General features: G+C 43.2%; 6 protein-coding genes across 11 annotated transcripts in view; 2 read left to right on the forward strand and 4 right to left on the reverse strand.

Annotated features, from left to right (window-relative positions):
* Positions 1-1,655: 1,655 nt before the first annotated feature.
* Positions 1,656-12,918, reverse strand: jph3a (junctophilin 3a). Of its 2 annotated transcripts, XM_030121897.1 has the most exons (6): positions 12,702-12,918; positions 10,227-12,621; positions 5,633-6,410; positions 4,994-5,118; positions 3,679-4,856; positions 1,656-2,602 (listed from the first exon to the last, which is right to left on the reverse strand). In XM_030121897.1, exons 2-6 carry the CDS (start codon positions 10,606-10,608, stop codon positions 2,522-2,524), a joined length of 2,544 nt encoding a protein of 847 aa, XP_029977757.1. In that variant the 5' UTR covers positions 10,609-12,621; positions 12,702-12,918; the 3' UTR covers positions 1,656-2,521. The 2 variants fall into 2 exon arrangements, with proteins under 2 accessions (XP_029977757.1, XP_029977750.1); XM_030121890.1 differs by having other exon boundaries at positions 10,227-12,918.
* Positions 12,919-19,227: 6,309 nt separating this feature from the next.
* Positions 19,228-26,741, reverse strand: LOC115410541 (26S proteasome non-ATPase regulatory subunit 13-like). The gene is made up of 13 exons (XM_030122222.1): positions 26,535-26,741; positions 25,395-25,473; positions 25,209-25,243; positions 25,069-25,124; positions 24,942-24,985; positions 24,782-24,868; positions 23,185-23,356; positions 22,649-22,728; positions 22,414-22,539; positions 22,025-22,087; positions 20,715-20,795; positions 20,167-20,283; positions 19,228-19,444 (listed from the first exon to the last, which is right to left on the reverse strand). Exons 1-13 carry the CDS (start codon positions 26,633-26,635, stop codon positions 19,349-19,351), a joined length of 1,137 nt encoding a protein of 378 aa, XP_029978082.1. The 5' UTR covers positions 26,636-26,741; the 3' UTR covers positions 19,228-19,348.
* A 787-nt stretch (positions 26,742-27,528) lies between these two features.
* On the forward strand, positions 27,529-32,430 carry LOC115410576 (NAD-dependent protein deacetylase sirtuin-3-like). Of its 3 annotated transcripts, XM_030122283.1 has the most exons (8): positions 27,529-27,651; positions 28,508-28,568; positions 29,596-29,769; positions 29,844-30,076; positions 30,163-30,263; positions 30,475-30,636; positions 31,224-31,427; positions 31,522-32,430. In XM_030122283.1, exons 1-8 carry the CDS (start codon positions 27,576-27,578, stop codon positions 31,540-31,542), a joined length of 1,032 nt encoding a protein of 343 aa, XP_029978143.1. In that variant the 5' UTR covers positions 27,529-27,575; the 3' UTR covers positions 31,543-32,430. The 3 variants fall into 3 exon arrangements, with proteins under 3 accessions (XP_029978143.1, XP_029978135.1, XP_029978151.1); XM_030122275.1 differs by lacking the exon at positions 27,529-27,651 and having other exon boundaries at positions 27,724-28,568; XM_030122291.1 differs by lacking the exons at positions 27,529-27,651; positions 28,508-28,568 and adding an exon at positions 28,574-28,591.
* LOC115410519 (D(4) dopamine receptor-like) lies at positions 27,641-43,128 on the reverse strand. Of its 2 annotated transcripts, none has more exons than XM_030122197.1 (4): positions 42,579-43,128; positions 41,416-41,528; positions 40,542-41,140; positions 27,641-27,729 (listed from the first exon to the last, which is right to left on the reverse strand). In XM_030122197.1, exons 1-4 carry the CDS (start codon positions 42,831-42,833, stop codon positions 27,653-27,655), a joined length of 1,044 nt encoding a protein of 347 aa, XP_029978057.1. In that variant the 5' UTR covers positions 42,834-43,128; the 3' UTR covers positions 27,641-27,652. The 2 variants fall into 2 exon arrangements, with proteins under 2 accessions (XP_029978057.1, XP_029978048.1); XM_030122188.1 differs by lacking the exon at positions 27,641-27,729 and adding an exon at positions 34,740-36,046.
* A 6,037-nt stretch (positions 43,129-49,165) lies between these two features.
* Positions 49,166-69,827, forward strand: part of LOC115410342 (cadherin-related family member 5-like) — a 25,751-nt gene continuing 5,089 nt past the window's right edge. Inside the window, exons 1-15 of one of the 2 annotated variants that reach the window (XM_030121955.1) lie at positions 49,166-49,600; positions 53,001-53,185; positions 53,453-53,509; positions 53,590-53,679; positions 53,750-53,836; positions 54,278-54,382; positions 54,457-54,642; positions 55,016-55,106; positions 55,733-55,830; positions 55,916-56,122; positions 57,413-57,526; positions 57,613-57,679; positions 59,052-59,212; positions 59,900-60,569; positions 60,619-61,377. In XM_030121955.1, the coding sequence (XP_029977815.1) occupies positions 49,435-49,600; positions 53,001-53,185; positions 53,453-53,509; positions 53,590-53,679; positions 53,750-53,836; positions 54,278-54,382; positions 54,457-54,642; positions 55,016-55,106; positions 55,733-55,830; positions 55,916-56,122; positions 57,413-57,526; positions 57,613-57,679; positions 59,052-59,212; positions 59,900-60,490 (2,205 nt within the window). In that variant the 5' untranslated portion in view covers positions 49,166-49,434 and the 3' untranslated portion in view covers positions 60,491-60,569; positions 60,619-61,377. Of the gene's footprint in view, positions 49,601-53,000; positions 53,186-53,452; positions 53,510-53,589; positions 53,680-53,749; positions 53,837-54,277; positions 54,383-54,456; positions 54,643-55,015; positions 55,107-55,732; positions 55,831-55,915; positions 56,123-57,412; positions 57,527-57,612; positions 57,680-59,051; positions 59,213-59,899; positions 60,570-60,618; positions 61,378-69,827 lie in introns of those variants that run through there. The other variant, XM_030121963.1, reaches the window with a different exon arrangement.
* The window catches only part of LOC115413485 (cathepsin D-like), a 17,335-nt gene continuing 11,481 nt past the window's right edge, over positions 63,974-69,827 (reverse strand). The window contains 9 exon segments of the mRNA XM_030126362.1: positions 63,974-64,426; positions 64,654-64,752; positions 65,751-65,895; positions 66,442-66,564; positions 66,678-66,877; positions 66,969-67,087; positions 68,118-68,241; positions 69,382-69,418; positions 69,420-69,535. Of these exon segments, the coding sequence (XP_029982222.1) occupies positions 64,265-64,426; positions 64,654-64,752; positions 65,751-65,895; positions 66,442-66,564; positions 66,678-66,877; positions 66,969-67,087; positions 68,118-68,241; positions 69,382-69,418; positions 69,420-69,535 (1,125 nt within the window). The 3' untranslated portion in view covers positions 63,974-64,264.

Raw genomic sequence — 69,827 nt, forward strand, 5'->3', positions numbered from 1 at the left:
AAACCCGAAGATGCTGATTTTAGAATCAGAGAAAAGCAAAAAAAAAAAAAAAAGGAGACATTTCATTATTTATTCACAAAAATGAGTCTATTGATCACTGATAAAAAATTTTATCCATTAATTTAATAGTAGATGAATCTTTGCAGCTTTAATTGAATTAAATATGTTTCAATTATTTATTGATCTATTTTGATACATTTTAACTGAAAAAGTCAAATAATATTATAAAAGTTCAATCGTTTTGTTTTTCCTACGTCATGTTTGAATTGATTCGGTTTTAGCTTGACTTTTCTCAAATCAGACAAAACATTTTCATCTTGTTTTTTTGTTTTTTGTTGTTGTTTTTTTTAATTTACATGTTGACATTTATAATTTTGTCAGATGTTTGTCTTTACAGAATAGTTTAAATTGACTTATTTTGTTCCACTGATGATTTGGAGCGATATGATGACTGGTCAGTGACACACAGTCAGTGAATGTACCGCGGTCAATAAATGTATCATGGTCAGTGAATGTAGCACAGGTTTGATTGGTAAATTGTACATTTTTGTAAATAAAAATGTGTTTGTTGTTTTGTTTTCTGTTGTTTATAGTTTTGTTTAGTTTCATTTTGTTTTGTTGTGTTTAGTTTCATGTTATTTTGTTCATTGTTTTGTTTAGTTTTGTGTCATTTTGTCATTTCTTCTTGTTTTGTTGTCTTGTTTTGTTTGTTTCCCCTCTGTTTGTTGTTATTTTGGTTGTTTATTGAATTGTTTGTTGTTTGTTTACAGTTTTGCCTGTTTTCCAGCGGTCCCCTCTTTGTTGTATGTGTTGTTTTGGTTGTTTACTGTATTGTTTGTTGTTTTGTTTACTGTTTTGTTTACAGTTTGGCTGTTTCCCAGCGGTCCCCTCTTTTTTTGTGTTACATTGGTTGTTTACTGTATTGTTTGTTGTTTTGTTTACAGTTTTGCCTATTTCCCAGCGGTCCCCTCTGTGTTTGTTGTGTTGTTTTGGTTGTTTATTGTATTGTTTAATTTTTACCTCCGCCAAGGAGGTTATGTTTTTGCCAGGGTTTGTTTGTTTGTCTGTTTGTTTGTTTGTCTGTCCGTTAGTGTGCAACATAACTCAAAAAGTTATGGACAGATTTGGATGAAATTTTCAGGGTTTGTTGGAAAAGGGATAAGGAAGAAATGATTAAATTTTGGTGGTGATCGGGGGTGGGGGGGCCCACGGGGGGTGGTGGTGGTGGAGGGGGGGGGGGGGCACTGATCGTTAGTGTGCAACATAACCCAAAAAGTTATGGACAGATTTGGATGAAATTTTCAGGGTTTGTTGGAAGTGGGATAAGGAAGAAATGATTAAATTTTGGTGGTGATCGGGGGTCAACGGGGCCACTGATCAGCCTTGGCGGAGGTCTGCGCTCTCCGAGTGCTTCTAGTTTGTTTATTGTTTTGCCTGTTTCCTGGTGGTCCCTTCTGTGTTTGTTGTGTTGCTTTGGTTGTTTACTGTTTTGTTTACAGTTTTGTCTGTTTCCCAGCGGTCCCCTCTGTGTCTGTTGTGTTGTTTTGGTTGTTTATTTTGTTATTTGTTGTTTTGTTTACTGTTTTGCCTGTTTCTCTCTGTGTTTGTTGTGTTGTTTTGGTTGTTTATTGTATTGTTTACTGTTTTGTTTATTGTTTTGTTCACTGTTTTGCCTGTTTCCTAGCAGTCCCCTCTGTGTTTCTTCGGTGAATCGCCATCCCTGCGCAGACGTCTGGTTCTGTGGGTTCTGGTTCCGAGCAGCGTCTCCGTACGTAGGATAATAATGACACATACACATTGAGTATATTAGAGTCCGTGGTTATAACAGAACAGTCTCCTGTACAAAGGGCTGGATCTCGTCACCGTGTGAACGTGTGCATGTGCAGCAGTAAAACCCAAAGGCGCCCGACTCCCAGGTCCAGGTCAGTCTGGATCCGATTGGATTCTGGGCTTTTTTGTTTTGGACGTGAAGTGACAGTGAAGTGAAGTGGGCGTGTTTCCAAATGGGATGAAATGAGGACAGAACAGTGATGTTAAAGGGATAGAAAATGCACTTTTTAAAATGCCACGCGCCGCCTCATGCAATGGCCGCCGCGCTCGCCGTGACAAACGAAACAGGAAATGACGGAGCCCTTTAAAATGGATCTACTCTTGCAGCATAGTTCTGTAGCGCATAGTGCGAGTGTTACCGCCGGGGTCACGGAGGGGTCGCGGAGGGGTCGCGGGGTCATGCTCTCATCAGGCCTGAACCTTGGGCGCTCAGCGGCGGCGGACGCCCATGCATGTGTGTCCGGTGCCCCCCCCCACCCCTCGCTTAAAGCTGCACTCGGACATGTTTTCTACGGTTGCAAGCTCAAAAAGAAGCGTCTGAAACTGAAACGGGCTTCAACACAGGAGAGAAGAGAGCGTCCGTCCGTCTGTCCGTCGCTCAGCCTCCGGTCCAATCAGAGAGTCCGTCTCAGCAGGTCAGAATAGAATATATCAGATTATCAATAAGTCTATAGATCATACCTGTATATGCTTAAATAAAGAAGTGAATGAACAGAATGGCTACTCCAATATTGAGTAAAATGACCATAACCACCAGAAAAGAGCTGGAGCCCTGAAACACAAGAGAAGCAGAAGAAGAAGAAAAAGAAATTAGTCAAACATCATCAGAAAAACACTTGACAAACTAATAAAAGCAGAACTGAGCTGCAGAACAGAACCAGAACACAGATCAATGACCCACAACATTCAGATCAATCACACATTATAAAACACTAGTTTGTAGTTTGGCAATGGGCATGACCATATTTGGACAAGAGAGGTGGAGCAGCAGGAGCACAAGGCGTAATAGGGTGATGCTAATGCTAAATGCTAACTTATCGACTCAAATTCAAGTGAAATGGTAACAGTGTTTATCCATAAGTTTTATTTAATAAACATAAGCTTTGAAGGTTCTATTCAGATGTGACAGATGGAGGTGGGGTCTCAGAGGGACCTCAAAGGGTTGGAGGCAGAGTCTCAGATAGACCTCACAGGGTCCAAATAAAACCAGTGTCACCAGAATGACAACAGGACAGAAGTACTGGTACTGGTTCAGTGGAAGTCTATGGAGACATGGCGCCTCTAGTGGCTGTTAGTGGTATTACACTGGTTTTATTTTGGAGTCCTGAACCCTGGTATCAGGTCCATGGAGGTCCACCATGATCACATCATGAAAAACACCTGGTGAGGGTGGACCTGGGCTGACCCAGTCCATAATCTGTACCAGATTTGGACCTTCTATGCGCGGAACCACCTCGACTTCACATCTACATCTGCAAACCAACAACCCACACCTCTACTCAGGACCAGAACCACTGTCCCTGGTGGACTTGAACCCACCTTGGACCATCCTGCTGGTCTGATTCACAGGGTTTGACTTCAACCTTCAACAACCACCTCCAATCCAATGCCAAACCATGGCCTCCCTCAGACGTCCCACAAACCCCACCCCCTCAGCTTTAACCTTCTTCCACAGAGATGCTTGACTGAGCCAGAACTCTGAAGCAGAACTCTGAACCAGATCCACCAAAGGTCTCACAGAATGTGGACATAGATCTGGAGACTGAGTGTACTGGAACTGGTACTGGTACCCACACCTGCACCTTCCCGTCCACCTCCACCCAAACCACCCAAAATTCTGACACTCACTGAGTTTGTTTTGAGGGTGAGCTGCTCTCCGTCCTGCTCCAGTGTGATTGGCTGAGACTTTAAGGGCGGGGACAGGGTCAGATCTCTGTGCAGTGGCCACTCCTCCAGCTCCGCCCCCACATTCAGGTTGTCCAGCATCTGAACCGAGTCCACCGAGCCCTCTCTGACAGGCCGCAGGCCGCCACCACGGGACCGCAGCAGCCGCCCCCCTGCCGCCGTGGCACCCGGAGACTCCAGAACCCGGCTCGGCTGCGAGTCCGGACTCTGGAGCCTCATGTCCACCGTGTAGTCGCTGGTCCGCTCCTCGTCCCGCTCCGGGAGGCGGGAGTGGGCAGGGCTCCACCGGAGGGTGCCGTCGGTGGTCCAGTCCAGTTGATGGTCGCTGTGTAATGGGGGGTGGAGCTTGGGGTGGGCATGGTTAGAGAGCGCAGAAGGGGCGTGGTCCTTAATGGTGTGATTGGACATGATATACTCTTGGGGCTTGTGATTGGACAAAGCATGCTCAGAAGTCTTGTGATTGGACATGTTGTGGTCCTTGTGATTGGATAAAATGTGCACCTGCGGCTTGTAATTGGACGAGGTGTTGTGATTGGCCGACGAATGATCCCATGTTTTGTGATTGGACGACGAGTACTCCCTCGACTTGTGATTGGACGAGACATGCTTGGAGGGCTTTTGGTTGGACAGTGAGTGCTCCCATGTTCGATAGGCAGGGCCGTGTTCCCGTGACTTGTGATTGGCCAACGGTTTGTCCCGTGCTCTGTGATTGGTCAGCTCGTGGCCGTTGATCTGACCCTCCGTCTCCTCCAGCAGCGATGGCGTCGTGGAGCGGCTGCTGCATCCGCCCCCTCGATCCGGATACATGTCGTCGGTCCACGTGTTGGTCCCGCCCCGTGGCAGGTCTAGGCCACGCCCCTCCACCAGCACCTGGATCTCAGCCCCTCCCTGTTCGTCCAGGGCGCTCTGCCTCATGAAGCAGGCATTTCGGGGCCGGTGGGTGTTTTTGGGTGGGCTGCGGGGCGGGGAGGCGGGGACGCTGAGCACCGGGCTGAGGTCGGGCGAGATGACCGGGGGCGTAGTGTCAGGCGTGCACAGCTCTGGACTGTCCGTCCCCGTGGAGATCACCTCGTGGTCTTTGTCCTTCCCATCCTGGTGTTTGGGCCGTTGACATTCTAGACCTGAGGAACAACAGGGTCAGTAAAGGGTTAGGTCCACATTCAGGACACACATGGACACCTGATGTCCACTTAGGTCTATGTCCACTCAGGCCTACGTCCACTCAGGTCTGTGTCCACTCAGGTTTACGTCCACTCACCGTTTCCATAGATGTGAAAAGATGGAGACAGTTCTTTGGCTGCGATCCGAGCCAGACGACACTCCTCCATGGCTTTATGAGCTACACCTTCAGCTGATTCCGCCTTCCCACGAGCGTGACTCATCCTGGACAGAGAGAGACGGAGACAGGTGGAGACAAACAGAGACACGTGGAGACAGACAGAGACAGGTGGATTGTGTCATATTTCATTCATATGTTCATGTGTCACAGAAACAGTTTTTTTGTTTCCTGTTGAATCTGAAACTCAGACTGAAATGTCATAAACGTTGATCCAGGGTTCGACTCTTCCAGGTGTTTTTATGAATCTGGACCTGATACCTGAGGTCTGATACCTGAGGTCTGGGTTCTAAGGTCTGGGTTCTGAGGTCTGGGTTCTCTACAGTCTGTTTAGTTTCATTGGTTTATTCGATTATAATTTAACAAAACAAAACCAATGTTTAACTAAAAAGAAACAGAAAAACCTTAAATATAATGAGTTTGTTCCGTTTGTTCTTTAGTCAGAACTGGACCAGACATGTGTCTGCGTTCATCCGAAGGTTCTGAGTGGAACCTTGGTGGACCTGCAGCTCCGCTGTTGGGTCGTCTGTGTATGTAGAGAACCTCCTGCTGTGGACTCACCTGGACATGGCGATCTCCGCCTTCTGCTTGGCGATGTCCGCCGCCTTCTCCGCCGCCTCCACGGCACGGTCCACCTTCTCACGGATCTTGCTGGCTCTCAGAGGGATCAGGTTCTTTCGTTTGCCACTGACCAGGACGTTCTGTTTGTACTTTCCTTCTTCTTTGGTTCCGTCGGGGAAGGTGGTGCATCCGTAACCGTGCCTCTTATTCCCCGCCCACTCGCCGGCGTAGTGCAGGCCATCGGAGCGCCGGCCCACACCCCACCCCGCCCTCTGGTCGCTCCTCCACTCGCCGGCATACATCTCGGTGACAGTGGCGTCGACGGGGGCGCCCTGCTCGCTCTCACTGGCGTTGGAGTGGATGTCGGAGGCGGCGGAGCTGACGGTGCTCATCCCGGCTTCGCTGCAGAACGAGCTCTGTTTGCTCAGCTGACTGGCCAATGAACTTTTAGACTCCGAGCGCCGCAGCTTCAGCCCGCTCAGGATGGACTGACGGAAGCGTCCCTTGCGTTTCCTCTGCCGCTCAGCCTCACTGGGCGCTGTCAGGGCGAAGCCGCCGCGGCCCACGGGACTTCCCGCCAAACCTGCCGCCACGCCGTCTGTGGGTGTGGGGGCGGAGCCATCCTCTGCCATCGGAGGGCCGTGGCTGTGCTCGGACCGGAGGGAGTTTATGGACGTACGCAGAGGGAACAGGATGACGGCCGCCATGCCATAGGGAACGCTCTGCCGCACGCCGTAACCGTGACGCATCCCACTGAGCCACTGGCCCTGATACGTTCCTGAAACAGATACATGAGAGCTGAAGGACTCAACTGTGAGACACAGACACACTTAGTTCAGTCATAGTTTGTTTTATGACACGTCCACAAATATACAAACATTTAACCCTTAAAAACCCAAACATCTACTGATATAAACTGTTTAACACCTGCTGATCCACTAATAAAATACAGTTCTTCATCTTTTCATGGTCATCAGATATGACCCATTTGGACTTTCAGAGGCCCCGTAGTTACTGCGGAAACACCGTCATCTTCTCCAACATTGATTCTCCAGTAAAACCCATGGAGTTGGATCAGTGACAGTGGATGGACACACTTGGTTTATGTTCAGTTAATGACAGATTGGACTGAAAAAGACACCGTTTATTCAGTTTGATCTGTTACTGATACAATAACCATCAACTTTAATCTGATCTTTAATGAACATCTACATGATCAGTGAAATAAATATAAAAAATACAGGATTTATACTGAAGCAAATACAGGATAATAATACAATAGGTGATGTCACAGACTCTGGTTCTTTAAGGGTTAAACACTTTCCTCTGTTTGACTAATACACATTTTCAGATTTCCTTGTTTAGTCTAAACTTTGGACTTTGTGTTTTTATTCAGAACCTCATTAACAGAACCATGAGGTCAGGATTTGAACCTGAACTCAGTCTGAACCCAGGACTCATGGGAGGGGTTTTTCAGTTTTCATCTTGGTTTTGTCTCATTTTGTCTTTAATAAATAATATAAAACTACAACAAATCTCATTCAGGACTAAAATCTGTCTTTAAAATGAAGAAATACTGAAAAAATGACTGATTGTAGAAGCTTGTGTTGATTAATTGAAGTCAACGTGTTGTTTCACCGTTTTAAAGGTGTCTGTCACGACTTTGTGACTAAATCTGATTAAAATGATCATTGTTCCATTAAAGTGTTTATTTCATATCATAAAGAAACAAATAAATCAGTAAATGAGTTAGGGTTGTGTTCAGGGAACAGGCTGGGGTTGCGTTCAAGGAAGGGGCTAGTGTTGCATTCAGGATCCTGCTGAGTTTCTGTAAATCCTAAATCTCAACTGTCAAAGGTACTGAGTCAGTTTGTCTATGTGACATTATGGGGATGTAGAGTAAATCTGTTCCTACACTCACGTGTGGAGACAAACGGCGGTTCTCATGATATAAAATGCTAGACATGACATTGAAGAGTGTTACAAAGGTCAGAGGTCATCAGGTTGAGGTCACAGTGAGTGTGTAGGAGATGACTGTAACTCAATGTAAAGTCCCCTGATTGTCAGGTAAGTCACTCTGTGTGTGTGTTATTCTTATCAGCCTCATTAATGAAAACAGGCGCATTCACAGGCATTGTGAAAATGTGTCAGCTCGTGCGTGCTATATTCATCTGTCAGTGTCTCACGCAAGAGGAGCGGGGCTGTCACGTGACACAGACTGACCCGGAGCCGGACTTGGACCCAGACCCTGACAGGGACCTGGACCCGGTCTGATCCTGTTGCATCCGTCAGCCTATATTAGATCAGCCAATCAGAGCGCAGGAGCGGAGCCCCCCAAGCTGCTCCCTGGTGACACGCTGACCCGCTGTCTGCCGTCACCATGGTGACCCGGGACTGTCTTCCATTATCATGGTGACCAGAGAGGCAGGAAGTGGAGGCAGAAACCAAAAGAACCGATACATTGAGCTAAAGCAGGACCGTCCCTGAAGCTCCACCTCCTCTGTCCTCAGAGTTTGACTGTCCCTGAAGCTCCACCTCCTCTGTCCTCAGAGTTTGACTGTCCCTGAAGCTCCGCCTCCTCTGTCCTCAGAGATTGACTGTCCCTGAAGCTCCGCCTCCTCTGTCCTCAGAGTTTGACTGTCCCTGAAGCTCCGCCTCCTCTGTCCTCAGAGTTTGACTGTCCAGTCATTGGACCTGATTCAACCGATAAGTTTGAACTGATTCATTATCAGTAAAGTTCTAATCTGATTGATGACTTCACCATCCTTTTGTCAGGTATGAATCCTTCTGTTTTCACTCTTCCTGTTGTTTCCTTCATCTGCCTTTGCGTCAATAAAACCTATGGTTCATCTCAGACATGTTTGATTATCTGATTAGAAGAAATGGATCTAAATGTGGAGTCACAGATCAATACACATGTGGTTCATCATCACTGAAGTGTTACCTTAACGTGCGTTCATTTATGCTTTTTCAGATTCTGTTTTTATCATCATTTTTCCTTGTTCTTCAAACCTGTAAAACCACCCTGTTCTATGTGTGGTTCTGTTCAGACTGGTCCAGTTCAGTCTGGTACTGAGTATTTAAAGTTTCTATTCCACAATAAAGTGTCTACTCCACAAGATGAAACAATAATTTTTCTTTTCTTCTTTTCGTTTCTTCATTCATATTCCTTTTTCTGCGTCTATAAATCAAAGTTTTCCTCATAAAACCTGAAAAATTATAATTTAAGGAGTTGATTTGTCAAAAAACCTAAACAGAACTCCACTGACAGAAGATTGAAAATAAAACCAACGTGACAGACTCAAGAGGCAGAGAACCTGGACCTGAACGGAACTTGGACCTGAACAGAACCTGGATGTTCTGGAAACATACCTCCTACCTCTAAATACTACATTACCCATGAGCCTCAGTCTCCACAGAAAAAAGGCTTCAGACTCAACTGAAGCAACACTTTACACCTCGTAGAAACAGGAGAGTTTGAAACTCCCTGATTGGATGTTTATCAGTGAAGTGCATCTTGGGAGACGTAGTAAAACTCAGTTCTTAGTCTGTAGTTGAGTCAGAGTTTGCGTTAACGTCGAAGCAAACAGTGAAAGGATGAAAATCTAAACTAAGTCAACGCATCAGAATAAAGACCGAATAATAAATAAACAACACTAACACTGAAATAGATGAATGTAGGAGACAGACGTCCTCCAGGAAGATCTAAGCTTTCATTTCAGGAGTTGGAACGTTCCTTGTGGATCAGTGACTTGAGTCCAAACTAAAGAATCTGCACATGTTCAGAGATGCTGGGGTCGGATTTATTCACATCTAAACCTCCTTCAGATCCATGAAGAGTCAAAAAATGTCCAACAGTGTCTCCTGAAGGTGAGGAGACGTTTATAAAACCGTAGACTCGGGATATAGACCATGTTCTGGACCATGTTCTGCACCATATTCTGGACCATATCTTGGACCATGTTTTGAACCAAGTCCTGGACCATGTTCTGAACCGGGTCCTAGACCATGTTCGGAACTGGGTCCTGGACCATGTACTGGACCAGGGTTTGGTAGTGGACATAGACTAACAGACAGTTGATCTTCTGAACGTCCTGGTTCGTTTAGAACCACCTGCTGGTCTAAATAATAACCCGGTTCATCAGGTTCATTAGTTTTACTCTTTTTTTTTTTACCCTTTTTTATTTGAAGAAACATCATCCATCAGATCCCTGTGGTTTAAATGGCTTTGATCAACCCATCGTTCACCGGGTTTTTGAAGGTTCTGATGATGTTTCAGTCCAGGACACATGCACTGGAAACATCTGTCTGAGCGTCTTAACCCTAAAATAGGTCAGTGCTGACCTGGTGGATGTTCGGAGGAACCCACAGAGTTACAGAAATAAACCACGCTGGGTTATTTTTAACTCATCATTTTGTGGAGAGCAGACAGTTTCTCAAAATAAAAACTAAAACTAAAGCTGAAAAAACCTTGACTAAACCAGTTCATCTGGACAAGACCCACCTCACGTCTCATACGCTGCCCTGATCTGATCATGTGACTATCATGTGATGGACGGTCAGTGTCACATGTCCTGACCCCACCTGTACATACCTCCGTCGGAGTAGGTTTCGGTTCCGTATCCGTCCTGCAGCCCGTTGCTCCACGTCCCCTCGTAGCGGGCACCGCTGGCCGTGCTCTCCAGCTGCCCGTAGCGACCTTTGAACCCCTGCGTCCACTCCCCCCTGTACTCCCAGCGGCCTTTGCTCTCCACGCCAATGCCGTGGCGCTTTCCCTGCGCCCACGTGCCCTGGTAGCTGTTCCCGCTGGGCCACGTGTAGACGCCCAGGACCTCGAAGCCGTGGCTCCAGGCACCGGCGTATTCGCCCTGGCCCTGCGGCCCTGTGCACACCCCCCGCCCATGGGCCTTCCCCTGCTCCCACCCCCCGCAGTACGACCCCCCGTCATCAAAGTCAAACCTGCCTCCAGTGGACATGCATGAAACAGGTCCAGGCAAATCCGTAGAACGTCAAGAAGAAGGAGCAGAACGCGATGGTTCAAGTACAGGTTCTGGTCCACGCTGGAGGTTTAGGATCCAAACCCTAAAACCAAGATTCTTCAAGTTTGTAAACTCCGGATGTGATGCGGTTTGGATGGACCTGGTCTAAAGTCCCCAACCAGACATCAGCTGGACGACCATTAATTCAATACGAAGACTGAAGAACAGCTGATTCTGTTTTTGTTGTTGAGTCAAACCTGGACATGAAACCGGTCCAAGAAAATCCGTAGAAGAAGAAGAGGAACCGGTTCAGGTTCAGGCCATGTTCATATGAATTCCTCTTATTTTTAAAAAACAGCCTTTATTCCACATGTCCACGCCGACCCTTAATGGTCCCTAAAATGCAGGTGCTTTCTGACGGTCTTCAGGCCTTCCCATCCGTCCTGGAAGAAAACAAATCCTGAACCAAAACAAATCCTGAACCTGGTTCTTTCAACATGGATCAGCTGTTTGTGTCAAACCTCCAGAGGACATAAATGAACCAGGTCTAGATGAATCAGTAGAAGAACAAACCGGTCCAGGTTCAGTCCAAGAACCTGATGTCTCCAACCAGGACCAGAGACTGGACCCTGCTCTGGATGGGCTCAGTTCAGTTCTTCTCACACTTTAAATAATCCCAGGTTGTAAACTCCATAAACGAACTCAATGCCTGATTGGAGAAAAGTCCTTCCCTAATTGGTCCCTCTCAGATCACATGATCCTTTTTGGAAGAGCAGCAGACATTAGCCTTGAAGGCGGATCATTAAATGTGAAGACAGACTTACAGGTGCTTCTGTTGTTGGTATCAAGTCAAACCTGATGATGAACCAGGTCACGGTGGTTCAGACTCAGGTTCCAGTCCACACTAATACATTACGTCCACTTTGGTCTTTCAGGATCTTTAGACTTTTTTACTGAGGTCAGATGTGTTGGGGTTTCTGGGGTGAAAGAAAAATGGTCGGATCAAAGCTGCTGAGATAAGCTACTGCACCTGGGAGTTCGGTTTAGGTTCAACGACCGTGATGGAACCTTTTCCAAACAGCGTTGATCATTTTGGTCCGATTACTGCATTCAGGCTCCACCGATCCAAACGGACAAAACACCGCCGGCTCTTAAAACCTGGGACTGTGAATCGTACATCTTCTCTGCTACACAACCCTTGACGACAATCTGTTAATTCAACTCGGAGGTTAAAGGTCGACCGAGGCAGATGTAACTTGGAAAAAAAACTGAACATCGAAGTCAAAGGAAGAAATAAGGACGTAATGAACCAGTAAATGTGGATGTAAACGTCTGAAACTTTATCTTTTCAGTTGTTTTTCTTCTTCAGAGCCCAGTTCTGATGATACCGATAGTTAGCGAACCATTAATTATTGTGTTTTCATCGTTGTGTCGGTGGATTCCACTCATCCTGTCCTTTTTGTGTCTTTAGCAAATGTTGAGGAGCTACATTCTGCATCTCCTCGTGCTACATTCACTGTCCGTGGAACATTGTGGCGTCGCCCGTCGGACGGAGGCTATTTGTGAAACTTTGCTCGTCTGGACATTTCTAAAACGTATCAGTGTGGATGAAGCTTCGGTCACACAGGGAGGAGGCCTCGGCTGGAGGTTCCGGGCCTCGACTCTTCTTCCTCCTCCTCCTCCTCCTCCTCCTCCTGCTGCTGCTGCTGCCGTTGGATTCACCGGCTCCACCTGAACACCATCACCTGACAACAGAGAAGCAGTCGAAGCCTCGGCGGTGGCTTTGGTGGTGTCGGCTTCTCCCCATGGGGCATGCAGTGCTCCTCCTTCCTCCTCCTCCGCCTGCCGCCACCGATCCTCCTCGCAGCCGGGGCTCTGCTCGGCTCGTCAGCCCGTCGCCTCCTCCTTCTGCCTCCACCAGACGATGAGGAGGAGCAGCAAAGCGAGGCCTAGGCTTTTCCGTCGGTCCCAGAGGCCCACGGGGCAGAGCTCAGAGCATCGCCAACGCCGCTGCCGCAAAAAACACACAGAGACACATTAAAGAGGAGGATTTACATCAGCAAACAGCCCCAGCAGACACACCAACACACCTCAGGAGGCAGGAGGACGGGGATGCTCGGCGGACACCCCCCAGCGCAACGACTCCACCTGACGCCCAAGCAGCAGGACGCGCAACGATGCCCCTCCGTCGGGGATTTTCACTGCTTTCGCATCCTCTGAAAATCCACCAAGTCATCTGTCCCCCCTCTTGTTTTTCGGCCTGTTCCTCTCCCCTCGCCGTCTCTGGAAAACCTGCTCATTACAGGACTGTTCCACCCCAGCCTGCACCCCTCCCCCACTCACTGGGCTCTTAAAGAGATAGGGACGCGAGGATGGAGACAGGGAGGAGGGGGATGGAGGAGGGGGGAGGGAGGATGGAGGAGGGGGGAGGGAGGATGGAGGAGGGAGAGGGTGGATGGAGGAGGGAGGGGGAGGATGGAGGATGGAGGGAGGAGAGAGGATGGAGGAGGGGGAGGATGGAGGATGCTGCCAGGAGCTGCATGGACCCGACTCATTGGCTCATTCGTTCACTGCTGCTCTTCCCTTTGGGGATTCATCCTGCTTTTCCTAATTATCCAGCCTCATTTCAACCCCCCCCCCCCCTTTCTTCTTCTTCCTCCTCTCTCCTCCTCCTCCTCCACCACTGAATTCTGGGTAGTCAGCGGTCTGTTTCCTGATAACTGTTGGTTTGTTGCTCATTGATTCCGTCGGTTCTGTCTTTACAGGATCATTGTCATTTTCGTTTCGTTCAGAGAGGCTGAAGCTGAGGTCCAGACCAGATGAACTCCATTTACTCCAAATAAATAAATAAATAAATAAAGAAAGAAAGAAAGAAAGAAAGAAAGAAAGAAAGAAAGAAAGAAAGAAAGAAAGAAAGAAAGAAAGAAAAAGACCTGGTTCAGACTTGAATCAAAGAAACCAGGTCAAATCAAACCCAAGTCAAACACACGGAGTAAAACCCACAGAAGTTTTTTAGTTGATCTGATCAGTTTATGTTTCTGAAAAATTCATTTTGTGAAGAAATGACTGAGTTTGATGAAAAACAGAACAAAAATGAAACAAAAAATAATCATTGAAGGGAAAAATGAACAAAAATGAACAAAATATTCAGAAATGAAGAAACAATCATAAAAACAAATGAAAGACAAACAAAAAATTAATAGTAATTTAAAAAAAAAACTGAAAAAAGAACAAACACTGAAAGGAGAAGCAACAAATAATAATAATAAGAATGAACATAAAATGAACATTGGGAAGAAAATTGTAAATACTGAGGCTCACTGATTGGGGAACCCCCAGATGTCTTCAGTACTTCATCCCCATGGTCGGCCCAGGTCCAGTTCAGGGTCATAGTTCAGATCAGAACAGAACCAACTGAGAAACAGTCCAACTTTCAGAAAAAGACTCATTTTTACACAAGTCAACTGTCCAAGCTTGGTTTAATGACGGCGTTCCACAGGGTTCTTCCCTTGGGCCAGTTCTTTTTCCATTACAGTATATATGCTGTTAGTACATTATTCTATAAGCATGATCTGAACTGAAGATAAAAGTCAGTTGGTAAAAGTGACTGAAAGATCTAAACACCCCATTATTCCTGGACTCTCCTTCGACTAAACTAAGACCAAAGCAGAGTTCTTGTCTTTGGTTTAAACTGTCCCATATACATAGCCCGTCTGGATTATATTAGTCTGTCATCAGTTCAACCTGAGAAACCTTTTTTCATAAGGAATTATTATATAAAACACATATTGAACAAGTGTCTACATAAACCTTCATCCATCTATGTAACATTAACAAAATTAGGAATATAATGTCCCCCACCAATAGACAAATATTGGTCTATTTATCACTGCTAGGTTTAGTACTGTGACTCTATGATCAGGATGTCCAAAACATTCCATAAAAGACCTCGAGTTCATCCAAAATACAGCCTAATCTAACCCTATCCAATCAGGTGTATAAGACCACTCCCCCTACAGGTTTATTAGACCACTCCCCCTACAGGTGTATAAGTCCACTCCCCCTACAGGTGTATTAGACCACTCCCCCTACATGTGTATAAGACCACTCCCCCTACAGGTGTATAAGACCACTCCCCTAGAGGTTTATGAGTCCACTCCCCCTACAGGTGTATAAGACCACTTCCCCTACAGGTTTATGAGACCACTCCCCCTACAGGTGTATAAGTCCACTCCCCCTACAGGTGTATAAGACCACTCCCCCAACAGGTGTATAAGTTCAGTGTCCCCCACCAATTATCAGAACCGAAGAAGTCTCTTATATGAGACACAAAACATTTTCAAAAGAGCCAAACCAGTCCAGCTGAACCTAGAAGAACCTAGAAGAACCAAGAAGAATGACGACCTGGACAAATGAGAACCTACACAAACAGACTCATCACAGATGTTTGACCTTTCCAGCTAACTAAACTACACTTAACTAAACTACAGCTGACTAAATTACAGCTAACGAAACTACAGCTAATTAAACTAGTTAACTCAACTACAGCTAATTAAACTACAGTTAACTAAACTACAGCAAATTAAACTACAGCTAGCTAAACTACAGCTAACTAAACAACAGCTAACCAAACAACAGCTAATTAAACTACAGCTAGCTAAACTACAGCTAATTAAACTACAGTCAGTGAAATGACAGCTAACTAAACTACAGCTAATTAAACTACAGCTACCTAAACTACAGCTACCTATACTACAGCTAATCAAACTACAGCTAATTAAACTACAACTAACTAAACTACAGTTAAACTACAGCTAATTAAACTACAGCTAGCTAAACTACAATTAAGCTAACTAAACTACAGCTAATTAAACTACAGCTAGCTAAACTACAGTTAACTAAACTACAGCTAACTAAACTTCAGCTAATTAAACTACAGCTAACTAAACTTCAGCTAATTAAACTACAGTTAACTAAACTACATCTAATTAAACTACAGCTAATTAAACTACTGATAATTAAACTACAGGAGTCCGTTAAAGAGATTGTGGTGGATATTAGGGGGGCGTGCCTCTCACCCAGCAGGACAGTGGGTAGGGTTTACATTCCTGGTTTTTCTGATGCACTTGTTCCTGTGATCGCGTTGGTTTGGCGTTTCTGAAATAAAGGTCAGATCCACCTTCAGCTCCTGTCTTCTCTTCATCCTGCCACAATATTAAAGATTGGATGATCAACTTAAACACAAATTAAACTGAAGTCGTTCTGTTTAAACTCAGACTTAACTGAAGTTGTATTTAAACTCAGACTAAACTGAAGTCGTCCTGTTTAAACTCAGACTAAACTTAAGTCATTGTGTTTGGACCTAAAATTATTATGGGATGCAGTGTCCAGTGAAGTGGTCACCATAGATGCTGTTACCATGGAGACCTAAACCACTGTGATGAATCTAGTCCTTATTTGAGATCAGGTTTATCATTTAAATCTCACATTAAACAGGTTTATAAAACGGCCTTTTTCCATCTGTGTCACTGGAGTAAAATCAGACAGATTTGAAAAAAATGATGCAGAGAAATGAGTCCATGCTTTTATTATGTTCAGATTTATGGAAGAGGATTAGGGCCACTGAAAAAAAAAGTCCGATATTTTTATTATTATTATTATTATTATTATTATTATTATTATTATTATTATTATTATGAGAAAAAAGTCCGAATTCTGAGGAAAAAATCTGAATTCTGACTTTTTTCTTAGAACTTTTAAATGAGTTTTTATCTACCTCTACTTGGTGCTAGCTAATGCTAACGCATTCAGAGCTGTTTAAGCTAACTGTATCAGTGTGAGTAGGAATATGACCGAGGAAAGGAAATGGATACACACACGAACATCTACAATAACTTTTCCTGTTTACTGAACACTTCCACACTATTTTATTCCACACTATTATTCCACTGGAAAATAAACTTACCTTCCCTCGATGAAGAACACAGGGCCTTCAATCCACAATGATGACGATCCTAGCAAGAACCGTTAGCCACTTAGTACTTATATCTGCCTCTACAGCAAGTAAAACAACAAGTAAAACTCCATCTGTTCATCTAAGAGTGAAAATGGTTTCTGCCAGAACCCCCAGATGTATAAAAAAGTCACATAAATCCATCATTATGTCAGCCTGTTGTACTCCTGCATGTCAGAAAGCAAAAGTGACACTCTGCCTGATTGTAAGAAAAAAAAATTAGGAATTCTAATAAAAAAAGTCAGAATTCTGACTTTTTTCTCAGAATAATAATTTTAAAAATGTGACCTTTTAATTTTTTTCCAGTGGAACTAATCCTCTTCCGTTCAGACTAGATTGTTTTGTTCTGTTTGGTTTATTTCACATTTAAAACATGTTTAATATGTTAGTAATTTATATATTTGCTGCGTTATTTGATTCATTTTCCTGATAAATTGGACATAAAGTCTTCATTCATTTTTCAAACCATCACTTTCTTCATATTTAATGTGAGGTCATGAAATGACGTAAATAACCACGCTGTTTTTAACCCTTTCATGCATACTGGTCACTACAGTGGACAGTTATTCTACAGCTGCTCTCTTGTATATTCATGGATTTTGTTGTTTTATTTTCGTATCAGCCAACACAGTGGACGCTCATGCATCATCCCATACACAGCAATTCATACCATTACTGTAACTTTGCAGTTCTAGATAAACCTGATCTGCACTAACATGTTTGAGTGTAAATCAAGTGCTTGTTATTGTTATTAGACTGTAATTAACAGTTTTTGTTTTTTTAAACAAAATGGTTTCTTTTTTGCATATTATCTCCATGAAGTGAGTAATGACCTGTATTAGTGTATGTTAAAAGGCGAGAAAACATCAGATTAGCTGCATTAAAAATGTTTTTATGTTATAGTTTTCACACAGTATATCAGTAAATACGTTTCTTTGCTTCAAAAATTAAATGTATGGTGTCCACCTGAATGAATATTTTTGCAACTCCATGAAAAATAGGTTCATAAAAAATGTCAGTCGCATTGTTTTATTTAATGCCTAGAGGAATAAAAACACTCAGGAAAAAAAACGTAATTAATTCTCTCTTAATTCATGCATGAAAGGGTTAATTGGTGTGTTATCTGCACAGAGTAGTAGCATTCTGTGTATGGAATTTTTTGTGCCAATATATTCAAACAAAATGTTTAAATTTTCAAACAAAATATATGAATTTGAAAGAATAAAAGTCACCCAGGCAAAAAAAAAAGGAATTGCAAAATCAAAACCTATAAGTTATAAACAAATGGTCTGTTATTGTGTAAAGTAGTAATAATAATATTATTATTATTGTATCAGTTTTAGAGCGCTTTTCTAAGTACTCACGGTATTTGTATTTTGCTCTTTTCACATCATGTCCTTTTGTTTCCACTTCTCTCTGCTCGTTTCTTGCTGCTGGTGATGCAGTTACACTTTTTCGTTTGCGCTCCGTGATTCTTTGTTTAGTTTTGACACAAACCTCTCGGGTGGGCGGATTCTTTAAGAGATACATCCTCATTGGCTAATACATTTTTGAGTGACACGATCAAAAATTGTGCCTTAATCTCATTATTCAAATCCAGACTCAAATTCTTTCTGCTAAAGAAATAATTCTACATTTCATACGATGTTCATTTTAAACATTTTTCATGATTGTGAAAATTAAACCCTATGAGTCTTGATTGTTTTCACAGAAATAAAATATATTTATTTATTCTGCATACTTGTGATTTTTAAAACCTATATGTGAAGCTGTAAACAGTAAAGTGATGATTATTAACACTCTGCTTTCCTTACGGCTGGCTCGTTGAGGCTGAAACATAAAGAGGCACAAGGACAACAGGGTTTGAAGTTTGAAATCAAATATCTGATTTTTATGGACATGGACGGGACAAATGAACCGTCTATTATGAACACATGGACACAGAGGCTCAGGGACAACAGACAACAACAGGAGAGCCTTTCAGCCAATAAGAGGCAAGAAAGGCAGTACCTTCCCCTTCTTCCAAATTTATGACCTGAAAGTTGTTCGTATGGAGTTCAGGCGTCACATGACTATCCATCCAGCGAACAAGTGAACACCAGGTCTGTGTGTAAACAAAATGACATGATGTGAAGAGAGACAAACACCAAACACTTTACACAATAACAGACCTTTTTTTTTTTTGCAAGTTTGAGGTTTGACGATTACTTTTTTTTTTTTGCTTGGATGACTTTTATTCTCTTTCCAATTCATATATTTTGTTTGAGAATTAAAAAGTTTTGTTTGAATACATTGGCACAAAAAAAATTTCATATCTGCGTCTGTGTTTGTACCACAGAGGGTCAGGGTTATGAACCACAGATCTTCAAAATGGTGTTGAAGAGCATGCGAAAGGATGAAAATGCATATGTACAACACACCAAATGCCGTAAGAACTGCAGTGACATACGACACCATTTCATGAGCTCAGTTTCTTCATTTAAGAATCTGTTTGAGAATCCAGTGAAATATGGTTTGAAGTTGAACCTGTGAATTCATCTGGACTCGAACCTTCAACCACCTCTCGGCACGTTCATCATGAACTCAAACACAAACATGACCAATCCATGAGACGTTTTTATTGGCGTTTTGTGTCGAAGGTCCGAGTCATTTACAGAGTAATAAACAACAGCAGAGTAAACAAACAAACAAAGAAACCAGCAGGTCCAGGTGATGCGTTCAGGTTCAGGTGAGGATGTCGTGTGCCTGCTGTTCCACCAACATGGCCATGTTTTTAACATCCCCACACCAGAAGTCCAGACGCTCCTTCATCCCTTTAATCTGGAAACAACACCATAGCAGTGTTAAACACAAACTAACGGTTTCATTTCTACTCTTATAGGAAGCACCTTCAGTTCACATGTACATCTGTGTTTCAGCTCCAGTTACTTCAGCATGAATTCAAACCGATCAGTTTCATAGACACAGGTTTGAACATTTTTCTTCTTAATGACACAAAATCACGTTTTAACTTCATGTGTTCGTGGTTGAAACTTCAGGTGCTATTGGGAATTTGAACTTACGAGTATGTTGTGTTCAAATGCTTTTATTGTCGTAGTGAAATAAATAAAGGCTAATAAATAAATAAATAAAGGCAGTTTCTGGAGACCTGATTCTGTTTCAGACGAGTTCATTCACCTGATACAGCATTTGTTTTTGTAAACTGTTCATATTATAAATGTGTAAAATCCTCAGAACATTAATAAAACCCTCGTTTATCATGGGCCATGAAGCCCTCGTTGCTCTCCACCATGTTGAAAAGGTCAAAGGTCATTTTCACCTTGGTTCTCCAGTGGAAAATATGATGCGATGAGGCATTCATGTGCAATCCACGAGTTCGTAACTAGTATTTCCCATCATTCCCAAAGCACCTAAAGGCAGCATAAATTAAAACTAACTGAAAACTCGTCACTTCCTCCAAATTCAACTCAGACTGGTTCAGGTCCAACTGTGACTCTGACTAAACTGAAACAGAAACCAACCCTTGACCCTGTGGAACCGACCTGCTGCAGGTCCAGGACTCTGGGCTGGACCCAGGTCATCTGGACCTTCTGGTCCACCTCGTCGATGTTCCCTTTGATCAAACCGACTGACAGAGCCTTCATGACCAGGAGCTCCACCTGCACACAAACATGGACCTATCAGGCACCACCCACACTTAGACCCGACCCTCAAACAGACCACACCCCCCACACTCTGACCCTCAAACAGACCACACCCCCCACACTCTGACCCTCAGACAGACCATGCCCCTCACACTCAGACCCTCAAACAGACCACACCCCCACACGCTAACCCTCAAACAGACCACACCCCCACATTCTGACCCTCAAACAGACCACGCCCCTCCACACTCAGACCTTCAAACAGACCACGCCCCTCTACACTCAGACCTTCAAAAAGACCACGCCCCTCCACACTCAGACCCTCAAACAGACCACACCCCCACACTCGGACCATCAAACAGACCCCCCCACCCCCACCCCACACACACACACACACCCTCAGACGCTCAAAGAGACCATGCCCCCCTGGACGCTGACCCTCTGACCTCATTGACGGGGATTTTGGCACTTTGGGCGATCTCTGTGAAGGTCAGCTGTCTGTGATTGGCCGGTCGAGTGAAGGTCATCTGGAAGACAAGCAGATGAGTCTAAGCCTTAACTTCTCTGTAGTTCAACTCCATGTATCACCTTCATTTATGACTATTCTCTGTGTTTGTTCAGTGTAAATCCTGTATTTTCTTCTCATGAATGTTCATTAAAGCTCATTAAAGCTGGTGGTTTTTGCAGATGTTCTTCTGGTAACATGGATGGACACACTGTGTATATTGGTGTAAGCGTCGCATAGTGTTACCATGGCAACACAGACACAACTGCAGCGTAACCCATAAAGACCCAGTGTTGCTATTGTGGTACTTTTTTTTTTAAAATGACATTTTCTCTATTTCACCTTTAAGTCATTTACCTGCATTTATTCTAATATTATCTTCTTTTTTGACATCTTTTCAGTGTAAATTCTATATTTTTTTTATCTAAATCAATGATTATGTAGATGTTCATTAAAACTCAGTAAATTCAAAGGTTATAAAATTAAAAATGGAGAAAACTGAAGAAAAAGGGACTTTTACAACAAAATCTACCAATAATTGAACATAAAACAAACATCTACAATCTTATTTTGTTCATGGCAATTATTTTGTAAGTTTTTCAACACTGTAGTTTTTTTTATTAAATTTTGTTGCTATTTTTTCATGTTACATATATTTTGTTGAATTATTTTTCATTTTTGTTCACTTTATTGATTACCGGCTGTTTTTGTTGTTTATTTAATTCCATTTTACTTGACTTTAGTACATTTTTTTTTAGCATTTTTTTTATCGTATTTATCATTTTGTAAACATTACATTCATTTTTGTTCATTTTATTCATCACTGGCTGTTCTTGTTAATTTTGTTGCTTATTCTATTTTTTACTTCATTTTAGTAATTATTTTTGCAATTTTCTTCACATTATTATTTTGTACATTTTCATTTGTTTGTGTTCATTTTATGCATTATTTAATCCATATAAACCCAGTGTGTCCATCCACTGTCATTGATCCAACTCCATGGGTTTTACTGGTGAATCAATGTTATAGAAGATGCCGGTGTTTCCACGGTCACTACGGAGCCTCTGAACGTCCAAATATGGTCATATCTGATGACCATGAAAAAATGAAGAACTGTATTTTACCAGTTATTGTCATGGATTGATCGAATTAGTGGATCAACAGGTGTTAAACAGTTTAGATCACTAGATGGTTGTGGGTCTTTGGGTGTTTAAGGGTTAAATGTCCTCATGACAGATGTACGTGGTTCACCTCCATGACACAGAGCAGCTGGATCTTCTGCATCAGTTTGGCCTCATGTGCTGCCAGATCAGGCTGAAACCAAACACAACAAACATCAGCTGATGTTCATGGATCAGCAGACGGTTCAGATCATATTTACCATCTGAGGACAAACACATGTTCATTAAAGAAAAAAAAACCTCCAAGATACAAATGTTCATATCAGTGGATGATTAACACCATAAAAGTCACATTATTACATCTCCACACTTTAAAGGCTGAAGAAGAAACCAGATGGTTGTTTATGGTTGAATAATATTCATAAACGTTGCCAAACTTGACAGAGAACTCAGTCTGGACCAGTTCAGCGGTGGGTGGATAAACCCAGACCCAGCTGGTGGATTTGGGTTCACATTCACCTGTTGACCCCAGGCCGACTTGAAGCCCTGGAACTTCTCCACGTTTCCTCCATTGAAGGCGTACAGTGTGTCGATCAACCACTGTTTATCTGTGTTCCTCAGAGACTCCAACACCGGATGCATCAGCTGATCAGAAAAACACAACATTTAACCACCGCACACACCCAGTAGCCAATCACAGCACAGCACACACCCAGCAGCCAATCAGACGGAGCAGACTCTCTCCAACACCCACCAGTTCTCCAAAGTTATAAACTCCTTCTCCTAAGAGTCCAGCCAATCCCAGAGTAAAGGCTCTCTCCTGTTTCTCAGTCTCTGGAGAAAAACAAACAAACACATAAATAAATAAACGTTCAGTCACATGTTCTGACCTTTGGCTCATTTTAAGAACAGTCTTGGTTTCCAAGTGAAATTCATTAAAAGTGATAAAATAAAATCTGATGTTTCCATTTTCCAGGATCACAGAGGACCTGGACCTGGACCTGGACCTAGACCTGAACCTGGACCTAGACCAGGACCTGGACCTGGGTATATGAGACTAACAGACATAAATCTACATGGTCATGTTGAGTAAAATATCAGGGTTTGGATGAAAACCCTGTCAGTGAAGGTTTGTTGTTTGAGGTGGACCACTTGAAAACCAGAGACAAATGGACCCACTGATCTGTGACTCCGCCCACAGGCTGGAGAACAGCTACACATGTTAAGGAGTCCAGGCAGTGGGCGGAGCGTCCTCTCCTAGTGCCCCTCAGCTGTGGCATCCTGTCTCACCTGGCAGGTCTCTGATGTCCACACAGCCCAAGTATCGCAGAGCGTCCTTATAATACGCAGCGTGGTTCCCGATGATTCGATAATATTTACTGGACAGGTCGTAGAACCTGCCGTGGACCGAAGTCACGCCGGGAAGGTTATTCAACATCTCCTCCACCTCCTCGATGATTTTCTGAGCCAGAAAACACAAACCATGCATCAGACAGACTCCGGTGGACGATCCTTTACAACATGAACATACGGCAGGTTCTGAAGAGTTCTGGTTCACACGTCGTCATCCTCAGAACATCATGACAGTAGGGATGCACTGATTCCAATACCAGTATCGAGCATCAGCTCCGATACTCAGTGTTTGTACCCGCATTCGTACTAGTAAAAGATATCTGATACAAATGCACCGATAGGACTTACGGCCGTGTGACATTCACAGTTCAGTGCAGCAGGTACGATGAGGAGTAATGTGTGGGGAGTGTGAAGAGTGTGGAGATTTAACAAAATAAATGATGGTGAGAAAAGTAACGTTGACTGCAAGTAACGTTAAAGACACCGACAGATACGGACGCAGCGTTCTGTCCGTCCTCTGCGTACATTCCATCTGTTTTCCAGGTGCTGGTGGATGCGTACCCAGACAGAGAATACCAGCAGAACCGTGGAGGTAGAGGATCTGTTCAAAGAGCCACTGTGGGAGTTAGTGAAAAACTACTGACACATTTAGGACAACTACCCAGGGCTGGACTGGGGGTAGGGAGCGGTGCGGACCGCTGCCAGCGGAAGTGAAAACTAAACTTATCGCTCATTTATCTTTTCTTTACCTGCTGAAGCTAAGCTTTTAAACCTTACCAGCGAAAACGCTGCAATATTAGTATCACATTAGTGTTGCCTCTGTCGTCTCCATGTTTGTTATTACTGACTTTCTTCTCCTTCTAAAAAAAAAAAAACTTTACTCTTCTTCGTGGTATTTATCCAGTATAACTAATTAAGAGCAGTGCCCCCTGGTGGATTAATTGAGAAACGCTCATTCCAACACATTAAATGTCAGTAGCAGCACCTTGTTACAGTCAGACTAATGACAATGACAATAAAGCACATTTACAAAAGGAACTAAGAACTGGACTGGGATTATTAAGTACTCGTATCGGTACTCGGTCTCAACAAGTACTCAAATGTAAGTACTCGTACTCGGTCTGGAAAAAAGTGGTATCGGTGCATCCCTATATGACAGAGCTCAGAGGTGTCACTCAGTTTAGTTCAGGTTCCACATTCAGACCCATGCAACCTCAGGTGGGCCGGACCAGGAAATATCAATATTGTTTTAGATCCCAGACCCCTGTTAGAAAACAAACACCTGGATTAAACGGGTCCACAGACTGATGGACACAGACTGTTGAACATTTGTGTTAATTATGATCTGAGGATAACCTTATATTCTTTGTGTTATAGATTCATTGAACAGAGACAGGAAATGAGAACAAGACCAGAGTGGTAGAAGGACACAGTAAAAGGCCTGATGGACCATATGGGATGTGTTCTCACAGTAGAATCACAGTAGAACCACCGTAGAACCACATTAGAACCCAGAGTCCAGACGTGTTCTGACCTTTGTGGCAGGAAGGTCATTGATCTCCAATTTGAGGCTCCCGATGGACGTCTTACAAAGGATGACAGCTTCATCACTGCTTTTGACCTGAAACACAAAAACACGTTTAAACCCAAACGTCAACATTTAAAAGAGCTTTGAATATTGTCAGAGGACTCACTTTTTCCTTGGTTTTCTCCAGAAAAGTGATGGCATCTTTAGGATCTGAGAATATGGAATCAACGCTTAGAAAACATAAAACCTCAGTGTGAAACGTGTGTGTGTGTATGTGTGTGTGCAGCTCTAACCTGGCATCTGTCGGGCCACGTACAGGATGATTTCCACCAAGGACAGAGGGTTAATTCTAGAACAGAACAGTAAATGAAGAGCTCAGACACACAGACTGAGATGGAACCAAACTCCAGTAAAGGTGAGAATGAAACTGTACCTGTGTTCAAAGTCACTGAGGAAGTTTTCATAGAGCTGAAACAACAACACCACTCATCAGTATTATCAGCGTTAACATGTGCAGATGAGTTTGTATTTATTTTGTGACACTGGAGAGAATTTAATTGACTAATAAATGATTACAGATAAGCTGTTTGTAGATGTTCTGTTGATGCTGGGGACTTACCTGAATGAGGCCGTCTCCGGTCTGGAAACACGGATCTTTGACAAAATCTGTGAGCTTCAGAGTGAGCTGATGCCACAACCTGTGGACACGAACACAGATCAGACCCAAGGAAAAACAGATCAGAACCAAGGAAAAACCGGGATTTGGGAACTGGGCATCATGTGTTACTACAAACCTCCTTTCATTCCTAAACTCTGCTTTGATTAAATAAAAACATTTCAACAGTAAAATAATTACATTACAGTCCCGATATTTCGGTCCCATAATCCGCTCATTCACATTTTTATTTACTGAACCCAACTTAAAAGAAGACAATTCTCCACTTTTTAAATAATGTTCAATGTCTCATGACCTAAGGAAATAAAATGACATAATGAAAATGATGGATATACTGACACTGATGAACTTGACTTCCAAACCAAAAATGAATCAACTGAAACATTCTGTCTTTTCCATATCTATAGAATAGGCTCCCTTCATACATCAAACACACTAAAAATTTACATTTATTAAGAAAATAAAACACTCAAACAGAACTACTAAAGAAAATGCAGGAATAAAAATGATTGTTTTGACTCTCACAAACCAAGGTTCTGTAAAAGATAAAAGTCTAAATGTTTTAAGGTTTATTGTTGAGATGAAATGTTCAGCTGATGATAACAATGACTGGTAAACTTTTTACTGTATTTAGTAACTGTCTCTGTATTTTAACGAACCCCAGGAAGAGAAACAACCACTATAATGGAAGATAATGAGGATCCGAATAAACAATAAGATGCATGATTTGTTATGTTTGAGTTTTAATACTTCCATCTGCTTAAATGGTTTAATTTAGTTGTTTCTTCATATCTACCGGGTTGACCACCAGACAATCTGAGCAAAAAACATTTTATTTGTATATCTATCTCGGAACAACAGTTAATCTTAATTTAACGTCAGTAACGTGTGACAAAACATCTGAAACAACAATAAAAAATACAGGTTTTAACGCTGTGCTTCACTGAAAATCACCAGGTAACATTAGCTTAGCCGTAGCTAATGCTAGCTCCGTGACTCAGCGTGCGGTTCCAATGAATGAGTTGTCGTTAGCCTAGCCTAGCCTAGCCTAGCCGTAGTTGAGCTCCGGTGTTAAAGTCCCACCTTTTGTTGTACAGCTCCTCCAGTCCGTGCCACTCCGCCGCCATCTCCGGTGTAGAGCTGCTGCTCTGCTGCTGTTTGAGGTACCCGCTAACATCTTTCATGGTAGCGAAGTTAAAGGAATTTTATTAAAAAGACAGAAAAAAGTACGCTTCAGTTTTCTGCGCTTGAGTAACTTGCGCATGCGCAATAGTCTAGGGCAACGTCTTCTTCGTCTTCTTTAAAGAGGGTTAATCAACAACTTTCAGAAGCATTGGCGCCACCGTCTGATCTGGAGTATGGATAATTTATTTACTTATTTAATTAACAATTTTTATTTTTATTTCTTTGTTTCTGTTTTTATGGACGTCTTTATTTGTATTTTATTTCGTTTGATGTATATTATATTTTTATTTTGTTACTTTTTTTTTTTTTATCATATTGCAACATATGTTGTGAATTATGACACAGTTACATATATGATAATTATTAAATCTATAATTATATTGACTGACATAAACATGGATATAAACATGCTGGATTAATGTAAATTCATATAGTTTGTGTGTTGAACAGAGCTGAATAACGGGTAGACACCATACTACAAAAATAATAAAAAATGTGTTTATTTGTTTAATTTTACCGTTCTCCTCATTTAAAATGAGGATTTAATTCTTTACTATTTGTTTTTTTTAATCTGACTTTCATGTTTGTTCTTTTTTTCAGTTTTTTAATGCCAGTGTATGATCTATTTTATGACTCTCTTCAAAATCCAAAGACTTTTAATCCGTTTAAATGAACCATTGGCTTATTTATTCTACTTCTGTATATAGTTTCTATTATTGTTATTCCTTATTTTATTGAGTTGTCAGAACAGAACTAAACCCTGTGGATCATGGTCAGGTGTTTGTCGTGTGTTGTTCGTTGTGTCCAGCAGGAGGCGCTGACGCACCGGTGCATTGGATCCTACCCGTTAATAAACTGTAGAAGAAGAAGCCAACGGTAAACACAGAGCTGTTTGACATTAGTTCTGATGTTCGTCGTCGTCTCGTGGTTCCGGTTGTGATGTGGGCGGTCCGCTTCAGACCGGGTCTTGGTCTCAGACCGGGTCCGGGTCTCGGACGTCTGGATTCGACTCACGGTCAGTGGAGACACGGAGGTTTTAGAGGAGACCAGGACCAGGTCAAACCAGATCCTCCATGGTCCGAACCAACAGGATCTTTAATGGATTCAACAGAAGAAACAAACAGAACCAGATGAACCCACGAAAGATGTAGAACCACTGGTCCGGATCCACTGGACCAGAACCGCTGGTCCGGATCCAGATCCATTGATCCAGAACCACTGGTCCGGATCCACTGTTCCAGAACTACTGAACCAGATCCAGATCCAGTGATCCGGATCCACTGGTCCAGAACCAGAACCTGCAGAACAGTGAGACGTTGATGTGTTCAGTGTTAAACTAAAAACAGGAAACATTCGGATCCAGAAAACTGAACATTAATCATCAAATGTCTGGATTTAATTGATTAAATCAGGTCATTTAACTTTTAGACTAGATTTTTAAAGCGGTACCAGAGTAAAAACAGGAACAGCTGAACAGAATTGAAAGAAATGGACCCAATGGAACAAGTTGGACTGATCCTCACGGACTTCTATGATGGGGGAGATTATTATTATTAGTAGTAGTAGTACTATTATTAGTATTATTAATCTAAAAAGTAAATTATGAATTAAAAACTTACCCTAAAACCCAACACATCAAATGTCTAAAGGATTGGACAGAAAGAAGTCTGATTTTAAGGCACAAATATCCTTTTGTTTGGTTCATTTTACTGAAATTCAACCAGTGAAACAGTTCTAGAAGCACCACAGAACCAGAACCTTTAACTCCACTCACATGAACCAGAATAATGACACTAATGTATTTAACAAACTTATAGTCAGTCACAGTTTCATCTTAAAACAGCTTTGGTTGTTGACGTCATGTGTTTCAGGTCAGAGGAGGTGGTCCAGGTATGCCCCAGGCTCCGCCCCCTCCTCACCTGTGTCCTCCCTGTGAGTTCATCCAGATGTTTTTGGTCTTTTACTGCAGTTCTTGTTCATTATCTTCTAAACGAGCAGATCCCACATCAAGTCAAACCAGTTCAGGACCATCACAGAGAACACACTGTTTTCATGGTTAAACCTTTGGAGATCCAGTCATTTCTGTTTTTCATTCATCATCAGTTTTAGATTTTCATAATGTTTGTGTAAAGATACAGTGATTATGTGGAAATATGAGCCTGAAACAGAGTCAAAACTAATTAGTTCAAGAAATTAGTCACAGAGTCGTAGCAAATATAAATGAAAATCAGATATTTGAAGAGTTTAAGTCATAATATTGCAAGAAAAATTATAAAACTATAAGAAAAGTCAGAATGTTATGAGACTAAACTGCTAATATAAATAAAAAAAAAGTGCTAGTATTATGGCAGAAAAGTCACATTATTAGAAAGAAGTCTGAATATTACAAGACGAAACATGATCTTTATGGGACAAAAATAATAAAGTTACCAGAGAAAAGTCACATTGAATTAAAGTTGAATGAGACAAATAAAGATGCTGTTGTACAAACATGAAATTATTAATTTAAGGCTCAGTCACAAATGTCATTAGGAACGACTACAAACACCATATAAACGATCTATGGACCATTTCATATGACCTTCTCAATGTGGACTGAGTTCCAGACAGTTAGGGTTAGACACTGGGTTCAGTTCCTTCTCTTAATCTTGTGTATCTTTGTTTTCTTCTCTTCTTTCTACTTTAGATTTCTTATTTTCATGTCTTACATGTTCGGGTTTCTATTACAGTTTTGATTCTGTTTAACAGGTCAGTGTTTTCCTGCAAATTTTACTGGAATGTGTGATTCGGCACCACGGACAGTGCCTGATCCCAAACACATAGAACACATGATGGGTCATATTTTAAGATCAAATATTGGGAATATTTGTCTGTAAATTTCAGATATTTCTTTCTTTTCGTCCCAGATCTTTTGTGAGGTCCCAGTTTGAATCCAAACCTATTTCTTGTTCCTCCTCAGATGTTCTAGTGCCCCCTGGTGGACCGCGGCTCCACGTCTGTTCTCTGGCACTTCATCTGCAGATCAGCTGACCCTGGAGGGCGTGGCCAAAGACATCCGAGACAGGAAGTTGAAGCGGGTGGTGGTGATGGCAGGGGCAGGGATCAGCACGCCGAGCGGAATCCCAGATTTCAGGTTAGGAAATGCACACGTCAGCCATTGGCAATGACGTCATAGACCGCCTGTTCTGACTGTTGATTGGCTGTCAGGTCTCCGGGCAGTGGTCTCTATGACAACCTCCAGCAGTACAACCTGCCGTATGCCGAGGCCATCTTCGACATCGGCTTCTTCCACCGTGACCCCAGGCCCTTCTTCGCCCTGGCCAAAGCGCTGTACCCTGGGTCGTACCGGCCCAACGCCGCACACCACTTCATCTGCCTGCTGCACCAGAAGAACCAGCTGCTGCGCATGTACACGCAGAACATCGACGGCTTGGAGCGCCGTACGTCTGCCGCCACCACCGCCACAGGTCGGACCGCAGTCGCCGCGGTTCCTCCATCTCATGTTTGTGTTTCTATGTCAACGTAGTCGCTGGGGTTCCTCCAGAGAAGCTGGTCGAAGCTCATGGAACGTTTTCCACGGCAACGTGTACCGTGTGTCGGAGGAAATACGACGGCGCTGACCTCAGGGTGAGTGACCACAGCAGGAGAACATCTGGGGAACACCTGAGATCCAACCAGAACTTGAACATGTTCTCATGTTCCTCATGTTCCTCGTGGTCACATGTTCTCATGTTCCTCATGTTCTCCAACCTCTCCATTCATTTTTCTCCTGTTTCCTCTGTTCTTCATTCTTCTTCCCTCACGTTCTCTGTTCCTCATCCTGTCTTTGCTCCTTCAGCCTGATGTGATGAAGGGGGCAGTGCCAAAGTGTCCCACCTGCACAGGTGTGGTGAAACCTGACATCGTGTTCTTTGGGGAGGAGCTTCCTGTTCACTTCTTCAAGTACCTGACAGACTTCCCTATGGCCGACCTGCTGATCATCATGGGCACGTCTCTGGAGGTAAGAGCCACGAGGAAGACGGTGATGATGATGAAGATGAAGTTTTACAGAATATTCACGTGGGTCCAAGACTTCCACAAACATCATCAGCCCAAGAAATGATGGAACAGTCCCATCAAATATGATGAAGTCTGATATTTGGAGTAAAAGAACGAATATTGAAAATATTATGAGAAAAAAGTCACAACATTATTAGAGAAAAGTCTGAATATGACAAAAGAACATGATCCTTATGAGACAAAAGTCATTAAGTTACAAAAGTCACATTGACTTCAAGTTGAATAAGACGAATAAACATGCTTTTGTAAAAACATGAAAAATAAGGAACTCACACCAGATCAAACAGAACTTTAAATATTACGGCTGTTTTTCTCATAGATATCAGATTTTTTATTGTTATCGCCGCTAATTCTTCATCAAATCTATAGTTTGAATCAAACCCCCTGATGTTGAACCTGTTTCTTGTTTTTAGCGCCTCCTGGTGGACACGCTTCCACATCTCACATCAGATGAAAATGTCCAAATGTGGTCTTTACCTGAGGACGTCTGTCCTTCGGTGACACTGTAGTTCCTCCTCTGTCCTGCAGGTGGAGCCCTTCGCCAGTCTGGCCGGAGCCGTCAGAGGTTCGGTTCCTCGTCTGCTCATCAACAGGGACCGGGTCGGCCCGTTTGTTGGGGGGCGGCGCCACCGGGACGTGGTTCAGCTCGGAGACGTGGTCCAGGGAGTCCAGGCTCTGGTGGACGCTGTGGGGTGGACTGAAGACCTGAAGGCCCTGATGGACGCGCACACGGTTGGTCCTGGGTCAGAACCGGGTCGGTCCTGGATCAGAACCGGGTCGGTCCTGGTTTGCTGACTGTCTGATCTGATGTGTGTTTCACCTGCAGGTCAAACAGACGGAGGAGTGATGGACGAAGTTTCACACACAGGCTCTGAAGCTGAAGTTCACCTTTAAATATACTGAACCCACTTCAGGAATTAGACTGATCCCTAATGGAGACATTTCAGTCCATTTAAACATTAAATCTCTACGTTTTTGTCACAATTATCCAAAGAAAAAGAGACAATCAGCCTTGTTTCCACTTTAACATCCCCTACGTCTCAATGTTTCCACCTGTGTTCCCGGTTAAAAGGGTTCCACTGTCATGGTTCCACTGTCGTGGTTCCACTGTTGTGGTTCCACTCTTCCGTTCTCCTCCAGGTTGAATCCAGTGGCGTCTGTAACTGGTTTATTCCATTTACACCAGATTCACTTGGTTTGTTTTTGAATCATCAGAAGAAAAACTCGTAGAAGTGGGTGTTGCCCACCAACATGTGACCAATCAGCTGTATTGTTTCCAGTTGAACACACAGATGATTAATAATTGTAATAATGGGTCAATGACACAAATGGAACTGGGCCCAGATGAAGACCTTTCAGTTTCATCAAATAAATCAGAACTTTTGGTTTTTATTTTGTTGTAAATTCAACTTTAATAAATTTAATCTGAGAGAATCTGCATTTTTCTGCAAATATTTAACTTTAATTTTAGATAACATGAACATATTTGATGTAAATTTTCTTCTTTATTGTTATAAAATCCTGGTTTTAATCATTAGTTTCTTTTCAGTTTTTCTGCTCCTTTATTTTTCTTCATTAACTTAGGTTTTTTCTTCTACATTTTCAGCTTTAATCGGTTTCTGGGTGAATCTACGAGTTTAAATGTGTCCAATGGAAGTTTTTTGTGTCTCCACTCCCTCTAGTGGGGGTTGGAATAAACTGAATCAAAGTCCGGGAATGTTGGAGGAAAAGGGTCTAAAATGTGACAATTCTGTTGAATATTTCTTCAGTATTTTTGACTTTTTACAGTAAAACTGAGTCTTTACTGTTGAAACAGAGATGACAGATGAATGTTCTAGCAAATAAAACACCTGGAACCAGTGGAAGATTTAACTAATTACAACTTGATTAAAAAGTTGAAAAAAAGACCCCAAATGTGTCGTTAGCGCCTCAGTTTTGAGGATTTAACTTATTTAAGTTTTTACACTTATTTATTCCCTTAAATCCATTAAAGGATGAAATGTTCAACCTAAACACTCATTTGTTGTTATTATTATTATTGTTATTATTGTTATTATTATTATTATTATTATTATTATTTTGGACTTTTTACCCTTTTAAACAGTCTGCGTTATCATCAGCTCTGACCTGTGACAGGTGAACAGGTCACATGACTCCTCAGGCGTTCAAGGTCTCGTCCACATGGAAACAGTGCGTTTTAAGTGCAGCTGGTGATGTTTCTGTTGTGGATCTGAGATGAAAACACTGATTCAATAGAATTCAACTATGAACTGAACATTCCACTTCTTTTAAAATGTTCGTTTACCTCCTCACCTCTCACTTCCCTGAATGCACCTCTTCTCTCGTCCTGCAGCTGTGAAAAGAAGAATGAACTGTGCGTCCAATGAACGTCCTGGTCTCAGAGTGGAATCAGTTGGATCAGACAAACTCAAACCAAACAGATGATAAAAGGTGAAAAAATGTTTTTATAACATGAACAAACATCGAATCCTTTACATCAGAACACGCTTTAACGTTTTCAGAGGCATCGAGTGTTTGTCAGAGATTCACAACATTTGATCATAAAAATAAAGTGGAATGAAAGTCCCATGAACACACCAGGAGACCAACGTCAACAGTTCATCACCTCCATGTGACACTTGTCGCTTTTCCATCGACCCTCAAATATCATGAAAATAACTTGTGCATAAAAATTTGCGTAATGGAAAAATGACAATTTGGCCAAAAGTCTAGTTTTTTGATGAAAAGTTTTTGTGCTTACAAGAGGTGGTTTTTGAGGCGTAGTGAAAAAGCCCCTTTGCACCTGCTCTGTGACGTACTTCTGATCTCAACAATGATCGGTAAGTCCGTTTCTATTAACTTCCTGCTCCAGTCACAACAGTAAACAGCGGGAAAATGGACAGACAGAAAAACTGGAGCACTTCAACTGTCAGAAAAAGGAGTAAATCTGATCTGAGGGATACTTTGAAAGTCCACAGAACAGAGGTGGGTCCACTGAACCCTGCTGAGACACTTTGAACTGGATCCAGTCACTATAACAGTGAAATCAGCTTCCATCACATTCCTAAAGACCCTGTCCTTCAAGTGCAGTAGATACAGAAAATACGAAGGACAGGGTTTGTTGTTCCTCAGCGCACAAAGGTATGGAGCAGACATTTGGATCAGATCCATAGAACTGCTAAAGGTGGATGGGTTTTAGCTACAGACAGAACCATCGCTGTTTGACTGGAACAACTAAACCAGCACCAGGACATGGGTGGTGTTTGGGAGAACCGGACTGACCTGTCAGTCCAGAACCTGCCCTAGTGGAGACTGAGGAGGAGACTGCTATGGTTCCAATGCTAGTGGACCAGGACCACGGAGCCAGTCGACCAGGAACAGGATGAGAACATGAAGGAAGGAATGGAGACGCTTAGACGGCAGGTTCAGCAGGTTCGGATATTACAGCAACTCGATCTGGTTCAAAGTGTCTCAGCAGGATTCAGTGGATCCACCACCGTACTGTGGACCTTCAAAGTATCCCTCAGATTAGATTTACTCCTTTTTCTGACAGTTGAAGCGCTAGAGTTTTTCTGTCTGTCCATTTCCGCTGTTGTAACTGGAACAGGAAGTTAACTGACTTAGGGAACAGTGTGGAGATCAGAAGAACGTCACAGAGCTGGTACACAGGGGGCTGATGGTATATGACACAAAACTGTAATGGAAAGACCTTTGAGTCCAACTACAGTCACATGACCAAAACAAACAGATGTTGATGGATGTTAGAACAAGAGAAGAAAAAGAGTTTAAACCAAACGTGTGGATATGTGTGGACACACCAGGAAACCCAATCATTTTAGAATTTAGTAGGAGATAGAAGGGGATGAGCATTCTAGATTCAAAACAGCACAGATTTCTGTTCATGTTTATGGAATGACTTCTACTGACATCTACCAGAAGAAAGAAACTAATCAGCACATTTGGGATTGAATGGAAAAACCAACATTACACACTTCTGTTTGGAACACATTTAGGAAATATGTGGAAAGTTTAACTCGGACGATGGAAAAGAGACGTGATGCTATGAGTCCGTCTGTGATTGGCTGAGTTCTCCATAGTTTTTCTTTCCTCTGAGGTTTATTCAGTCCATTCCAGTAAACGTAGGAGATGATAAAGAACAGGAACCAGAGAATAAGGTCAATAAAGTCAATTCAAAACACAGACTTTACTCATTTGGTGTAAAATCACTGGTTCTATGAATGAACAGTAGAACCATAAGAACAGAGACGGTTGTTTTCTGCTCCATGACCTCAGTCTGTGTTTGTTTTTGACACATCATCATCTGGTAGGACCAACTATTGTTTGATTGGTCAGAAATTGGAAGTGGGCGTGGTTTAAAAAAAAGGTTAAAGGTTAACTCACTTGATTATCCCCGAAGGGAAATTCAGTCTCTGCATTTTACCCATAATACACACACACAGTAGCTAGCATTAGCATTAGCATTAGCAGGCATTGGTGTCAGTGAGCTGCCGTTGAAGGCCTCAGACTGCAGATCTACATCAGCACCACGGTCAGGGACAGTGAACCCATATGTTCCTGTTCTAATAATGGAACCAGAGAGAACAGGTGAACAGAATACAGAACGGTCCAGTCTGGTCCCACTCGGTCCAACTCCCCAGAGTTCTGCACTGAACAGAACAGACTTTGTTCCTGTTCTTTCCACCTCAAGGAAACTAACTTATTTCTGTGTTGGTGCCAAGTCTGTCGTAACCTTGAGTGAAGTTTTCATCCTGTGAAACCACGACAACAGGGGCGTGGTCTAAAGGCCTCAAACACTTGAAACATGGATATGGCACCAACTTAAAGGGCAGTAACAGAACCCAGTGGCTCCTGGACCTGGAGTCGACGGAAACACCTTATTCACCACCAACATCAGTGGAAACGGTCGGTCATATGATCCATCATATGATCAGTTCTGATGTTATTTAAACCACCCACAAAAGAAGGATTTAACCAGTAAAACTACAACTCCATCAGGTATTGGACCTCAATCAGATACTGGTCCTCCGTCAGATACTGGTCCTCCGTCAGGTACTGGTCCTCCATCAGGTACTGGACCTCTGTCAGGTAATGGACCTCCGTCTGGCGTCCTTCCACAGCTGCTCACCGTCAGCAGCAGCTCCAGAAACACTTCTTGAAGAACTTTTTGAACTCTGTGTTGAAGATGGTGTAGATGATGGGGTTCAGGGCGCTGTTGACGTAGCCCAGCCATGTGACGGTGCTGACGAGGTGGGGAGGGAGGTCGCACGCCACGCACACCGCCCGCGTCGTGTGGACCACGAAGAACGGCGTCCAGCAGAACAGGAAGCAGCCTGCAGTGAGAAACCACAACCACAGGGTCTCACAACAGGTCTAGACCAGATATAGGCCTGATATAGACCAGATAAAGACCTGATATAGACCTGATATAGATCTGATATAGACCTGATATAGACCAGATATAGGCCTGATATAGATCTGATATAGACCAGATATAGACCTGAAATAGATACTTTTCTTGAATTTTTTTTTTTTTTTACATTATTAATAGATATAGTAGGACAATCCAGCTCAAATATGGTTCATGTTGATCATCAAATTAAGTTGGTATCTTTTATCTTTTTCTTTTATCATATGTCGTTTTCTTTGGAAAACCCTTTGTTTTTCATAATTAAAGATAATTTTATTATTACCCCGCCCCTCGAAGAAGAGGCAAGGGCTATTGTTCTTGGTTCAGTTTGTTTGTTTACACTTTAGCAGTAAATCTATTGATTGAATTCATACCTAACTGGGTTTATAGATTACCAGTGACACAGAATAAATGTGATTACATTTTGGGGAAAGTAGGTCAAAGTTCAAAATTTTTTTAAATTAATTTTTAAAATCTTTTTTTTCCCCATCTATAATATAACAGCCAAGTGACCTTTGTGTGTGTGTGTGTGTGTGTGTGTGAGTGTGTGTGTGCGTGTGTGTGCGTGTGTGTGTTTTTGTCATCCTTCTGTATTTTTGCTCAGTGAACAGACTAGTGTAAACAGTAACAGTTGATCGGACCAATATTTTGGCAGATATTAGTCAATTTTAATCCAATATCCTTATAATCATGTTTCTATGTCCAGAACACTTTGGCAGTGACTGCTGGACATATGTGGTACAACATGTACAAATACACAACAATATAAAAACGACCACATCTAGAACCTGTGGAACCACACGGCTCAATACACTAGTACAGTTATAATGAGCAAAATGTGTCTATGCCGTCTATGTCTATGATGACATCAGCTGGATTGATGCCAAAATAAGACACAATACATGTGAGGGGCGGGGCTTGTTATTGTTATTATTAAAATTGTTATTATTATTATTAATATTATTATTATTAGTAGTAGTAGTAGTTTAAAGGCTGAAGCTGCAGCTCCATCAAACAGACCCAGGTTTAATGACGATGACACGCTGCAGGATGATGCTGATTGGGTAGGTGCTGGCTTGGCCACACCCCCCATCAGACGACAGGATGTAAATGATTCATGACAAGACTAATGAGATGTTGGAGCTGGAGGCGTCACATGAATTCTGCATCAGGACCATTCTTCATCTAAAGCTGGTGATGAATCCACCGTTACCGTTAACGTTGACCACGTTGTGAGTGAAGGAAATCAGTGTGTGTGAGGGCGTTTCCGTAGCGACAGGTGAACGTACGGCTGAGCTTCATGCAGTTCAGTCTGAGGATTAAACTGTTCCCTATCACTGACCGACCATCGTGTCTTACAGCTTAAACCCAATCCAATAAGTGCATTACGCAACAAACAGAAAAAAAAAACACGAACGCTGCATTGGTGTAACAGGTCAAGGGTTAATCAGGTGAAAGGTTTTATCATAGTTCACTGTTCACATACATTCAAATCTAAATATGAAGATCTGTGACTGCTATTTACAGTAAAAAAAAAAACCTACTGTGACAAATATAAACCAAACATTCCCGAATTATTTTTGACGAAAAGAAGCCGAAACCTGAAGCTCTTCTTAATCCCATGTTTTTCACCTCTTTGACTCTGTGATTGGTCGTTACAGACGGTAATTGGATAAATGCCACGATGTTGTCCTGCCCCTGGACGCTCGGCGTTTCTGGGGGTGAATGGAGCTGTGGGCAGAGCTCGGCTGGGCTGGACCCCAGGCTTCCATGTGCTGATTGGAGGATCAGTTGAAAGGCTGAATCTCATTTGATTGACAGCTGTTTTCAGATCTGTTCCTTCACTGACAGAGTTCAGTTTAATACCGTCGCGCATTCTGCTGTGAAATTGAGAGAGAAACCACTACGAAATTACTTGTTCATTTCTTGCACTGTAAATAAAACACACTCATTGTACTTCCTTGTTTCAATTTATCATAATTTCAATGTTTTCTTGTTTACTTGGTACGATAAAGTCAGTGACCATTTTCTTAAAAAGGAACGGAGGGCCGGATTTATGTTTAAAAAACTTCCCTTTTTTTATGTAAGCCGACAATGAGCTTCCCCTCTCTGAAAGACGAGCAGCTGCCACTACATCGTAAATAAAACCATGTGATCTGAATGGATTAAACATGGAAGCGGAACGAAAGAATGGAACGCTGACAGTGTGTTCCACCAATCAGCCTTCTTCAACACACAGCCCCTCAAGGATTCTGAATAATCTGAAAAGTCCCACACCTTACTAGGAACTTTACCAGGGAAAGTTTGTGGTTGGAGGGTACTTTAGGTGGAACCCTGTGGTGGAAAAGGGGTTTAAGACTAACATGGGATTTATGAGCTCTACTACGACCTGCCACCAGGGGGAAAACAACACTCACATTTACACAACATGAAAAACTGTGGCGTTTTCAGTGTGACCGCGGCTACAAACGACACAATAAAGGTGGACGATCAGCTGAAAAACTGTCAAGTTACAATTTCAGGTCAGAAAATAGTTGTTTTAGTTTACGTTCAGACACCAGGTCTTAAAGGAGTCGTAATATAGAATTGTGGCCAAAACTGGTTCTGCAGTCACATTTAAAGTACTGCAGAGCATGGTGTCCCTGTCCCCTCCCCCCAGACCAGGGGTCACCAGATCCAGCATGAGCATCTACTACAAGGAGCTACCATGGTAAGAGACCAGTCCTACAGCGGAATTTATTGACCCTTTGCACGTTACGTCACGCACTGTTCACGCCACAAACGAGCGCCATGACGGACGGTGGAAGTGCTGGACTGAACTGGACAGCAAACCGACTAATATCGAATTTGATCTGAACGTTCTCGTTTTTGTTCGTTTTTAACCCTGCTTTTCACATACAGCGGTCGCACACAACAGTCCCAACCATAGTTTCAGCTGGTTCCAGACAGAGCCTGGTTCTGATGGACCTGATATTACAGATAGAACAGGCTCTGTTTGTGTCCATAGCATATTAGCACCCCCAAATGCTAGCTAGGTGGTATACTGGGTTAACTACTATGAGCCACTATGTTCCAGTGGCTGTCATAAGTAGCCTTCAATATTAGCTCTGCTGTTGTAGTGTCTGCCCTTCTACCAGCTACACTATGTTCTATGAAATACTGTTATTGTCATTATGCTGTTCCATATGTTCTCGTGGTGGAACTGTACATATTACTGTGTGTAGATAGTAGATAGGCCGCCACTTCAACAACAGAGCTAATATTGTAGTCTACTTACGACAGCCACTAACATTATTACACAGTGTTAGTTAATTAGAGCTGCTTTTGGTTACAGTCTATTTGAGTTTGGATGGCATGCTGGGGGAAACATTCAAAAAACATACACAGCTAGCTAGCTAACATTAGCTGTATCTTTCCTTAACCATTATGAGATACATTCCTCTGCCGTGAGCGCAGTACAGCGACTCAGTAATGTAAACTGAGACTAAGAACTGGTATCATTCAGACTTTTGTATGCTTTTAGGTCAGCACCTGTGTATGGGGACACTCCATTTAGAACAGAATGGTACAGACCGTGTGCTTTAAACTCCAGTAGACTGGAGGATTTTGCTAGATCCATAAACACATCAGGAAGGAGAAGGTATGGGTCGGTAGCTAGTCGTGTTATCGCTAGCTTCTCCAAATAGCATTCTTTCTGCCATCCAGTAAGGTTAGTCACTTTGCAGGACAACTCCAAAACTATATTTTCAGTGCTGGTAGTCATAATCTGTCACTCATTCATTTGTTTGTTGTGTTGCTTTTGCCGTCCACCATGGCGCTGCACCCCTAGTCACATGATAACTGTGACGTCGATGCAAAGGGTCAGTGGGCTCTATGCACAGCCCCACTACTTCCTGAACTTCAGATGGATCCTTTATTTCTTGTCTTTCATTATTGGACACACTGATTAAACCAGGTGTGCCTAATTAATCAGTTGTCACAACAAGAAGTAGCAGACACACCTGGATTAATCAGTGTGTCCAATAATGAAAGACAGGAAATAAAGGACCCACCTGAAGTTCAGGAAGTAGTGGGGCTGTGCATAGAGTCCATACCAAACCCAGTCTCTTCACCCTTCAAACTGTCTTTAACAGATCAGATCCAGGTCACATATGGACACATTTACCTGCATCTGAACGAAGCCTAAGACTCAAATCTAAACACATGACGATAACTTGGATCAACCAATCAGTGATCTGCATGATATTACATCATGTTTTGTGTTATTTCTGATCTGATCTGGTCGGTGAAATGCGACACTAGGGGGCGTCACATGTCCGTCCTGACGTCCAGTCCCTGTGGAGGACCGGTGAGTCACCCTGTTGCCACGGTAACTCATCCAGTCTTGAAACACCTCTGTGATTGGTGGGCATACTCACCCACTACGACGGGCAGGACCCTCATGGCCTTCCTCTCGCGGCTGTTGATCTTGGTGCTCTTCTTCCTCAGCTGCTGTTGGTTGAAGCTCAGCGTGGGCACCGAGTTCTCGCGGTACTGTCTCGGGTACGGGACCTCCCGCTGCCGGTAGTCGTCGGTGTCGTCCAGGCGACGCTGGGCCAGGTCCCTCTCGACGATACGTGGGAGGGGCATGAGGAGGGGCCCAGGGATGGTGGGGATGGCCAGCGGGTGCAGGGCGGTGGCCACGGCAGCGTGCTGCAGCTTCCTGCAGGCCTCAATGCTGCTGCGCAGTTTGGCCTTACGCGCCTCCTCCCAGCGCCGCAGGCCGCGGAACACGCCGCAGTAGAGCACAACCATGATAGGACACGGGATGAAGAAGGAACACACGGACGAGTACACCACGTAGGTGTTGTCCTCCAGCTTACACTCGCTGGGGTCGCGGTCTGGGACATTGTTGATGCCGAAGACAACAGGCGAGGCCACGGCGAGCGCCAGCAGCCACGTGGCCGACAGCAGGACCAGCTGACGGTGGTCCACGTGTTTACGGTTGTAGTTCAGAGGAATGGACACGGCGATGAACCTGCACAGAAACAGACACGAGGGTCGGAACAGATTCAACACTGTCACTAAACCTACAATGATAAGTCTGGCAAAAGCAAAGGATTCTGGGAAAGTGTCATCTTTACAGAACATGAACCATCAGCTGAATAATCACAGAAACTGTTGAAATCAGTGAGTTCAACCATCACATTAACATCTGATCCAAACAGTTTGTTGAAGTTTGACGTGAACATGCGTCATCTGTGACCCCGCCCCCACCCTGCCCTGGCCCCGCCCCACCCCCCACAGACGTACCTGTCCACGCTGATGGCGCACAGGTTGAAGATGGACGCCGTGCACAGCATCACGTCCATGGTCATGAGGCCGTCGCACACCACGATGTTCAGAGACCACAGCCCACCCTGAAACTACAGAACCAAGACTGAGAACCAGCAGAACTGACAGTACCAGCAGAACCGACAGAACTGACAGAACCTTCAGAACACAAACTGAACCAACAGAACCAACAGAACACAAAAAACCAAAAAGAACCAACAGAACCCACAGAACTGACAGAACCTTCAGAACACAAACTGAACTAACAGAACACAAAAAACCCAAAAAGAACCAACAGAACCCACAGAACTGACAGAACCTTCAGAACACAAACTGAACCAACAGAACACAAAAAACCCAACAAGAACCAACAGAACCCACAGAACTGACAGAACCTTCAGAACACAAGCAGAACCAACAGAACCCAAAAAAAACCCCAAAAAGAACCAACAGAACTGACAGAACCTTCAGAACACAAACTGAACCAACAGAACACAAAAAAACCAAAAAGAACCAACAGAACTGACAGAACTTTCAGAACACAAGCAGAACCAACAGAACCCAAAAAAACCCCAAAAAGAACCAACAGAACTGACAGAACCTTCAGAACACAAACTGAACCAAGAGAACCAGCAGAACACAAAAAAAGAACCAACAGAACCTACAGAACCAACAGAACACAAACAGAACAAAAAGAACCAACAGAACACAAGCTGAACCAACAGAACATAAACAGAACAAAAAGAATCGACAGAACATAAACAGAACCAACAGTAGAAGGATAGGATCCACACACACACACACACACACACACACACACACACACACACACAGAGGTCCTGGTTTGTGAGATCTTCCTGTTGTTCTCCATCCATGACTTCTCTAAATCCTGTTCCGCGCATGCGTCCCGGTGCAGATTACAGGTAACAGGATCATCGGTGTCTAATTCAGGAGGGCTTAACTAAGACCCCAGAGACCCGAACCTCCACCCGAACCTCCACCCGGATCTCCACCCGCAGAGGCATCACAAACCGATCCAACTGATGCGGAGTCGTACCAGACCCACCAGGTGTCACCTGTCCCATCAAACCACCCTCAGCCACAGAGTCACGTGACCGGGTCGGACCTGGACCGGGTCTTACCTCTGCGTAAACGAAGAGCGGCAGAACCAGAACCGCCAGCAGCAGGTCCGCGAACGCCAGACTGACTATGAAGTAGTTTGTGGTGGTCTTCAGAGCCTTCTCCAGGTAGACGCTGACGCACACCAGCACGTTCCCGCCGGTCACCACCACGATCAGAACCACCCCGAACACCAGCGCCGGCACGTTGTGGACCGGCACCGCGGACAGCGGCACTGTCTGGTTCCCGGGCTCCGACGCGTTCTCGGAGTCCTCCATGGTCCGGGACGCACCGCCCCGGGGGGGGGGGGGGCTCTCATGGAAAACCGGGACCCGCGGGTCCGGGACTGGGGTGGGCACAGATCCGGTCCGGGGTTCTGGGAGGCGCAGGTCAGGTCCGGTCCGGTCCGCTCCAGAACGCGCGCTCCTAAGACTGCGCCTGCTCCGTGCGCTCCCGTCAGAAGAGTCAGAGACGCATGATGTGGATCCGCTTAGACCGGCTGAGTCCTGAACCCTTTAAGGTCCCACGAGCACTCAGGGATCGATACTGATCTGATCACACAGACCCACAGGGGACCGGAAAGAGTCCTGGTCCTGAATCCAAACCATGAGTATTTTTACCACAAAAACAAAAAAACAAACGTATTTTTCGTTTTAATGTTAATGTAAAAACATAGTTACACATAAGAAAACCATAAGTTAAACATATTAAAATAAAATATATTTAATTTAAATATGTTTTAAATCTAGTGAATTCTTCTGACTGTTTGTCTGTATTTTTTATAAACTTGTTTTTATTTTATTTGTATTTTTGTATTATATTATGTTTTGTATTTTATTTAATTTTATTTCATGTATATATTTTATATATAAACTCCTATTCTTTTCTTGTGTCCTTTCCTTTCGTTTCTCTTTCATCTTCAGTCTTTTCATATAAATGGAACATGAACTCATTTATTCATTTATTAATAATCATTGATTCTAATTAAAGAATGGACTCTTGACGTTGACGGTTTTAGGTTCATGTTTCAGCTGAAGCTGCTCGGTCTGGTTCTGGTTTTGATTCTGGTCTGGTTCTGGTCTGTTCTGGTTTTGGTCTGGTTCTGGTCTGGATTTGGTCTGGTTCTGGTCTGCTTCTGGTTCGGTTCTTGTCTGGTTCTGGTCTGGTTCTGGTTCTGGTTCTTGTCTGGTTTTGGTCTGGTTCTGGTGTGGTTCTTGTCTGGTTTTGGTCTGGTTCTGGTGTGGTTCTTGTTTGGTTCTTGTCTGGTTTTGGTCTGGTTCTGGTCAGGTTCTGGTTTATTTTTGTCTGATTTTCATATGGTTCTGGTCTGGTTTCGGTCTCGTTCTGGTCCGGTTCTGCTCTGGTTCTAGTCTTGTATTGGTCTTGTTTTTGTCTGGTTCTGATCTGGTTCTGGTCATTAACTGACCACATTAATCCAGTTTGGATCAGATTAAAGTGAAATTCCGCTGATGGCCACTAGAGGCTTTTCCATAAAACACTGAACATGTTAAACCAGGACTGGTTCTGGTCTCTGGTTCTGGTTTTATTGGATCGTCTAATTAGGGATTGGTTCAGTTATTGATTATTGATCAATTTTAAATTGATGGACTTGACAGCTTCTGTTTATTGAATAAAACATTTTTTCCAGTGGTGGTTAAATTATTCAGTTATTCTTACAGTTACTTTGATATTTGATGATGTTTGATTTTTATTGACTTGTTGAGCTATTAATTAATTAATAAATTAATTAATTAATTAATTAATTAATTAATTGCTGTAGACTAATATTCTTAATTAAGTATTTAAGGGTCAGAACATTTTAATAATTGAATTCTTTCAAACATCTTGTTGTTTCCTGTAGTTCTTCTTCATAATTGTTTGATTAATTTTTTACGGTATTTTACGACAGAACCAAACTACAATAAAGTCCGAATATTAACGGAAAAAACATTCAATATCAGAATATTCTGAAAACTATAACGGTATTAGTCATTTGTGTTGTTCAATTATTAGTTTAGAAAGAAAGAAAGAAAGAAAGAAAGAAAGAAAGGTTCTTGTTCTATTGGCTCTAGATAAATGGAGCTCTGGTTCTGGATGCAGTTTGAGGGTTCTGGTTCTATCAAGTCTAGATAAAAGTGGTTCTGGTTCTGGATGCAGTTTGAGGGTTGTGGTTCTATCGGGTCTAGATAAATGAGGTTCTGGTTCCGGATATCATCTGCAAGTTCATGTTCTGGTTCAGAATGTGGTCTGAGGGTTTTGGTTCTGGTTCTATTGGGTCTAGATGACTGCCGGTTCCATCCTAAAGGGGGCACCGTCTTTAACCCCGCCCCCACCGTGTTTGCCCCGCCTCCATGTTGTCTGACCTCTATATGACCTGTCACATGATTGAAAACCCAAACACTGGGTCCAAAGGTGAGCGTTGCACTCCCATGAGGCTTTGCTGCGGCTGACCTTTGACCTTTGACTCGTTCATAATGGGTTTAATCCTAGAGTCGAACAGAGTCATGAATTAGTGATGTTTCTATTTTAGACCATATTAATATCAGTGAGTAGTGCATTATGGGAGAAAACATCCACGTCTTCCACGTCTCCTCCTTCTATTGGACCACTTAAGTCTGTGATTCTGTTCGGTCTGGTCCATGTTCCTCCAGTAATTAGACCGATCCCATCAGTCAGTGTCTGCAATACATATTTAACACAGCTCATTTATTCATGTCCGCTGTTCATCGTCATCATCTTCAGGATCTTCATCATCATCCTCATCTTCCTCCTCCTCCTCCTCATCATCTTCATCATCATCATCCTCATTATCATCCTCTTCATCTTCATCATCATCCTCCTCCTCCTCATCATCATCTTCATCATCATCCTCAACATCATCTTCATCCTTATCATCATCCTCATCATCATCTTCATCATCCTCATTATCATCCTCTTCATCATCCTCTTCATCTTCATCCTCATCATCTTCATTATATCCTCTTCATCTTCATCCTCCTCCTCATCATCCTCCTCCACATCATCTTCATCATCCTCCTCATCTTCATTATCCTCATCATCTTCCTCAGACTGAGTTGAAAACATGCTGAGGTGAAAATAAAAACAGACTCTGAACTTTTTCCTTTTGACGTTCGTTCACTGTCTCTTTATAAAAACTCTTTCAGCTTGAAGTTGAATTCCACTTCTGATCTTTGGGCTTAAATGTGTGTTTTCAACTGTTTCAACTGAGCCTCAGTTTCACAAACAACAGGAATGGGATTAATGTTTAAGACGATTAGGTTTTTGGTTCCTGTTACGTCACTAAAGAAAAACCTCAGAGTCCAAAGTTTAACAAAGGCCGAGGTGTTTGGTACCAGACTGAAAACAGACCAGGAGGCGTTTGGTACTGGGTTGAAAACAGAACACAGGAGGCGTTTGGTACCGGACTGAAAACAGACCAGGAGGCGTTTGGTACCGGGTTGAAAACAGAACACAGGAGGCGTTTGGTACTGGGTTGGAAACAGAACACAGGAGGTGTTTGGTACCGGGTTGGAAACAGAACACAGGAGACATTTGGTACCAGGCTGAAAACAGACCAGGAGGCGTTTGGTACCGGGTTGGAAACAGAACACAGGAGGCGTTTGGTACCGGGTTGAAAACAGAACAGGAGGCGTTTGGTACCGGACTGAAAACAGAACACAGGAGGCGTTTGGTACCGGACTGAAAACAGAACAGGAGGCATTTGGTACCGGACTGAAAACAGAACAGGAGGCGTTTGGTACCGGACTGAAAACAGAACAGGAGGCATTTGGTACCGGACTGAAAACAGAACAGGAGGCGTTTGGTACCGGGTTGAAAACAGAACACAGGAGGATTTGGGTCCCATTTGGATCCTCGTGGACTCAGACATAAACCAGGTGGTTCTGAGAGCTGAAGGCGGATCCAGACTCTGTGGTTCAGGTTCCATCTGTACCCAAACAGGAGGAACCCCCCCCAGACCCTGATAGACTGCAGTCCTGTCCCAGTGTCGCCCCCTGCTGGTAACATTCACCTGCACCAAAGAGGGAAGAAACGGATCCAACCGAACCAGAACCAGGCCTTCATCAGTTTTACATCCAAAGTCATCCAGGATTTAACTGGAATGAGCTTCAACTCACTGAAACATGAATCTGTTTGGGTCCAAAAAAAAAAGGATCAAATTAAAGTTTTCATATGTTTTAAAAGTGTTAGTTTGTTTGTAAAAATGTACGTTTATGAAATGGTTTTTAACCAAAGGTCAAAGTTCATCACATTATTTATTGAATGTTTTACATTCAGTCTGATTTTAATTTGGTTGGTTGACTCTCACATTTACCTCCATTGAGCTGGTTCTGGTTCTGTTCTGTTCATCGGTTCTGTTCTGGTTCTGTTTTTGTTCGGTTCTGTTTTGGTTCTGTTCTGTTTTGGTTCTGTTCTGGTTGTGTTCTGGTTTTGTTTGGTTCTGTTTTGGTTCTGTTCTGTTTTGGTTCTGTTCTGGTTCAGTTCTGGTTCTGTTCTCTTTCTGGTTCTGCTTCTGTTCTGCTTCTGTTCATGTGTTTGTTTCTTAATTCTGTAAGTTCCAGTCAATATTTAATACAGACTCTAATTTATTTCACAGGTTCGTTTGTCTGTTTGTTCATTTGTTTGTCTGTCAGTCTGTCTGTTTATTTCAGTGTGTGTCTGAGTCCAGCAGATTCTGGTTAAAGTGAATGTCTCCTCCTGCTGGTGTCAGTTGGTACTGGATTCTGTTGGTTCCACTCAGTACCAGTGTAACATTGAGTCATTATTACTGGGATCCAACAGGAAACAGCAGCAACCTTTCGCAATAAAACTACTGTCACTGGACTGACTTTAAACTTCTGTTGTTATTATTATTGTGATTATGATAAGGCGACGCGGTGGTGCAGTGGTTAGCACTGGTGCCTCACAGACAGAAGGTCCTGGGTTTGATTCCAACACCAGTCGATGGGGATGGAGTTTGCATGTTCTCCCCATGTCTACGTGGGTTCTCTGCAGGTACTCTGGCTCCTCCCACCATCCAAACACATGCACTGATAGGTTAATTGTTTAATCTAAATTGCCCATAGGTGTGAATGTGAGAGTGTTTGTTTGTCGTTACATGTTTAGCCCGGTGATGAACTGGTCCTATGTCCAGGGTGAACCCCACCTTCACCCATAAGCAGCTGGGATAGGCTCCAAGCAACCCCCGTGACCCTAGTGAGGATAAAGGGGGGTCAGAAAATGAATGAATTATGATAATCATCATTATTATTATTATTATTATTATTATTATTATTATTATTATTATTATTATTATTATTAATAATAATAATAATAATGTCTTCATTTCCTTTTTCTTCTCATTTGTTTTATACCTGTTGCTAATTCTGTCACATTCTATCTAATCTAAACTAAACTAATCTAAATCTAAATCTAAATCTAAACTAAACTAATCTAATCTAATCTAATTAGAATCCAAACTAAACTAATCTAAATTAATCATATCTAATCCAAACCTAAACTAATCTAATCTAAACTAAACTCTAATCTCCAATCTAAACCTAAACTTAACTAAACCAATCTAAACTAATTTAATTGAATGTAAACTAATCAAATCTAAACTAAACTAATGTAATCTACTCCAATCTAATCTAAACTAATCTAAGATAAACTAATATAAATCTAAACTAACAAACTAATCTAATCAAAACTAATCGAATCTAAACTAATCAAATCTAAACTAAACTAATGTAATCTACTCTAATCTAATCAAATGTAATCTAAACTAATCTAAAATAAACTAATATAAATCTAAACTAACGTAAACTAATCTAATCAAAATTAAACTAATCTAATGTAATCTATACTAAACTAAAGTAAAACAAAAATCTGAAACTAATAATAACCAGTAAAAATTTAGCGTCTGAAAATTTTATTGTGATTTTACTGTAAAAATGTAAAAAGTTCATGTTTGATGTAACATTTTGTTCCAATGAATGTTTCAGATTTTTATTCGTATTTATTTAATGTCCAAATGTAAAGGTGACTCTTTAATGTCCTTTAATTTAGTTTAGTTTACTTTTGTTTATCAAACCTTAAATCTGACTGTTTTCGCTGCTGTTGTAGGGAAGACCGGGGCCAATCGTTCCATTCACAGACAATTTTGAGGTATGAAGTTAATGTTTCTGTTTCATATTCTAATCAAACTGAAACAGTGTAAGACATAGAAGGGTGTTAAAAAGACAGAAACATCCCATAAACACTGATGATTTCAAGGAAACAACATATATTTACTGAAGCTGAATCTGTTTTTGTGTGTGAGGAGTTTGAATTAAATACAATTAAATCTGAATTAATTGGTTTAAATCAATCTGTAAAACACTCTAAATATGTGAGAACAGACTCCGATCTGTCTGTTTGGGATTATTTTGTCCTTTTGTTTCATCTCCTTGCGTCATGTTGTTGTTTGTTTTTAGGGCTGTTTCCTCGTAGGGGAGACCGGGGACCATGGTACAAGACTCCCTTGTCCACCTTCAGTCCATCCGGTTCCTTCTGTGTTTGTGTCGTTTGTTGACGTCATCCTGTTTTGTTCTTCTTATTCTGTCCATCATTTTCATCTTAAATCATCATCTCTAAACCCGTCAGTCTTTTCCAGGTGTGTTGGACCCGGTGCTTGTTTGTGTTTGTGTCCAGATGCAGACATTCCTCCCAGCATGCACCGGGGCGTCGGTGCAGGACAGAACGGGCCTGAATCAGCTCAAACAGATGCAAGTATGCGTGTGGGCGGCGTGCGGCGCTTAATGCAGTACGCGGCCGTAACATGAAGTCACAAACATTGCGTCTGTAGTTGACTCCCACTGAGGCGAGCACAGACGGGCCTTTATGTCCGAGTACCAGCTGGTGCCTCGTCCTCCTCGTCCTCCTCGGCCTCCATTCGTCTCTGCTGGCGTTGGGGACATGGACGTGAAACCGGAGCGCCGGCCCGCGGATGCCCTGCTGCTCGGCGCCGTCTGCCTCGGCCTCGCCACCATCTGTCGGACCCAAAGACGTGAGTACGGTCGGGACGGCGAGGAGCAGAGGGGCATGATGGGAGATCAGAGGACAGGCCTGGGTTCTGACGTAGGTTGGACTGAAGGACATGAAAGACGAAACTCACACTGGATTTGTCCACTTTTGACTTTAACGTCCTGTTCATTTCATTTCGTTTAGTTTATTAAACCTTAAATCTGACTGTTTTCACTGCTGTTGTAGGGGAGACCGAGGCCAATCGTTCCATTCACAGATGATTTTGAGGCATGGAAGTTAATGTTTCTGTTTCATATTCTAATCAAACTGAAACAGTGTAAGACATAGAAGGGAGTTAAAAAGACAGAAACATCCCATAAACACTGATGATTTCAAGGAAACAACATATGTTTACTGAAGCTGAATCTGTGTTTGTGTGTGAAGAGTTTGAATTAAATACAATTAAATCTGAATTAATTGGTTTAAATTAATCTGTAAAACATTATAAATATGTGAGAAAAGACTCTAATCCATCTGTTTGGGATTATTTGGTCTGATTCAGTCCTCGTCCTTTAGTTTCATCTTGTTACATCATGTTTATTTTTACACTTGTTTCCTCATAGGGGAGACCGGGGACCATGGTACCACATCTGAACATTTTCATGTGACATTTTACAACATGTTTTAGTTTTAATGGATCTGAGGTGAATTATCTGACGGATGAGTGATGGATAGTAAAAGTACAAGTACTGAGGTTTAACTGTACTAAAAGTACAAGTATTGAGGTTGAACTGTAGTAAAAGTACAAGTACTGAGGTTTAACTGTACTAAAAGTACAAGTATTGAGGTTGACCTGTAGTAAAAGTATAAATACTTAGGTTGAACTGCAGTAAAAGTACAAACACTGAGGTTGAACTGTAGTAAAAGTACAAGTACTGAGGTTGAACTGCAGTAAAAGTACAAATACTGAGGTTTAACTGTAGTAAAAGTACAAATACTGAGGTTGAACTGTAGTAAAAGTACAAATACTGAGGTTGAACTGCAGTAAAAGTACAAACACTGAGGTTGAACTGTAGTAAAAGTATAAGTAATGAGGTTGAACTACAGTAAAAGTACAAATACTGAGGTTGAACTACAGTAAAAGCACAAGTACTGAGGTTGAACTGTGGTAAAAGTACAAGTACTGAGGCTGAACTGCAGTAAAAGTACAAATACCGAGGTTGAACTGCAGTAAAAGTACAAATACTAAGGTTGAACTGCAGTAAAAGTACAAATACTAAGGTTGAACTGTAGTAAAAGTACAAATATTGAAGTTTAACGATAGTAAAAGTACAAATACTGAGGTTGAACTGTAGTAACAGTACAAATACAGAGGTTGAACTGTAGTAACAGTACAAATACAGAGGTTGAACTGTAGTAACAGTACAAATACTGAGGTTGAACTGAAGTAAAAGTACTTTCATTGTCTTTGTTAACTTCGTTAACTTCAGTCTGAACTGAATCGTCATCGTGTTTCGTTTTCGTTTCAGACTGAGTTTCATCATTTTTTTCTTGATGTTTGTTCCTGTTTCAGTGTGTGTGTGTGTGGGGGGGGGGTTAATATCAAATATCACATTAGCCCTGATTTTCTGATGCAACAAACTGTTCTAAGCACTCCTGTGTAATTTTTTTGAAATTTTCATCCAAAACCCCCCCCCACCCCGAAAATTACTTTTTTAACTCTGAAAATCACAACTTTCACAGCTTCTCCACTCTTTTGTCCAGTGCAATGTATAAATATGTTCATGATGGGCCATTTAATGATCTTGTAAGTGCCATATTGTATCGTAAGAGTACTTTGTACTATGAAAAGTCTAATGTCAAGGTCATGTTGTAGGTTAAAGGTCACCAAAATGCCTAGTTTTTTCAAAAATTCATACCATTCCAACATTTTATCAAATATGTCCTCAGTTCTCTTTCCTCTGGTTTCCTGGTGGGATCCCCCGAGGCCTTTGGCCCTTTCAAAGCCACATTAGAGAAGAAATATTGCAACACGTACATTCCATTTGAATTTGCTGCCATTAGTGTGGCGGGAAACACTAACACACATTTTGGCGGGAATCACTAACACTTCATTCATTCATTTTCTGAACCTGCTTTATCCTCACTAGGCTCGCTTGGAGCCTATCCCAGCTACTTATAGGTAAAGGCGGGCTACACCCTGGACATTTCACCAGTTCATCGCAGGGCTGAACATATAGAGACAAACAATCACTCACACATTCACACCTATGGGCGATTTAGATTAACCCATTAACCTATCAGTGCATGTGTTTGGATGGTGGGAGGAGCCAGAGTACCTGGAGAGAACCCACGCAGACACGGGGAGAACATGTAAACTCCGCACAGAAAGGTCCCACCCCCATCGACTGGTGTTGGAATCGAACCCAGGACCTTCTTGCTGTGAGGCACCAGTGCTATCCACTGCACCACCGTGTCACCCACAGTGGGACATATTCATTTAAATTGCAAAGTCATGTGAAATTACCGTTTGTTCTTTTTGACATGTCTATATGGATAATACATTGAGTAAATAGTTCTGTTTAATGTGTCTTATTGAATGGAAGTTGCTAGTGGTCAATAGTTAATTTTTTAAAAATAAAGAAAGAAAGAAATAAGTAAGTAAGTAAATAAATAAATAAAAGTTTATTTATTTGTGGTCAATAGGTTCTGAGGAGAGAACCTGAGCCAAGCATTTTGAAGAACCCACATTAACAGCTTAATTCCATGAAATATCCATTTTTGACCATTTGGGTGACCTTTGACCTATAATTTGACCTTGACACTACACCTTTTGTAGTGCAAAGCACTCTTAAGACATGACATGTCTCATAAAAAAACATTTAAGGGCCCAGCATGAGCATATTGCTACATTGTACTTTATCAAAAGTGGAGAAGGTTTGAAATTTGCCAAAAAAACTACGTTTTTAGTATTGAAAAAGTAATTTTTAGGGTGGGGGGGTTTGGGCTTGATTTTAACTTCTTCACATTTTTGTATTCCCAAGACATGGGAGCATTAGAAAATCTGGGCTAAAGTTGAATCTGAAAATTTTCCTGAAATAAGCCCCCCTCCCTAGTTTCAGTTCAATTCAGTTTTAATGTAATGAAATAAAATGATGGAAAATAATATTTACAGATGATTCAGATGAATTCAAGGAAACCCAGACCCATGGTTCTGGTTCCTCTGGTTCTGCTTTCTCTGGTTCTAGTTCCTCTGGTTCTAGTTGCTTTGTTTTTTTTTACCCGTTTTTTTTTTGTTTGGGTTCAGTTTATGTGGTTCCTTAGGATCTGTTTTCTGCCAGGTCATGTGTATGTTTTTTGTGGTCCAGTTTGCGTGGTTCCTCTGGTTCTGGTACTGGTTCTGTTTTTCTACCGGGTCATATTTATGTTTGTTTGTGGTCCAGTTTGTGTGGTTCCTCCGGGTCCCGTGTCCATCGCTGAGAACAACACAGCCGATGTCACCGTGGTGGAGATCAGCACCAACATTGACCTGGACCCGCCCCCAACCCTGACCCTGACCGTGAACCCTGAAGACCTGTTTTACCTGAACGGGAATGTCCTGATGGTCAAGAGAGGCCTGGACTACGAGGTGAGACCCCAGACTTGGTCCCACCCCAGTCCCGGTTCCACCCCAGATTCAGTTCAACCCTAGACCCCATGCCATCCCAGACCCGTATCAACCCCAGACCCAGTCCCACCCACCCCATTTCATCCAGGTTCTATCAGGTTCTTATTCATTTAACAATTGAAGAAAGTGTTTTTTCGTTCCAGGTTGATTAATATCAGTTATATTTAGACTCAAGGTCAAAGGTCAGAGGTTGTTGTGTTGGGGTCCTAACTGTCCCCTGTCCTCCAGTCTTTGTCCAGTTCCGTCCTGACGGTTTGGCTGCAGTGCAGAGCTGATTCCAGATCAGTGAGTTCAACATTACACAAACCAGTTTGTTTTTTAACTCCACATTCATAGATGCACATTAACGTCAGCGCCTCCTTCAGGTCAACGAGTCCGTGGAGGTTCTGGTGGAAAACATCAATGACAACCCTCCCAACTTTGCCCAGAACCACTACATCCTGGACGTGAACGAGGTCAGTGCATGTTTTACTGGTGGTCGTGCGTCGGTGGCGGTTGATGCTGAGGTCGGTTTCATTTCCACAGTTGACTCCGGTGAACGCCAGCGTCGGACTCATCCAGGCTACGGACGTGGACTCGGATCCGCTGTTCTACCGCCTGGAACCGGCAACGGTACCAAGTCACCAGAACACCAGAGTTTAAGTCCAGCATCAGTAAAACACAATAAAACCTTCATGAAATCCAATTAAAAGGCATCCTTAAAGTCCAGTTAACCTCTTCAGAACCAGAATCAGTGTTTACATAAGCCTGCAGCTCCAGTAACTCTGAAACCTCCTCACATTCTGAAACCTTCTTCTGTTCTTGACAACTATTGAACTAACTCTAAACTTTTTAATGACTTCAGCAGTCCTCTGTCTGTAGAACTGACTCTAAAACCTCCTGAACTGGTCTAAATCTAAGACTCTTTCAACCTGTTAAACAACTTTAAGATCTTTAACAAACCTCCGAGGACTCTTCAAGAACTTCCTCTAATAAATGCCACAACTTTAGTGACTACGGGACAACTTTATCACCAGTGACTATAATGTGTCTGTAAACTCTTTCTTAAACCAGGATAAATATTTCCGCCTGGAAAACATCAACAGTCCAAAGATCGTGGTCAAAAGCATCATCGACTATGACTCGGTGCAAAAGATCTCTCTGGTTCTACATGTGCAGGTACGAACCCATCGTCCACATCCCAATACTGCGCTCTGCTCTGTTTGACCTTTGACCTGTGACAAACATCTCAGGACACATTCAACGGCTCGGCCTCCAACAAACCGTTCTTCACATCAGTGGCAACCATCACAGTGAACGTAAAGGACGTGGACAACCGGCCGCCGTGGTTCCAGCCCTGCATCAGGACCAACCTTGGCATCAGCAAACTGTGTGTGAGCGGCGGCTACCGAGGGAAGGTCAACCTCACCGAGAGGGAGGTCAGTCCCCAGGGGTCAAAGGTCAGCCTAAAGGGGTCAGGGATCAGTCCCCAAGGGGTCAGGGGTCAGTCTACAGGGGTCAGAGGGCAGTCCCCAGGAGTCAGAGGTTAGTCATAAAAGGGTCAGAGGTCAGTGAAGAGCCAGTTCCAGTTGTTTGTTGTAGCTTGTTTGTCTTCTGCTTTGGTGCCAGTGGACCGGTGACACTCAGTGGTTTTGTTTTCATCCTCTGTTGTTAGTGATACAAATGGGCTTGCAGCACTTATAACTCTTTGAAAGCTCCTCAGATGTTCCAGAAGCATCTGCAGGTGGACATGAAGTGGATGTGAGGTGGACGTTGTCATGTCCAGACAGTAACAGCTGGTTTCACTCTCAGGACGGTCCTCTGGTCCTGGAACCTGGACCGGTTTTTGCCAAAGATGGAGACAAGAACCGGAGCGAACAGATCAGCTACAAAATCCTCAGAGGTCAGTTTGATGGCTTCATCTCAACATTATCCATTAGATAGAAACATGAAGACAAGGATCCGAAGGTTCATCCATGAAGAGACAAAACCAGAAACTTAGTCTAAAATAAAAACCGTGACTAGGAACGAGACAAGAAAACAGAAAGATAACGTCTCCCTGAAGTCGATTTATTTAATGAATTTAATCCAGATGTTAATTTGCACAGAAACTAATCACTGAAAACACAAAAAAAAACCACAAAAAATTAAACTTCAGTATTTTTACTTCAGTTTTAAAGTAATTTAGTCCAGTATTTACATTTTATGACTGAGTTCCACTTGCTGTTACACATTTGCTTAAATTGCTTGTGCTAATAGTAGGACTTTTTAAAGTAAATTATACAAGTGTTCTCAGTGAATCCAAATGTCAGTTCCTCTCCACAACAGCAGGTGGTGTTATGATAACTGCAGCAGAAACTACTGCACACTTTAAGAAAAGAAGGACTTGAAAATTGTGAGATTTTTTTGTTGGGTTTGTGTCTGTAGTTTGTTAAGTTTTATTAGGAGTTTATCTCCACATTGATTGTCTTTGTTGTGGTCATTGTTGTCATCTTCTTCATGTGTTGCTGTTCCTTCTTCTGTGTTCAGGAAATGAGGGGAACATCTTCCAAATTGATGAAGAATCAGGGAACATCAGCATGGCTAAAGCTGCAGACATCCTGGGTCCAATAACACTCACCGTCATCGTAAATATGCACCAATTGATCCATAGTTCACTGAAAACAACACACAGTAAAACCTGGTTTAACTCTTGACTTGCACCCCCTTCAGGCATCGCAGGTGACCAACAGAGACCAATTCGCTGTGACTCAGGTGACCATTGAGGTGATGAAAAAGAGCAGGAACCCTCCTCGCTTTGAGAAGGAACGATATGAAGGATTCATTTACAGTAACTCGGCTCCAGAGAGTATGATCCTCCGCGACAGGAGCACAAACCGACCATTCAGGGTCCGCGCCCGCGACGAGGACTTCGCCACCGTGAGTTTGTCAACACCACCATCAATGCCCAACAAAGGCTACCGCCAACGCCCTAAAAAACACCACCGTCAGCACCCCAACAAACGCCACTATCAACACCCCCAACAAACACCACCATCAACATCCCAACAAATACCAGTCCATACCCCAACAAACGTTACCATCAACACCCCAACGAACGTTACCATCAACACCCCAATAAACGGCCTCACCAGTGCCTTAAAAAATGCCACCGTCAACACCCCAACCAATGCCAAAACATATGCCATCGTCAGCGCCCCAACCAACACCACCACCAACACCCCATCAAATGCCACCACTCCAACAAACGCCACCGTCAATGCCCCAACAAATGTTACCATCAATGCCCCAACAAACGCCACTGTCAGCACCCAAACAAACACCACAAAAAATGCGACCAGCAACACCCCAACAAACACCACCCTCAACACTTCAAATGTGTTTTCAGGATTATTCCAGATGTTTTCAGATTGTTTCCAGGATGTTTTCAGGGTGTTTCCAGGGTGTTTTAAAATATTTTCAGGGTGTTTTTTTTAAAGTGTTTCCAGGGTGTTTTCAGGGTGTTTCTAGAGTGTTTTCAGGGTATTTTTAGAGTGTTTTTAGGGTGTTTTTTTAGAAGTGTTTCCATGGTGTTACCAGGGTGTTTTTTAAAAGTGTTTTCTGTGTGTTTTCAGGGTGTTTTTAGGCTGTTTTCAGGGCATTTCTAGAGTCTTTCTATAGTGTTTTTAAGGATGTTTCCAGGGTGTTTTCAGGGCATTTCCAGGGTGTTTCTAGAGTGTTTTCAGGGTGTTTCTAGAATGTTTTCAGGGTGTTTCTAGAATGTTTTCAGGGTGTTTCTAGCATGTTTTCTGGGTGTTTCCAGGGTTTTTCTAGAGTGTTTTCAGGGTGTTTTTAAGAGTGTTTTCAGGGTGTTTCTAGAGTGTTTACAGGGTGTTTCAAGAGTGTTTTCAGAATGTTTCCAGGGTGTTTTTAGGGTGTTTTCAGGGTGTTTCTAGAATGTTTTCAGAGTGTTTCCAGGGGGTTTTCAGGGTGTTTCTAGAATGTTTTCAGAGTGTTTCCAGGGGGTTTTCAGGGTGTTTCTAGAGTATTTTCAGAGTGTTTCCAGGGTGTTTCTAGAATGTTTTCAGGGTGTTTTTAAAGTGTTTCCAGGGTGTTTCCAGGTTGTGGTGGGTCATTCAGGGGCTGTATATGTTTGTTGATGCTGATCCCATTGACCTGTGTTCTAGCAGGGTTCTGTTGTAAATGTGGTTCTATATCTGGTCGTGTCAGGGCGTGAATCCAGACGTTAAGTACGAGGTTCAGTACAGCAGCTATGTCAACGTGACGTCTGACGGCTTTGTGGTCCTGAAGAGAGTCGTGAAGACAGAATCGTTCGCTTTGCAGGTGAATGAACATGAGAACAGAGTCCAGTTCCACCCATGGTTACTTCATTGACAGGTTCTAACGCTGAGCCGTGTCTGTTTTTGCAGCTCAGAGCCGTGGATTCAACAACGGGGGAGTTTGGAACAGCAGCTCTGTCTGTTCAGGTCATTCCAGGTACCAACGCCGGAACACGTCCAATATGAGGAGAATTTCTATAAACCGGTTTGGAGTCAATAATCAGATGTGTGGTGTCTCCAGAAGGTGGCGCTGTAGGCCACATCACATATAAGTCTAACAAACAGTAGAAGAAGTAGAGCTGCCCAAATGGCCTATTTTTTCCCCTGGGATGGTGAATCCATAACCCGCTCTATTCTGCCTCTAACTGGCTAGTACTCAATGCCTTCACTGATTAGATTGGTAAACTTTAGGAATGAGGACTGATGAACCAATCAGAGGCAGAGTAGGGCAGGTCATGCCCAGGAAAATATTGCTAACTAGCACTGGCCACCTCTGGAACCTGATTGGACACCTCTTCAGGTGCCGGTGCCACCCCAGTTGATTGACAGGTCATTGCATGTCTTGTTGAAAGGTGCATGATAATTAGAAATGCAAACGAGAAAGGCAGAATAAACGTCTGTCAACTTGATGATTAATATCAAGGGCCCACTTACTTCCAAGTTTAACCCAAAAAGTCTCTAAGGACCTGGTTCAGATCCATGGTTCTGCATCTTCTGTGAGTTCTAGACAGTGTGAAATCATGTCTGGGAAACAGGGTGGGTTTAACGTGTTCATGACAGCAGCGCTGTTGAAGCAGTTTGGTAGAATTGGCAGAAGATGATGCACATGGTGGGGATCGTTTTAATGACAGTGAAGTTCAGATGAAGAGGTTCAGTAGAATGTTCCAGACCGCTCTGATAAGCAGTTCCCAGTCTAGGTTAGTCTGTAGGTCCAACTGTGGATTAACTGGGCCCACATTAAACAGACTTGGTTTTATGGTCTTGGTCTGGATTGGGTCTCCACATAGGCGTTCTCGTCCCCATCACCATCATCAGCCTCCATCACAAACCTGCTACATTGTTTCTTCAAACATTTCATGGTGATCATTTATTGTAATGTAATTCTAAATATAAATCAGTCAGTTTTGTGCTTCTTCAGAATCTATAAAAGTCATATTAAGTTACAATAATCTTCTGTCATCATACGTTTGTGTTCCATTAATCCTTCTTCCATCTTAAAACAACAAATCGACCTCAAACTCAACCTTCAACATGTGAATGTAGTTTTAGTAGGACCAGTAGGACTAATAGGACCAGTAGTACTAGTAGGACCAGTAGTACCAGTGGGACCAGTAGGACCAGTGGGAATTTAGTAGGACCAGCAGGACTAGTAGGACCAGTAGGACCAATAGGACCAATAGGACCAGTAGGAGTGGATATTAACTAATATTAGCTTCATTTTAGGACTATTTCAGTCCACCTGGGTCTAAACCACAACCCTGCTGGGTTCTCCCTGTTGGTCTGATGTTCTACCTGTTTGTCGTCTGCAGCCGTGGCCATCCCGTCCCCGTCCAACACCGGGTACCGACCCGGAGACATGGCGCTGCTGGGCCTGGTCATGGCCGCCCTGCTGGTGCTCTGCCTCATTGTCATCGGATTTCTGCTTTCACGTTTACTGAAGGGAAATGGAGGCGTCGACAAAATCTGTGAGGTCAGAAGAACGAAACTTTAGATCCCTCAGACTTTACAGGTTCTATTTACTGGACACAAACTACTACATATGTGGAAAACAAATGGAGAAATAATGATTAAAATGACAAACAATGAATAAAATAAACAACAAAATGAATGAAATTGAATAAAATAATGAACAAAAATGAATAAAATAATGAGCAAAATGAACAAAAATGAATAAAATATTGAACAAAATGAATAAAAATCAAGAAAATATTGAACAAAATGGGGAAAATAATGAAGGAAATGAAAAAAAAAATAACCAAAAGAACTCTCCCCCAAAAAACTAACATGTATGTGTAATTAGACTATGGCATACATTAAAACATCAGATAAACAGAACTTTGGTCATTTGATTAAATTTATCTAATTAAAGGTTTAAGGATTAAAAATTGGACCCATTGAATCTGATCAGTTCTGATAAAGCGTCGGTCAATGTCATGTGACAGACGACCAGTGGGGGCGGAGCTGAATATCAAGACACAGGATCAGCTGATTCTGGATTTTATCACATGTTCTATGACATATGACTGTGTTCCTGTGATTAGAACTGACATCAGATAGACGCTCTGCACATGGGCAGAACGGTGGTGCTGGTGTAAATATGGTGCCGTTATGGTGATGTGTGATTGGTGGAGCTCTAACAGGTGTCCTCTGTGTTCAGTGTCTGGGCCCCTGCTTCGCGACCCCCCCGGTCCGGTCCGGACACAGAGACTCGCTCCAGTACACCAACGACGGCTTCCAGAACGAGGCCGATGCTGCCCGAGGCCGGCGATGGAACGACGCGCTGCCCCGCCGCAGCTCTGCCCCCTCGGCCCGCGGCAGGGTCATCCCCCTGGAGAGGCGGAGCCGCCACTGCTCCTCCTGCGGCGTCTACTCCAACCACGTCCCCAAAGGTAGCCCGGCGGTCCGCTTGGCGAGGGGGGGGCGGGGCGACAACGATGACGACTACGGCGCCAGGTCCATCCTGAGCAAACAGCGGCGGAGGGAGGGGCAAAAGACGGTGTGGTTCAAGGAGAGCGAAGACTCATCTGACATCGAGGTGGAGATCATCCCCGACACCGTGGGCCGGGTGGAGGAGGAGCCGGAGGAGGAGCCGGAGGAGGAGCCGGAGGGGGAGGGGGAGATGGACGGTGTGGTCCGAGACCCGGCCGCCCCACTGAGGGAGGAGAACCAGAACATGGAGGAACAGGACCAGGACCGGGACAACACCGGTCCAGATACAGAGAAGGAAAACAAGAAGCAGGAGGGCTGACAGCAGCAGAACAGGGGTCAAGGGTCAAGGGTAAGGGGTGAGAGGTCAGGGGTATGGGGTCAGGGGTCAAGGGTTAGGGGTCACAGGTCTGGGGTCGGAGGTTAGGGGTCAGGGCTCTGGGGTCACAGGTCTGGGTTCAGGGGTCAGGGGTCAGACTCGGCTGGGGTGGAAAAACTGAACTGATGCCACTTTTTGGAAACGAGTCGACCTCGATGTCACGTTCAAGGACACAAAGGTTTTTCTGTTTCTACTGTGAGATTCCACTGTGTAACTTTTTGCAGTGTACGATTGTTTAAACAGAACTGAAAAGAATTTTTTTACAGTGTAAATTCCACAGTCCAGATCATGTCCTGATGTTACACGTCTTTATGTGATAGTTTCACAAAACACAAATATAAATGTTTTATATTCTGTCAAAGTAAAGCCGTCCAGGGTCCAAATCACGAAGCGGGTCATGATATGTTCAGGTTCAACCCGGGTTTTGAGCTTTAATTCTACACCAACATGGATGCTTTTTTTCACCTGGAACATAATCTGGAATAGACATGAGTGACCCGCCCACTCAGGTCTGGGTCGGTGTCTATCTGCCTCGACCACTGGGGGTTAGTGGATGGAGTCCAGAACCACATCAGGAACCACCAGAACCAGAAGCAGAGATACCTGCAGAATAGAACAGGAACAAACTACAAAAAACAGAAGACACAAAGTTAGACAGAGGAGAAGAGGGGCATCATGGGAGTCCACCTCAGCCTAGGACTATGGGATGGATGCTCCAGAACCTCTTATCTGATTGGTCCTGTGTGATATGGGCGGGGCTTAATTCATTACCTAAATCTGTGATTCATGAAAACTGTGAAAAATCCTGAATTTCAATATTAACTCCAAAAGCATAGTTTGATTATTGATTATTGACGAGCGTCTCCATCTGTGTTTATTTTACAGTAGTTTTTCCTTTTTTAAATCCATAATACACAGGTTTGTTGCCATGACACCAGATTAACTGTGAAACCCAGAAACTGATCCTGGGTCAGATGAACCTGCTTCGTGATCCTGGACCCTGAAGCAGGTCTGGGGTCAGTGTTGGACCATTTTAACCCCCAACAGTAAACATGGACAGACCATGTAGACCTGAGTTTTTTTTTACAGTGTAGGGTCATATGAGTGTGAACTTTTTACAGTGTACAAGTGGATTTTCTACGCTCACTGCAGACTGAACGCCGTGTCTGGTCTGAGTCTTTTACTTCTGTGTTCAATCTTTCATGTTGATCATTGTCCAAACAAACGGATGAGGTTTTTTTCTGCACTTTTATACCAACGTCACTAATCTGAACCAGCAGTGAAACAACTACTGAACATTAACAGCCTTCAGAGGCTCCATCTGTCTTTGATGAACATGTGATGTAACCATTCACTTTGTACATTCTGTGTTCATGTTCAGGGATAATAAAGTGTGACTCAAAGCCTTCACATCCTCATTATGTAGAAGATACAAACGTACGATGGTGGAAAATGCATCATCACCGATCCGAGTTCAAACTGATGTAGATGAAAACACACACACGTTTGTATTATTGGATTTAATGTTAAGGTTTTAATTTTTCCAATGTGACAAAACATTTTCACTCGAGGTGACCTTTACTTCAATAGGAACAAGTTACATGTGCATCAAAAGAAGGAAAGCTTTCATTTTTCAGTTTTAGATTAAAATGGAGGAGAATGAACCTGTTCAGTTTAGAACTGAAGAACCACAAGAACTAAAGGAACCAAAGATGCCTCAGTAAAAGGAAAAACCTGTAGTTTAGAACATTTACTGTTTTAGTTTATGGATCAAATACAAACTGAACTCCATCAGGTCACATTTACAGGAAACTGTTTTTTTACCTGTGCACAAGAGAGAACAAGAGAATAATTCACGGTGGAACTGGCCAGTCATGTGACCTCATTACACCATACAGGTCTTAGTCCCATTATCCTCCATCTAAGGCTCTGTTCACAGCAGGTCTAATGCACAATTTGGATTTTTTTGTGTGTTGGTTCATATTTCACATTAAATGCGACTTCTTTCAGTTTTGAGTCTGAACTGAATGTGACCCTGAAGTGACCCACATGCACTAAAGAGGTCCTGATGGAATACGAGACCACGCAGACACACTGTGTTTACAGAAGGAAATACGGTTTTCCTCTGCTCCAACAAACAACTGGGATGAACAACTGGGACGTTTGTTTGCATTTCAATGACATAAAGGTCAGATAAATGCAACCAGGACGTTGAAACTGAAGTCACATTGGAAAATATCAGATCTATATCAGATTTAGGACCACATGTGAAAGTGGTCTGGGTCAGATTCAGGACCACATATAAAAGTGGTCCAGGGCAGATTTCGGACTGCATATGAAAGTGGTCTGGGTCAGATTAGTGCTGTTCAGACTGTATCAGATCAGATCTAGGTCACATATGGACACATTTACCTGCATCTGAACAGAGCTTCATTCTGTTTAGTTGTTCATTCATTCATTTTCTGAACCCGCTTTATCCTCACTAGGGTCACGGGGGTCGCTTGGAGCCTATCCCAGCTACATAGGGGCAAAGGCGGGGTACACCCTGGACAAGTTGCCAGTTCATCACAGGGCTGAACATATAGAGACAAACAATCACTCTCACATTCACACCTATGGGCAATTTAGATTAACCAATTAACCTATCAGTGCATGTGTTTGGATGGTGGGAGGAAGCCGGAGTACCCGGAGAGAACCCACGCAGACACGGGGAGAACATGCAAACTCCACACAGAAAGGTCCCACCCCCCGTCGACTGGTGTTGGAATCGAACCCAGGACCTTCTTGCCGTGAGGCACAAGTGCTAACCACTGCACCACCGTGTCGCCCCTAGCTGTTCATTAATACTGTAAAATAAACTGAACTGTGGAGAATCTAAACTTTAGACCCAGGTCTAACATGAACAGAAAACACAATGTTCTACTTCTTCTACTGTTTATTACAGTCGTGCCCTACAGCCCCCCCCCCCAAAAAAAACCACACACACACACCCCCTCAGTCCAGTTTATGGAAACTCATGGTTTGGTTTAAATTCAGATTTGACACAGATACTGACCGGTTTAATCCAGACCTGTAGGGGTCCTTCCGTAGGGGGCGGGTCCACAGGGCGACAGTCCAGTGGGCAAAGACCTGGCCACCAGGCACCTGCCGAGAAGCCCCTCCCCCAGGCCTGGTTCCAGGGTGGGGCTCTGGTGACCCTGATCCGGGCCAGCGGAACCGGGTTCTACCACATGGGTCTGACCCGGTGCCTTGGGAGACCTGACCAGGAGCTGGTCGCCCCCAGCAACACAGCTTCAAGGGTCATTCAGGCACTCAAACCCCCCCCACTGTAAGGTGGTGGTTGAAGGAGGGGTATGGAGTCCATGACCTTTGACCTTTGTGTGAGTAGATGAGTGCCCTTCAATCAATGACAGAAGAAACAACAGAGTGTTTTAAAAAGGGTTTATTTGTTCAGGTCGATCATATGTAGAGTCAGTATCGATGGACCAACGTCGACTAAAAGAGTTAAAACAGGTCCCTGATTCAAGAAAGCATGAGCTGAAAAAACAACAACAATCAGCTGATAATCAATCACATCACCCGACAGATCAGATCCACTCTGACACCCACCCTCATCCATCCCAGTCATTCTCAGACTCCACCCCCTCCACATCAGTGCATTCATCTACAACTAGTAACTGGAGCCCGTGGCACCGGCAGCAGGAGGCGGAGCCTTGTTCACTTGGACTTTGCGAAGCCCACACGGTTGTTGTCGCGGTCAAACACGGTGTAGTACTGCCCAATGAACACATCTCCCAGAATCCACAAGGGCCCGGCGGGGGCGGGGATGTCCAGGCCCATGAAGCCACTCAGACAGATGGTTTTTCCCGCCTGAGACTCCTGTCAATCACAAGGACAACGTCACAGGAAGGCGTCAATCATAGAACATGATCTGAGGTGTTTGACTGGTCTGATTGTATTTCTGATGTGTTTCCTTCAGGACATCATCAGCTCTGGTTTGTTTATCTGAGCAGTGAATACCCAGACTCCTTCACTCCCACAGAGCCCCCTTTTTGTGTGTGTGTGTGTGCACGCCTCACCCACTGGTGGTCGATTTCAACTCTTACCTTCAGGACGTACTGATCCCCAGTCAGTGTGTACGACTGTCCTCCCAGGTTAAAGGTGATGACAGGCAGCGACGGGATCTTATCACAGTTCACCATGTACTGAAAACACACACACACCTCAGCCCTAAGGATCATGGGTAATTCAGTTAAGATCCCTCTGGTCTATATGTAAAACACCTACAGACTAGGGTCCAACGGTTCAGTCCATACCTTGGTTCTTGGGCCATGGTTTCGTACATGTTTTGTGCGTAAAGAACAGGTCTTTTTTCTCCCAAAATTATAATTTTATTTTGCTCGTCAGAAAAAACAATTTAACAGTAGGAACAAATTCTATGACTGTACTGACTGAAAGAACCCTTTCTGTTCTGAACAGTAGAACCCTTTCTTATTTACTTGTTTGCAGTTGAATAAAACACACATGCACACATAAAGCCTAAAGGGGACTTTTAAAATTAATAAATTCTTATTCTTCATAGGGTTGGAAAAGAAAGACAGAACAGACACTGACAAAGACATAACTAACAGACTGGACAAATGGACCCAAACCAAACAGAACAGACTGAATAAGATCATGTCCAATAAAAGGCTGTTATCTGCATCCATTAAAGGGCGAGTCGACTCAGACTAAAGATGATCTGGATTAAAACTCAGACACATTCCATCGAAAGGACAGAAGGAGATGAACAGAACTACACTGGTACAGGACAGATTCAAGGGGATGACCTCTACTGGCATAAAAGTCAAAGGTCACGGACTCCCACTCAGACCTAAACACGTCACAAACATGTTTAACTAAAAACTCAAACTGAACCTTTTCCTGTTTTATTGAAGAAATTCAACAGGTTTCATTTACTGCTACGGTTCATCCTGACGTAGGCCGACCCTGACCTCTGACCCCCGACCCCTGTGACTCTGAGCCGGGTTTACATCAGCAACAGCAATAGTGACTGAAGGGTCACTTTAAATTGAGGGGGAGTTCAGTGTTAGGACCAGCTGACCCAGGACCAACTGACCCAAGACCAGCTGATCTTCCCTTTAGGATGCTGGTGTTCTGATGTGGGCCGACCCCCAACCCTGGGGGTGTGTCTTTGGCTCACCTCTCCCTGGATGAGGGGCGTGGCTCCGATGGCTTTCTGCAGTGCCCGGACCTCGGCGGACGGGCCTGTGATCAGAGACGTCCCTGTGTCCACGATGGCCTCGCAGCCGCCCTTACACAGACTGAGCTGCCCGCCCACCGCCATCCTGATGGACAGATGCAGGGTCAAAGGTCAGCGCCGCATGGGCATGAACAGGAGAAGAAAAAAAGATTATGAGTTTCACACAATCACAAATATTCTCAAAAATATTTCCGTTTCTAAAGGCAATGCTGCATCAGACAAACGATAAGAAAAAAAAAACTGAATCATTGAGTTTCATTTTCTGCTGAAACTGTTTTGACCTGGATGAAACTGAGCATGTGCAGACGGATCATGTGGGTTTGATGGAACAATACTGGTTCATAACGGTACCAGAGGGGCCGTCCTACAGTACCAGAGGGGGCCCGTCTTATGGTACCAGAGTTCAACTGAAGGTTCTGATACTTTTAACTCATTTTCTTTGTGCTTCTGTTCAGATCTGTATATTTTTACACTTTTATTAGTATTTTGTACTTTTCTTTGAGTTTGGTGTTAAACCTGTGCAGTACCAGGCCTTCAACAGTACTCTGTGTATTTGTACTGCACATTTGTAGCCTGTATTTATACTGTGTATCAGTACTGTGTACTTGTGTGTATCAGTACTGCGTCCTACCCATCCATGTGGATCTGCCAGTACGCCTGTCGGCTGATGTTCACGTAGTTAAAGTCTCCGCTGTAGTACTTTGGGTCGGTTCCTCCAAGCAGCAGTTCTCCGCCAGGTTCTGTGTCTGGGTTCCTGACAAACACCAACAGGGTTCAGAGTTCGGACCAGAACCAGAACCAGAACCAGAACCAAGGGCTGAAATAACAGTGGGATTGTACAAGCCCGTTCCCCTGCCCCGCCCTCACCTGTTCAGGTAAAAGGAGAAGACGTTCTGCTCCACCTTCTTCTGGTTCATGATGTTGTCGAACACTGGCGTCACTCCATCCACAGAGATCCGCGGGTACGCCATACCCAGGATACCGTCGAACTTGGCGGCGATGAAGGCCACGCCCGGCTGCTTGGTGGCTTCACCAAACACCTGCTTCTGCACGGACAGGTCGCCGATCTGCACACGCACAAACACGGGATGGTCAAAACCCGGACAGAACCTGGTCAGAACGACCCAGGGTTAATACGAGACGTGCACGTGTCCTCACCGTGCACGTGTCCTGGCTCAGGTATCCGGACAGACTTCCTGATCCGTACTGGATGGCAAACGCAGTCCCGTTCTTCACATATGTACTCGACTTCTGTGAGTTATATTTATGATGAAGAACTGAAAAAAAAAAAAACCCCACAGATTGACAGGTTTAGAACTGTCCAATACTGATACGATGACCTACAGCGTCCACATAGTGTTTATAATCAGGCAAGTGGAGAATGAGAACCCTAAAGAACCAACTGTCAGAGTCCTAGAAGAGAAGTGTTCTAATAGTGGTTGTTTTGGACTCAGCTGTAAATGTATGAATGGAGTTGGACATAAATGTCAGTGTTTCTTCTACACGGGTAAGTTGGACTCAGAGGATTAAGAAGGTATACAGTTCTTATGGGATATTCTTATCATTGCCAAATTTCCGTTCAAACTAAACTGTTCAGTTCTGACCTTGTTTGTTGGATTCAAACACATCTTTAATTCTGTTATTGACGACACAAACCAACAGGAAACACAGCTAAGATAACAGAGGGGATTAGTGGTTTTACTGTGGCTGTTTCAGTCTAAAAACAGAGCTAAGCTAACACAGCTAAGCTAACATCTCAACATTATCAGACAGTGCTATTTTTTCCAGTGTCAGGTTCCAGTTTAGAACCTTTTCCTTTGATCTGTTCTTTGTTAATTCATCTAAAAGATAAAGTTAAATGTCTACAACCATGACCATGATGCATCTGTTCAGGTTAAAGCTTTAATGATCACATGACCAATGATAATGGAACTGACGGCATCTATCTTAAAGTCATAAAGTCCACATTATGACCATGGGTTTATTTTCTTCATGGGGGGGGTTGTACATGTTGTTTCTTGTGATCAGTGAGCGTGTGCAGGTCACATGATGTGCCTGTTTGACACTGCTGATGGTTCTGTGTCTGACGTGACTCAGACCGTCATGTGACTACAACATGACAGGAGGTTTGTATGGGGTTCTATGGAGTTCTATAGTGTTCTATGGTTCTATGGTGTCCTGTGATTCTATAGTGTTCTGTAGTGTCCTGTTCTGGTTCCGGTTCTGAAAGGGTTAATCTAACATGATCCATGTGAGGACCTTCATTACGATGACTGTTCCATCAACTCGTTAAATGACTGAACTCACGGCAGGCGATGTCTGTCAGAGAACAGTGGACCGACGGAACCCAGAGGTTGGAGGATCCGGTGTCGAAGACCACGGTGAAGGGCTGGGGGGGTGTCCCCAGGCCGATGTCCCCATAATACTGGGCCTAGAAGCAACACAGAACACAACAGGAACTTAGAAAACAACTGAAGCCAAGAAAAACAACAGGACGATGATGTCACAGTGAGCGGAGCCAAAGGTTCTGGATTCAAACAGATTAGTTTAATCCACCGGGTCTGAACAAACACACACGTCCTGTTTCTGTTCGACACGTTTGGACGTTGGACCAGAGGATGACATGAGAACGGGACCGGGACATCTACAGTGGACAGGTCAGAACCGGACCGGAACACCGCTGACTGGTCTTTCATTTTTCACCAGTGGCTTTAATGTTTGTTTTGTGGAAATAAACATTAAACAAGTGAATGAAACTAAATCTGACTCAGTGTTTGAGTCTGAAACAGACGCCACTGAGAACAAACGTGAGCAAACGTGAGGGTCATGTGATTGCCTGCGGAGGGTCATGCGAGTGTCTGTTGAAACCGTTTCCAAACATCGTCTTCAGTTTCTCCTTTTTAACCAAACAAAAGCAGAACAAAAGCAGATTTCACAAGTTTGGTTAAAACGACTCAAATCTGTTTCCTTCACTGCAGAGAAGAACCTCAACCCGGTCCGGGTCCAAACCAATCCAGATTAAGACACAAACTTAAACCAGACCCTGGGTTTAATTAATGTCAGTTAAAGAAGATTCTGGAACTGATGAAGATAAAACCACCGTGAACATCATCAGTTTGATTTTGTTTCAGTTCAAATGTAGAAACAGTTGATGGTTCTGTTTGATTTGGGTTCAGACGGAGCTTTCTGATTGATTGATTGATTGACTTTAGCTAAAGCGCTAACAGGTGCCAACGGGAGCTGTATTTTTAAATTTTATTTCATGTGTTCCACAGACAGAACCGGTTCTGTCCCGGTGTCTTCACCTACTGTCTGCTGTGAAATATTGATCCAATATAATTCCAGTTGTTGATTGATCTGATCAGCTGATGTTTAACAGATCTAATAATAAACTGATGGTTCTGTTGTTCTGCTCTGATCATGAGGTTCTGATCATTAAACCCAGACTATCTGAGTCTGTGGAGGATTATTCCGGTCAGACTGGCCCGGTGCTGATCCAAGCTCAGGCCGACGGGTCAGAACAACGGGTCCTTTGTGGAAGCGCCTTGTTAACAGAACAGGGGTTCCTTACGTCCAGGTAATTCTTCAGGGTCTCGGGGGTGGGCCCGGCGGATGGGAAGCCCCAGGTTGTACTTCAGGGAGCGACCATTGGCCTGGAGCTCATCGATCTGGTTCCCTGAGTCAGTCAGCTCACGTCGATGGACCGGAACTTCTTCAAGGGGATTCTGGGAAAACAGAAAACCAGGGTTGAGCTACAGTGTAGACCAGGCCCAACCCACATACAGGACCGGACTGGATCAGAACCGGTCCAATGAGGACTAGAACCCAGGACGTTTATGGTCCACGTCCACCATCGATCAACAGATTCGAACATTAGATTCAAAAGGTTTATTTATTAGAGACGGAAATATGTGAACCTGGAACCTAAAGGAACACACAAATACACATCTATCTATCTTTACATTTACTTATTTATTATAGTTCACAGACGTGGATCAGGTTCATTTTTCATATTAA

Source organism: Sphaeramia orbicularis, chromosome 3 (genome assembly GCF_902148855.1).
Source record: "Sphaeramia orbicularis chromosome 3, fSphaOr1.1, whole genome shotgun sequence".
NCBI classification, from domain to species: Eukaryota; Metazoa; Chordata; class Actinopteri; order Kurtiformes; family Apogonidae; genus Sphaeramia; species Sphaeramia orbicularis.

Coding starts and splice junctions, on each gene's coding strand:
- jph3a (XM_030121897.1), bottom strand. CDS start 10,608: ATGTCCACTGGAGGCAGGTTTGACTTTGATGACGGGGGGTCGTACTGC. Junction 6,411..10,226: donor CGAAACCTACTCCGACGGAG/GTATGTACAGGT, acceptor TATCTGTTTCAG/GAACGTATCAGGGCCAGTGG. Junction 2,603..3,678: donor TCACCCTCAAAACAAACTCA/GTGAGTGTCAGA, acceptor CTTGTGTTTCAG/GGCTCCAGCTCTTTTCTGGT.
- LOC115410541 (XM_030122222.1), bottom strand. CDS start 26,635: ATGAAAGATGTTAGCGGGTACCTCAAACAGCAGCAGAGCAGCAGCTCT. Junction 25,474..26,534: donor GAGGAGCTGTACAACAAAAG/GTGGGACTTTAA, acceptor TCGTGTCCACAG/GTTGTGGCATCAGCTCACTC. Junction 19,445..20,166: donor GAGTCCTGGACCTGCAGCAG/GTCGGTTCCACA, acceptor TGTTGTTTCCAG/ATTAAAGGGATGAAGGAGCG.
- LOC115410576 (XM_030122275.1), top strand. CDS start 28,411: ATGAACCAGAATAATGACACTAATGTATTTAACAAACTTATAGTCAGT. Junction 28,569..29,595: donor TCCTCACCTGTGTCCTCCCT/GTGAGTTCATCC, acceptor GTTCCTCCTCAG/ATGTTCTAGTGCCCCCTGGT. Junction 30,637..31,223: donor TCATGGGCACGTCTCTGGAG/GTAAGAGCCACG, acceptor TCTGTCCTGCAG/GTGGAGCCCTTCGCCAGTCT.
- LOC115410519 (XM_030122188.1), bottom strand. CDS start 42,833: ATGGAGGACTCCGAGAACGCGTCGGAGCCCGGGAACCAGACAGTGCCG. Junction 41,141..41,415: donor TGCGCCATCAGCGTGGACAG/GTACGTCTGTGG, acceptor GTTTCTGTGCAG/GTTCATCGCCGTGTCCATTC. Junction 36,047..40,541: donor GGTCCTGCCCGTCGTAGTGG/GTGAGTATGCCC, acceptor TTCTCACTGCAG/GCTGCTTCCTGTTCTGCTGG.